Consider the following 71,101-nt stretch of genomic DNA (forward strand, 5'->3'; position numbering starts at 1 on the left):
CAGTCCAGACAGAGGGGCAGGTGGAGAAGCGGGTGGAAGATGGTGCATGTTGCATTTGGAAAATGCCTAAGCGGGTGTGGGGTGCATGGTGGGAGGAAGCATGTGGAGGTGGCTGGAGCTGGAAGGCAACTAGATTGGAAAGGCTGTCTTGGAAGTGCAGGCCGCAGTTCTGGGGGCCTCCAGCAGCAGTGGGAGGGTGGGCTGGCATGGTGTCCTGGTGGGAGGTCAACCAGGCCAGAGCTGATAAGGACTCAGCCCAGGCTGCTGCAGGGGGGCGGGGACAGCTCTAGGCCTCAGGGACTAACCGGGTGGGGGAGGGGAGGTCAATGACTGACCACTGACTTGGTGCCATCCTCTGAGAAAGGAATGCTCGCAGCCACGAGTCCAGCTGGGCAGCACAAAGCACACCAGTATTTCAAACAGAGGGAATGTAACACAGGGCATTGCTTGCGTAGTAAAAGCTGAAGAGGAGGTTGAGGCAGCGCCAGATCAGCAAAGGGAGAAGCCACTGGCACCATCAAGAGCAGGAGGGATGGAAGAGGGAGACGTGTAACTGGAGCCGGAAGCCTGAGCAGGAACCGGAGGGGTCCGTGCAGTGGGAGCTGGTGCCGCAGAGGAGACCCGGCCCTGCCCCTGCGGGGGATTCTTCCTAGAGCAGAGGGAGTGGAAGCCGTACCCCAGCTGCTGTCTGCCCTCCCTCTGGCCTTCCACCTGCTATGCTGGCCTAGCCCACGTGAGAGACCAAGGCACCCAGGAAAGGTGTCCCCTGAGATAGAGGGCAGTCTGGGAGGGAGGGGGACTCCATGCGGGAACAGCCGGGCAGCGCCTCCATGGGAAGGTAGAGGGAGAGGCCGAGGAGAGAGGGACCCTGACTGCAGATGCGAACATGGGAGCGCGGGGTGCCTTGCTGGGAGGATATGGAGCATGAAGACGTGGGGTTGGAAGGCCGGAGAGGCAGGTGTGAAAGGACCCGTGCGGCTCCCCGAGGTTTTCCCGGCGGAGGCCGATGCCTGAGTAACACTGTCCCGGAGCTGAGCCGCGTGGGTGGGGCAGGGTGGGGCCGGTGAGGGGGTGCAGGTGGCTCAGTGATGCGCCAGGTCCCACGTGCAGGAAAGTGGATGGTACAGTGGATACAGGGTCGGCCACTAGCTGTGTGACTTTGGGCAAGTGAACGATGCTCTCTGGGCTTCCGTATCCCATCTGTAAAGTAGAGAGCATGCCTCCCCATTGGGAAAATCGAAACCACTCGGAGCCCTTTGTGAACAGTGAAGCTCGGTCTACGCCAGGAAGACCCAGGCAGCCAAGCAGAAGCCAGGTCTAGCGGGGGGAGAGCGGGGTTGAGAGAAACGCGCTCCTGGGGCTGCCGGGGATTTCACACACTTTCAGAGACGCGGATGGATGGCAATACCCTGCGGCTGACCCCGGTACTTGCAGGCTAGTTTCTGGAGGGTTTTAACTCTCAGCCACATCCCTGGCCATTCCCCTTATGACCAGGCACCCATTTTCTAAGTGGTTGAGAAGGCAGAGCAAGAGGGAGACCCCCAAGTAGGACTGGACTCTTGTCCCTGGGGTCTGGGTGGGGCTGCCCTGAGCGGGGAGCACAGTGGGTGTGGAGCACAGTGGGTGTGGAGCACAGTGGGTGTGAAGCACAGTGAGCGTGGAGCACAGTGAGCGTGGAGCACAGTGGGTGTGGAGCACAGTGGGTGTGGAGCACAGTGAGCGTGGAGCACAGTGGGTGTGGAGCACAGTGAGCGTGGAGCACAGTGGGTGTGGAGCACAGTGAGCGTGGAGCACAGTGGGTGTGAAGCACAGTGAGCGTGGAGCACAGTGGGCTTGATGCTTTGAGCCTTCGGAGGCTTGGTTAGCAGAAAGATAGGGCTTCTGCCTGGTTCTCATTCATAGTCTCTCTTGCTCTTTCACTTTCCCCTCTCCACACCTGCCCTGGGCCCCAGCCACCACGTGTGAGGAAGCACGGCCACAGGGAGAGCCACGAGCCCTGCAGCCAGCATCCACGGGGAGTGCGGGCGCGGGGTCGCTCCGGGAAAGCCACGCATGATGGCGCAGAGGCCAGCTGTCCCCCCGGCCCGGCTGCGTGCTGACTCAGAAACCCTGAGGGGCAACAAGCCAATACGGCGGTTGAAGCCACTGCATTTCCGGGTAACCAGGTCGGCAGCTATTGGCACAAAGGCTTCTGTCAGGGCGTTTTCTCCCAGAGGCGGACCCGCTGACCCACAGCTCTGCCTCTCCTCTGGACTGGGAGTGCTCAGCGGGGACCATCTTGCCACATCCCCAGGCCACCAGGCACATTACTGGTCCTCAAGGGGCATTTGACAGTGTTTGCCCAGTGAAACCCAGGAAATATGAGAGAGATGAAGAGGTGAATTGAAAATGAACTCCTGCCCAGCCAGCAGGGCTCTGTGGTTGAGCGTCGACCTATGAACTAGGAGGTCATGGTTTGATTCCCCGTCAGGACTCGATCCCCAGTGTGGGGTGTGCAGGAGGCAGCCAATCAATGATTCTCTCTCACCATTGATGTTTCTATCTCTCCCTCTCCTTCACCCTTCGTCTCTGAAATCAGTAGAATTATATTTTTTAAAAAAAGAAAATGAACTCCAATGTAATAGAAATATTTGAGCTGCAGCTCTAAATAGGTTAGATGTACTTGGTAAATGGATGAAGGGTTGGTAAGAATGCATTCACTTAAAGCTTTCTGGTTTCCTGAGTTGGTCTCTTGTGGGGACATGTAGAGGATCAACTGTAGAGTAAACAGGTGTAAGGATGCAAAGGGCCGGATGCAGTGGTCCCCCTTCAGCCTTTGGCTTAGCTGGCCTGTAAAACCACCGTTATACTTACTTTTATTTCTCAGACTAAGGCTCCAGAGGTCCTCAGATATCAGGCAACTTTCTTCCAGGGGAGCAGAACTTTTCCCTCCACTTCCTTCCCAGATTCTGCCCCCATAGCCTACCCTCTCCCTGAGGCTACACCCCACAGGGAACTGCTCTCTCAGGGGCGGCAGACACTGCATGTTGCTCCGCTGTTCTGTCCGGACTCTGGCCTCCGCCCCTGGGCCTGCACTTCCTTCCTGGAAGGCCCTCCAGGCAGAGAATTCCACACTGCTGCAGCTCTCACCAGGTGCAGGTCTCACCAGGTGCAGCTCTCATCAGGTGCAGCTCTCACCAGGTACAGGTCTCACCAGGTGCAGGTCTCACCAGGTGCAGGTCTCACCAGGTGTGGATATCATCAGGCATGGGTCTCACCAGGTGCAGGTCTCATCAGGTGCAGCTCTCACCAGGTACAGGTCTCACCAGGTGCAGGTCTCACCAGGTGCGGGTCTCACCAGGTGCGGGTCTCACCAGGTACAGGTCTCACCAGGTGCAGGTCTCACCAGGTGCGGGTCTCACCAGGTGCGGGTCTCACCAGGTGTGGATATCATCTGGCATGGGTCTCACCAGATGCGGGTCCCATCAGGTGCAGGTCTCACCAGGTGTGGGTCTCACCAGGTGCAGCTCTCACCAAGTGCGGGTCTCACCAGGTGCGGGTCTCACCAGGTGCAGCTCTCACCAGGTGCAGCTCTCACCAAGTGCGGGTCTCACCAGGAGCTTTAGGGCTCCCCGAGTACCTGCTCCTGCGTAATTTCACTAGGTCCTTGTGGTCACTGAGGCAGACCTGGCAGGGATGGAAAAACCACAAAAGAGAGTGGTCGCACACCACTTTTGCCTGCACACCCCTGTCCCTCGCCCCACTCTGGCCACCGTCAACCAGGCTGCTACTGTTCACGGTGGTGAGTCCCGCTGTGTGGAGCTGGGGTGACTGAATCACCCACAGACACCCGACCATCTCAGCTTAGCCCTTAGCATCCGGAACATTCCTGGACCTCCTGCACCCGCAGTGTCAGTCAGCAGGGAAAACAAAAACTCAGGTAAATGAGATAGGGTTACACTGGTACTTCTGTTGCCAAAAGAAATACGCACACACACGCACACACATGCACACACGCACACGCACACACACATGCACACACACGCACACGCACACACACCAAAAAACAAGCAAACAACACCTTTGCTGTACATTCCCAAGCCAGTAACAAAGAGCCGTGTTGGGATTACTACTTACGTTTGGGATTGTTTGTGGACCCTTCCCCTGCACCAAATATAAGAATCACGTTAGCTGTGCCAAGTCTATTTCACAAATGTCTGCTTCTATAAACATTAGGGGGTCCGAGCGTGTGCCCCGCGCACACACACAGGCCTCTCGGATAAAGAGCTCTCAGGGCTGGGATGTGCTCTGGAATCCTTCCTTCCACACCTACTGCATCTGGTCCCTGTCTTTGAGGCTGACATTCCTCAAGTTGAGGGATAGGCAGGCAGAAGGCTGCGGCGGGTGCCAGCCAGGTCAGCTTACAGCGAGCTGTCAACCCGGTTTCTGACGCCCCAGCGAGGCCATAAATAACCACAATGAAACTGCATCAGGCCCAGGCCTGCCCCGAGAGGCACTCCTCCCCCATCCATCTCCCCTAATGACTGCTTGGCATCCAGGCTTCCGCTGTGACCTGACCCCGCCCCGGGCGTTCTCTGGGGCGCAGCGTCCTTTCCCAGGCGCAGAGTGGGTCAGCCGGGAGCACACTGCCTTGAGCCGTTCCCATGTCCTGCCGATATACTTTTATGGATGCGGAGACAGGCAGGAAAAGTCTCATCACTCAAAACGCCGATGGGCTCGGCTCGGGGAGCAGAGCCGCAGCCGCCATCCACGCGGTCCATCAGGCCCAGGTGGCTCCCAGACCACAAAGGCTCCCACACAGCCACTGCTTCCCTCCGCCTGGAACCGTCACTCACTCTATGGGAAACGCTGGCCAGCCTGTGCTTTGCCACGTGGGTGGGCAAAAGCCAAATGATGCCATCGCTCCCCTGGTTACACTTCTGTGGCCCTGGTCTGGAGTGGCAAGTACCTGTTGTTCGTACCTTTTATTCTTAAGCCTGACTCCCTCAACTATCTCACCACCCACCCGAACACCACCCACCTGAAATCACAGACCCACCCCACATCGTCTCTTCCTGGGCTCTCAGTCTTTCTCCTGAGCTCTTGTGGTTGAATTCACATAAGTAGAATGTTCATGATTCCACCCTCCCACCGAAGAAGAAGACAGTTTGGTTGTCTCACCAGCAGCCTTATAATAGCATTTGAATCATGTCTCTCTGGATTCAAAAAATAAGAAATGACAAAGGGATCGCTTAAAAGTATATTTGTTGTCAGTACATATACACCACAATGTTAAGGTTCAGTGACCCCAAAGCTGTAAGGGTAGAGGAGGAGGGGCACCTTACAGAGTGGGATCCCCTCGTTTACATATGGGAAACGGAGGCCCTTAAAGTCCCAGCGGCAGATGGGGGACCCGGTCTCGTCTCCTGGGGATACTGCATTTGGGGGCAGGAGTTACCAAAACCAAGTGGGTAGAGAGTAAATACAGTAAAGTGTGGGCGTCAAATAGAACTTTCCTCCCACTTTCTAAGTTCTTCTAGGTGGGCTAGTAATCAAATTAACACGGACAGATCAGCAGGGGGAAATGTGCAGGGTTTATTAACAACATGAGACCCGGAGTCACATTGGGCAATTGTGGTTTGCAGGCCATTTTGGCCAAAGGAGGAGGGAGGCAGGAATCTGGCATTTCAAAGGGAAAGCAGGCAATTTACAAGTGGAGGAGAAGGAGCCAACAAGCCTTAAATGAATTCTTGCTGGGCCACCCAGAGACAATGGACGCAGAGGGAAGTTCACCAGCAGCAGGCGCTGCAGGCCCCTCCCGGTCTGTCACTGAGTTTATGTTGTGTTGTGGAGGTGATGTTCCCTTCTCCTTAAGCAGGTTTTCTATCTGAATTCCTTCAGGCAGATAAAGGGGGGGGGGGGGCGCGCAGCGGTCAACGGTTCTTTCTGAGTCTTTCAATTCTTAATAACCTGCTTAAAATCAATATTCCGAAAAGCATGTTTGGGGTGGCAAAACTTTGATCCCCTGCCAAAGCTACACCCTCAGTTCAGCGCTGGGCACAGAGTTGGGCCCAGCTGTGGGGGACACTGTCAGTGCCCACCAGATCCCCAGGGTCCCTTTTACTGGTCTCTGTGCCCTTCCCAGCCGCTGGATACTTCTGCTCCTGACGTAGGCACCTGTGACTCCTTGGAGAGCTGTCCCGGGCCGTAAAGGGCAGCTCCTCGGCTCTGGTTGGGGCAAACTCCGGGAAATGGTGAACACTCCAGAGCTTTCCCCGCAGAGTCCCCCCCACACCCCCTCCGCCCCTCTTCCTACCGCTGTCCCTGCCCCGTTTCTCCTGGGATCACTTCCTTGTAAGAAATCACCTGTATCTGGACCCTCATCTCAAGGTTTGCTTCTGGGGATCCTGACCTGAGACCCCAGGAAAGGGCTGTGGAATGAGCGAAGGCATCGTACCTCACACCACGTGAGAGAGGTGCTAGTGAAACAGTGCAGCTCCAGCGCAAAGCCTCCAGGGAAGGTGCAGGGGGCTGCGTTTGAGTGTCCTGAGGGCTGGATCCAGGATTAATTAAAACGATCCCGGTGCTTCCTCTTGCAATGGCCCTGTGTGTTGCTGCGTCCATGGCACGCACATGAGTACATCCACAGGCACACAGGCTGGTCCCACAGCCCCGGTCACCCTGGGAACCCAGAGCCCCCTTGCATTGCCATTCTGATTGGCTCATCCTCTGGAGAACTGAGGGCTTTTCCTGTTAACTGATAGAACATTTAACCCTAACACCCCTATTATTTATAGCTGCTGCTATAAACAGGGGGTACTTGCCGCAGAGGCTTTCATCTTGCCCATTTTTCAACAGCGGCTTCGGTTTTTTATTTTTTATCTTTTTATCTGATTGATTGCATAGAGCAGTGATCGGCAAACTCATTAGTCAACAGAGCCAAATATCAACAGTACAACGATTGAAATTTGAGAGCCAAATTTTTAAAACTTAAACTATATAGGTAGGTACATTGTTATTAACTTAATTAGGGTACTCCTAAGGCTTAGGAAGAGCCACACTCAAGGGGCCAATGAGCCGCATGTGGCTCGCGAGCTGAAGTTTGCCGACCACTGGCATAGAGGAAGGGAGAGGTAGAGAGAGATAGACACGTCAGTGATGAGAAAGAATCATTGATCAGCTGCCTCCTATCCACCCCCTGACTGAGGATCAAGCCCACAACCCAGGCATGTGCCCTGATCAGGAGTCGAACCGTGACCTCCTGGTTCATAGGTTGATGCTCAACCACTGAACCCCGCCAGTGGGACCAGCTTCAGTTCTGCATCGTGGACAAGAGCTGCCCATTTCAAACCTGGCTTTCCACTGCCGCTGTGCCCTCTGGAGTCCCCCATGCCCATGTCCCAGAGGTGTGGGGTAATGGACGCTGGAGGTGGACAAAGGCTCCGCCTCTTGTCCTCTTGGAGGGCAGCTCTGGTGACCTGGATGTTTCTCAGGCCGTCCCGGAGGAAGGAGCCCGGCGCCCACAGCAGCAGCTTCCATGGCACCTCCTGGGGTTGGTGTTCCTCCTCTTCCCTCCTGGTCCTGCTTCCTGGGACCCCCTCCTGATTAAAGTGCATCGTGCCCTTGCCCCAGGCTCGGCTTGCACAGGCACACAGTGAAGACAGTATCTACGTGATGTTCACTGTTCCAGGAGCTCGCGGTCCCCATTACCCACCTCAGCTCATCACTGACTTCAGGCTCCAGCTGGATCGCGTTGCCCTCGGGGCCACCCGCTGCCCGCCACTAAGCGGCCCAGGCAGCTGTGCTCTTGCAGTTCCTGTCCTGATGGACTTGTGTCTGGCATAAAGGTGAGCAGGCTGAGTGGAGGGATGTTCCTGGGAGCAAATGCACCAGCTCATGGAAGGCACTGGAAACTGATCTGGGCTGCACCATGCCGCCCTCCCCCGTTCCGGGCTTATAGCTCTAATTTGGAGCCATAGAGGTTAGATAGTGACATTTTGTATGAATGAGTTCTTATATTTTGACTAGGGGCCCAGTGCACGAATTCGTGCACCTTGAAAGGAACTGTGGGCCACGAGGATGTGGTGGGCACAGGGGTGGGTCTCAGCCCATCCTCCATGCCCCTACCTGGCCCCTCCCACCACAGCCCCAGGTCCCTGTCTGCCGGCCCCAACCCCGCCACTGATCCCACATGAGGAAGGCGCCAGTCCTGCTCACATCTGCTGATGGCTTGCGATTGGGGCAGGTGCCAACAATGGGTGTGAGGAGGGCCGGTGCCATCAGCGGGTGTGAGCAGCGGCTCCGGTGCTGGTAGCAAGTGCAAGTGGGGTCAGTGCTGGCAGCAGGTGCGAGCACCAGGCAGGACCATGGCACGCGGGAGCAAAGAATTTTCAGTAACCACCAAAGGCTCGCCCCAAAGACAGCAACCGGCAACCTGGCTTGGTCCGGTGCCCCCGTTCACCTGCTCCACCATCCTGCCGTGGCTGACACCCTCCATGTTCTGCACCCAGCTGCCTGCTGCCGATGCCCGCCATGTTCTGAGCACACCCTGGTGGTCAGCGCACGTCATAGCAACTGGTTGTTCGGTTATTCAGTTGTTCGGTTGTTCCACCATTTGATCTATTTGCACATAAGGGTTTTAGATATATAGATTTAAATATGCGATGTGTGTGGGCAAAAGCAGTGGGTCTAGCAATACGTATTGCCAAGGCCTTTGATTGTCATTTGCTAGGACATGCCAATTCCATAGATCCGATTTTTAAGACTCCAGAGGACATCAGGAGTTTGCCAGCTTCACAGGTGTCAGAACAATGGTCACATACCAAGGAGCAGGGGTGACCCAGGTTTCAGAACAAACAGAGAATTGGTCCAGGGACTGACTACACAGCCCCTTTCAGCCTCCAAGTCTAAGCCAGAGGCCCCTGTCCTCTCCTGAGAGCCATGTTTCCTCTCGTGCAGGAGGACGTGTGACCTCACTGGCTTCAGGGTGGCGCAACAGGATTTCTCAGGGAGGAGTTCAGTCGGGGCCTGCCCCCCTCCCTGACAGCTTTCTCAGCCTTGAGGGCACAGGGACAGGCCTTTGGGTGCCAGGGCTGATGATGCAGCTGGTGAAGGTGACAAAAGACCCAAGCTTCAGGTACAGGTGCAAGACGAACTGCAGCAAGTGTGCTGGTTGTAACACACCCGCAAAAGCCCTGGGTGGCGGGGGAGAGCCAGTGGAGCCCTCACAGCTGAGTGTGTGTTGTGCTGCTGAGAACAGGGGCAGAAGCACACGGGGACCTGTAGCGGGAAAGGAGCACACGGGGACCTGTAGCGGGAAAGAAGCACACGGGGACCTGTAGCGGGAAAGAAGCACACCGGGACCTGTAGCGGGAAAGAAGCACACGGGGACCTGTAGCGGGAAAGAAGCACACGGGGATCTGTAGCGGGGCAGGAGCACACGGGGACCTGTAGCGGGAAAGGAGCACACGGGGACCTGTAGCTGGGCAGAAGCACACGGGGACCTGTAGCGGGAAAGAAGCACACGGGGACCTGTAGCGGGAAAGGAGCACACGGGGACCTGTAGCGGGAAAGGAGCACACGGGGACCTGTAGCGGGAAAGGAGCACACGGGGACCTGTAGCGGGAAAGGAGCACACGGGGACCTGTAGCGGGAAAGGAGCACACGGGGACCTGTAGCGGGAAAGGAGCACACGGGGACCTGTAGCGGGAAAGGAGCACACGGGGACCTGTAGCGGGAAAGGAGCACACGGGGACCTGTAGCGGGAAAGAAGCACACGGGGACCTGTAGCGGGAAAGAAGCACACGGGGACCTGTAGCGGGAAAGAAGCACACCGGGACCTGTAGCGGGAAAGGAGCACACGGGGACCTGTAGCGGGAAAGGAGCACACGGGGACCTGTAGCGGGAAAGGAGCACACGGGGACCTGTAGCGGGAAAGAAGCACACGGGGACCTGTAGCGGGAAAGAAGCACACCGGGACCTGTAGCGGGAAAGGAGCACACGGGGACCTGTAGCGGGAAAGGAGCACACGGGGACCTGTAGCGGGAAAGGAGCACACGGGGACCTGTAGCGGGAAAGAAGCACACGGGGACCTGTATCGGGAAAGGAGCACACGGGGACCTGTAGCGGGAAAGAAGCACACGGGGACCTGTATCGGGAAAGGAGCACACGGGGACCTGTAGCTGGGCAGAAGCACGCGGGGACCTGTAGCTGGGCAGAAGCACACGGGGACCTGTAGCGGGAAAGGAGCACACGGGGACCTGTAGCGGGAAAGGAGCACACGGGGACCTGTAGCGGGAAAGGAGCACACGGGGACCTGTAGCGGGAAAGGAGCACACGGGGACCTGTAGCGGGAAAGGAGCACACGGGGACCTGTAGCGGGAAAGAAGCACACGGGGACCTGTAGCTGGGCAGAAGCACACGGGGACCTGTAGCGGGAAAGGAGCACACGGGGACCTGTAGCGGGAAAGGAGCACACGGGGACCTGTAGCGGGAAAGGAGCACACGGGGATCTGTAGCGGGAAAGGAGCACACCGGGACCTGTAGCGGGAAAGGAGCACACGGGGACCTGTAGCGGGAAAGGAGCACACGGGGACCTGTAGCGGGAAAGAAGCACACGGGGACCTGTAGCTGGGCAGAAGCACACGGGGACCTGTAGCGGGAAAGGAGCACACGGGGACCTGTAGCGGGAAAGGAGCACACGGGGACCTGTAGCGGGAAAGGAGCACACGGGGACCTGTAGCGGGAAAGGAGCACACGGGGACCTGTAGCGGGAAAGGAGCACACGGGGACCTGTAGCGGGAAAGGAGCACACGGGGATCTGTAGCGGGAAAGGAGCACACGGGGATCTGTAGCGGGAAAGGAGCACACGGGGACCTGTAGCGGGAAAGGAGCACACGGGGACCTGTAGCGGGAAAGGAGCACACGGGGATCTGTAGCGGGAAAGGAGCACACGGGGACCTGTAGCGGGAAAGGAGCACACGGGGACCTGTAGCGGGAAAGGAGCACACGGGGACCTGTAGCGGGAAAGGAGCACACGGGGACCTGTAGTGGGAAAGGAGCACAAGGGGACCTGTAGCGGGAAAGGAGCACACGGGGACCTGTAGCGGGAAAGGAGCACACGGGGACCTGTAGCGGGAAAGGTGAACTGGGACGGCCACAAGGCATGATGCACTCTGAACATCAGCTGTGGCCCAGAAGTCCAGCTGCCGCCAGAGGTCTGAGAGTCTAGACCAGGGGTGGGCAAACTTTTTGACTCGAGGGCCACAATGGGTTCTTAAACTGGACCGGAGGGCCAGAACAAAAGCATGGATGGAGTGTTTGTGTGAACTAATATAAATTCAAAGTAAACATCATTACATAAAAGGGTACGGTCTTTTTTTTTTTTTAGTTTTATTCATTTCAAACAGGCCAGATCCGGCCCGCGGGCCGTAGTTTGCCCACGGCTGGTCTAGACCCTGGCTGACCCCCCCCCCCCCAGATACCTCCCACCCCCCTGCACAGGCCAGACAAGCACGCCTTGGAGGGTATGTCTGTGAGGATGTTTCCTAAGAAGAAAAGTATTTGAATTTAGGCCGAGTGAAGATTTCACACTCACCAATGTGGGGAGGCATCATCCATCGCTGGGGGCCAGAATGGAACACAACGGCTGAGGAAGGACCAACGACTTTCCTCTCTGGCTGAGCCGAGACCTCCATCCTCTCCTGCCCTCTGGAGCTCCTGGTTCTCAGGCCTTTGGGCTGTGATGGAATTGCACCACCAACTCACAGGTTCTCCACTTGCGGATGGCAGATCTGGGGACTTCTCGCCTCTGTGATTCCCCTGTCTCTCTCTCTCTATAAATCCTACTTACTAGTTTCTATTTCTCTGGAGACCCTGACATCTAGCTTTTGCTCCTTCTGTTACTTTGGAACAATGGGTCTCCTGACAGATCCAACACTCTTTTTATAGCAAACTAGGGGCCCAGTGCACGAATTCATGCACCTTTAAAGGAACTGTAGGCCACAAGGCTGTGGTAGCACAGGGGTGGGTCTCGGCCCATCCTCCATGCCCTCACCTGGCCCCTCCCACCATGGCCCCTGGTCCCCTGTCTGCTGGAAGCCCTGCTCCTGCTGCCCCAGGTTGCCCCTCAGGAGCAGGGGAAGGTGGAGAAGCCCTCAGGGGCAATCGGGGCCAGCAGCCGCTGATGGTGCCAAGCGATTGGGACCTGCTCTGGGCACTAGCAGTGGGTGCGAGCACCGGGTGGGACCGTGGCACGTGGGAGCAAAGAATTTTCAGTAACCACCAGAGGCTCACCCTGATGACAGCAACCAATGCCCCGCCTTGGTCTGGTGCCTCCACTCACCTGCTCCACCACCCTGCCGCAGCCCACATCCACCATGTTCCGCACACACCCCCTGATGGTCAACACACATCATAGCGACCGGTTGTTCTGCCATTCGGTGTATTTGTATATTTGCCTTTTATTATAGTACTAGAGGCCCGGTGCACAAAAATTTGTGCACTCGGGGGTCCCTCAGCTTGAAGGTGTGGGGGGTCCTGCTGGGGTGCCTGGCCAGACTGGGTGAGGTCTGATGGCTGTTTGCAGGCTGGCCATGGCCCCCAGCCACCCAAGCTCCCAGTGGAGGCTGGCTGGAAGCTGGTATCTGGGATTTATTTATCTTCTATAATGGAAACTTTGTTGCCTTGAGCGGAGCCAACAGCTGGCCAGGGCAGGCGGGAAGCTTGGCTTCCTCCACCGCTGGGGCAACTAAGCCTCCTGCTTGCTCCAGCTCTGTGCCGCCATCTTGGTTGGGTTAATTTGCATATAGTCGCTCTGATTGGCTGGTGGGCGTGGCTTGTGAGTATAGCGAAGGTATGGTCAATTTGCATGTTTCTATTTTATTAGATAAGATAGGATAGGATAATCCTTAATACCCCCTTCTGTCTCCTAAATAAATTACACAGATGATATCATCAGATCTCCGTGAGTTTTAAAACTAAATGTTCTGCCAAACCGGTTTGGCTCAGTGGATAGAGCATCGGCCTGCAGACTCAAGGGTCCCAGGTTCGATTCCAGTCAAGGGCATGTACTTTGGTTCGGGCACATCCCCAGTGGGGGGTGTGCAGGAGGCAGCTGATCGATCTCTCTCATCGATGTTTCTGACTTTCTGTCCCTCTCCCTTCTTCTCTGTAAAAAATCAATAAAAAAATATATTAAAAAAAACTAAATGTTCTAACTATCATAAATTAGAAATAAAAGAGAGGTTATCATTAATATATATATATATATATATTCGTTTCTAGGTGTAAATGCTTGGCTAAGACCTCACCAGAGACTTGGTGAAGTATTTAAAGGCTCTCATCTACTTATACTGAGTAAAGGATGAATTTAAGAGTAAAGGAGAAGTGAAGTTGCTTTTTCTTTGTATTTGGCTTCTTAAAATGAAGATTAAGTATTCCCAAAAAGGAAAGGATTTTCTAAAACGCTGAACAATTCTTAATAAAATTGCAAAGAAAACGAAGCACAATCTTCCAAGCGACAGTGCGGCCCTGGAAGCTAAGACCACTTCTGTGTACTCGGGGTTGCTGCGAGGCAGAGAGCACACCCGCCCTGCATGACAGGGTTCCACCCATCACCCTCTGACCGCCGGGCTCTGCAGGGTCGTCCCGCCAGCCAGGACTTGCAGCGCCTCGAGGACAAACTAGACCGTCCACGCGTGTCCAAAGCCGGTGGTGAGGACCTCTGCCTCCGCCCAGGCCGCTCCTCCGTCGCGAGCCCCCAGCAAATCCGGCACGTTCCCAGGATTGCAGGGGACAGCGCCTGGGCAGCTCCGCCCGCCTGCCGGGAAGTGCCCATGTGCTTGGTTGTCCCGCCCGGGGGTCCGCGTTGTGACTTCCTGGTAGTAAATCCTTTTAAAGGATTATTACTCCCGGTGAGGAGAGCCGTTCTTCCAGGAAGCCACAAGGGGGCGCCTGAGACCCAGAATCGGAACATTCGCAGGTTTGTGAGAGGTTAAAATGAAATGTCTGCAGCTGCAAGCTTAAAAGGAGGGGGAAAAATCATCATTGGACCTGCATTGTGCTAAACGGTCTACTCTTTGGCGGCGCCGTTCAGTTTTCCAATATCCACTGTTAGCACTGAAAATTTTTGTAAATGGCATTTCCAATCCTCCCAAATAATATGATTTTGATATCATTCCAGCAAATTTAACGTTTTCCCAGAGACACCGATGGAAACAGGCAAAAAATTGCGATGACCAAGCAATTGGCCAGTTCTTGCCGCCCCCAACACCCACCACACTTCTCTAGAAATAATAATAACAGTAATAACTTTTTCTTGAGAACGTACCATGTGTGACTGTTTTGGGTTCTTTACAAACACACACATATTTTCTCTTCCATCAGTCATACTGCAAGGTGGAATCTTGCTCCTTCCTTTCCTCAAACCTACTCCTGCCTTTGTATTAATGGCCTCACTGTCCTCACTCTCCTCCCTGCCCCCAGGCGAGAAACTTGTGACTCACTTCAGGCTTCAACTGGTCCCCCATCTTCCAACCCCACCCATCTGATCCCTGACCCCTCCCCCCCCCCCCAGCAAACCCTCTATTTGACTCAGACCTGCACAGTGGTTCTCAACCTTCCTAATGCTGCGACCCTTTAATACAGTTCCTCATGTTGTGGTGACGCCCAACCATAAAATTATTTTCGTTGCTACTTCATAACTGTAATTTTGCTACTGTTATGAATCATAATGTAAATATCTGATATGCAGGATGTATTTAGGCGACCCCTGTGAAAGGGTCGTTCGACCCCCAAAGGGGTCGCGACCCACAGGTTGAGAACCGCTGTGCTAGAGTGTCCTCAGAGACACTGTGCCGCCAGCGATATGTGAAGGGCCCCTATGCCCACATCCTGGCCCACACTGGACCTGACCCAGCTTTATAATTTTTGTAGGATTAATGGTTGCAAAGTGATGCCTGCATAGTTTAAGTTCCCATCCAGTAATTTACATTTAGGTCTTTCAAGCCATCTGTGTATGCGCTGCTCAGATCCTGAAACCTCTATTTCCCTAGCGTCCCTGGCCCTCGTGTTCTGAACTCAAGTCAGGGAACGTCCACACTGTTTTCCCTGCCTCTGCTCTCCTCACACTGCACTCAGCCAGCGTTTAAAGCACAGGCAGGAGCATGGACCTGCACAGAGTCCTTCAGTAACTTCCCAGCATCTACACTAATAAAAGAGAAAAATGGTAATTGGCGTACGACGATACCCTTTTCATTGGCTAATCAGGGCTATGTGCAAATTAACTGCCAACTAAGATTGGCAGTTAACTGCCAACAAGATGGCGGTTAATTTGCATATGTAGGCACAATGCAGGGAGGCAAAAGGGAAAGCAGGAAGAAGCCCCCTGCCACTGACAGTGATCGGAAACCCAGGGGGGAGCCTTTGCCCTGCCCCCCAGCCATGATTGGAGAATCAGGCGCCTTTGCTGCCCTGGCCAGTGATAGCAGGAAGTAGGGGTGGAGCCAGCGATGGGAGCTGGACACGGTCGAAGCTGGCAGTCCCGGGAGCTAGGGGTCCCTTGCCTGGGCCTAAAGCGGAGCCCACGATCGCGGGGCCGCTGCAGCTGCGGGTCCCCGCTGCCCGAGCCGGATGCCTCAGCCAGAGGCGTTAGGCCTGGACAGGGGCGGAGCCTGCAACCGCGGGGAGCTGGGGGTCCCCTGCCCAGGCCTGACACCTCTGCCCGAGGCCTCAGGCCTGGTCAAGGGGCCGATCCGGTGATTGGTGATCGGAGGGTGATGAGGGTCAACTCCTCTGGCCGAGGCATCAGGCCTGGGAGGGGGGCTGAGCCAGGGATTGGGGAGAAATGATGGTCCCCTTGCCCAGGCCTGAAGCCTGGTCAGAGGCGTCAGGCTTGGGCGGGGGGTGGAGCAAGCGATCAGAGGGAGATGGGGGTCCCCTGCCCAGGCATGATTCCTGGGCCAGAGGCCTCAGGCCTGGGCGGGGGCCAGAGCCAGTGATCGGGGGGAGATGGGGGTCCCCTGTCCAAGCCTGACACCTCTGGCGGAGGCGTCAGGCCTGGGCAAGGGGCCGATCAGGTGATCAGAGGGTGATGGGGGTCTACGCCTCTGGCTGAGGCATCAGGCCTGGGCAAGGGGCAGAGCCAGCAATCGGAGGGGTCTGGGGGTCCCCTGCCCAGGCCTGATGCCTGGGCCAGAGGCATCAGGCCTGGGCTGGGGGCAGAACCAGTGATGGGGGGAAATGAGGGTCCCCTGCCCAGGCCTGACGCCTCTGTCAGAGGCGTCAGGCCTGGGCAAGGGGCCGATCCTGCAATTGGAGGGTGATGGGGGTCAACGCCTGAGGGCTCCCAGTATGTGAGAGGGGGCAGGCTGGGCTGAGGGACACTCCCCCCCCCCCCCCACACACACACACACACACACACACAGTGCACGAATTTCATGCACCGGGCCCCTAGTCCTTAATAAATACACCAACTTCTCACTTGGACCTTGGAGGTCTTGCAGAACCTGGCTCCAGCTGGCTTTCCAGCCATATCTTCTCCTTTCCTCTCCCACCAATAGCAGCTCCAGACGCCACGCCCTGACCTCCCCGCTGGCCTGACTCTATTCCTCGGCTCACACTCCTCTTGCACACATCTCTAGTGCCCTCCTTGCACTACTTGTTGCCCCTCAAGGCCTGGGATCAAAGGCAGCCTTCCCTAAGGTATGGGCTAGCCCAGGCCTCCACCTCCCTGAACGCCCCAGGGCTTGCCAAGCACTGAACCCTTTATGCTTGTGTTTTTGTCCCATGTGGCCTTGTCCAGTATCTCCCACCAGAGCTGGGGCTCCTGGAGGGCCGGCTATACATCTGATTCATTTCTCCCTCCCTGACCCCAGCATTCACCCAAGCCAGTCTATAGTGCAGGCAGGGAAACCAGGTGGCAGGCTGCAGGATGACTCAGTGCGCGGAGACAGCGCCTCCCCAGGCTGGGAAATGGAAAGGAGAAAGGGAGAAGGGGATACCGGAAGCACTCTTTGATTAGTTGGCCTTGAGGGTTAATAGGAGGAGAGGTTGGAGAACGCTCCCAGCTTCTGGGCTTGGCGATTTGCTGGTGGGCATCAGGAGGAGTAGGGGCAGAGTTTGGCTTAGCTGTGCTTGTGACTGTGATGAAAGGACCCAGGGCTGCTGAGCAGGCAGGTAGCTCAGCAGGGGGCCGAAGAGACCCGAGCCTGAGGTGGAGATTGGGGTCATCAGTGTAGAGGTGGCATCGGACTCCAGGGCATGCATGAGACTGCCCAGGGAGGCCAGGGACAGTGAGCCCTGAGGAGGCAAACATGGAAGAAGTGGCTGGGGAAGACCGAAAGAATGGCCGGGCTTGAGTAAGAGTGTGGTGTCCTGGAAACCAGGGAGAAGAATTTCAGTGAATGACTGGCACAGACTCAGGTGCTGTGAGAAAACTAAGACTGAAGTGCTTCCGTCCCAGCCCTCTCAACTCACCGTCCTCCCTCCTCTCTCCTCAGCACCTTCCTTCCTTCCTTCCTTCCCTCTTTCCTTCCTTCCTTTCTCCCTTCCTTCCTTCCTTCCTTCCTTCCTTCCTTCCTTCCTTCCTACCTTCCTTCCTTCTTTCCTTCCATCCTTTCTCCCTTTCTTCCTACCTTCCTTCCTTCCTCCCCCCCCCTTTTTTATTGAACACATTGGGATGACACTGGTTAATAAAATTATATAGGTTTCAGGGGTACAGTTCCATAACACATCACCTTTATACTGTACCGTATGTTCATCACCCCAAGTCAAGTCTCCTTTCACTCTTCTACCTCCCCCACCCCCTTTCCCTCTGGCAATCACCACACTGTGGTCTGTGAGGTTTTGGTGTTTTCTCTTAATTATCTTGTCTGCTGAGCAGGCGCAGCCCCGCTCCTCCTCTGGGGTTTCGTGCAGCGAACGCCAAACAGCTGGTGTTTCCCTTCCCAAGGCACCTTTCACCCGGAAGCAGCCTGCGGGCGGAGGCTCACGCCAGGAGTTCCCAACACACCAGAGCCCACCCTTGCCCTTCATCTTTCTGGTCACCTGTGCTTCTATCGCCTCCTTTATCAATTAAAAACAAATTGAGGGGAAGGGGGGATAGAAACAGACATCTGGCTTTTGAACTGGATGTCGAAGAGGGTGGCAGGTACCTAAGGGGTGGAACTCCAGGGTGGGGGTGAGAGCGGGGTGGGTATTAAATAATAGACATAATAGAAAAACACCAGGGGAGTGGCCGTGTTTTATTCTCCAGGCCATGATGCAGCTTTAATGGCTGCTTTGCAAAGCTTAAGGAAGTTCAGGTCTCAGACTCAGAGCGGGAGATGAAGGATGAGGAGGAGGAGACTCTGAGGGTGGGCGTGGCCTCCTCCACCTTGGCCATGGACCTCCCTCCTTTGCATCTGAAAACCCAGCTCCAGCTCCCCCTGTGCCCCACCTCTTGCTTGGTCAGGCCCCAGAGGCCATGAGGCTCCGGGCTCTGTCTACCCTGCACCTAGGGGTCCCCTGTCCGAGCCTCAATAGACACAGTGACCCTCACAGAGCCACAGCTCGACTTCAGTTCCCACCCCTGAGCGGCGTTGAACGTCATTCCCGGGGAGCCTGAGCCCTGCCTGGGCGACAGCTGGACGTTCAGCCAGCGACACTGGGCATCGTCGCACGCCAGCACCACGGTGCCTTCGGGGTTGCTGTAGGTGCACCGTTTCCGGGCTGCCCGGTCCTCCGCAACCAGATCCCAGCTGTCCCCGGGCTCCCTGTCCTCCAGCCCCGGGGCCTGGTAGCCCACGCGGTCTCGGGTGACCGGGCACACCAGCTGCTCCTCCTTCAAGGCGGGCACCACCTGGCCCTTCAGGTAGGCGGGGCCCGCACAGTAGGTCTGGATGTTGAAGAGCCTGTCGCTGTACTGGCGCAGCCAGCTGGAGAGGTAGGCCAGGTGGCAGTCGCACTGCCAGGGGTTGCCGTGCAGGGCCAGGTTGAACAGGTTGTAGTTGGTGTCGAAGATGCCTGGGGGCAGCGTGGCCAGCAGGTTCCTGGAGAGGCTGAGCAGCTCGAGCTTGGTCAGGTTCTGGAAGAGGTCTGCGTGCAGCGCCGTCAGGTTGTTGCTGCCCAGGTTGAGCTTGACCAGCTCGGGCAGGTCCCTGAAGACGCCGGCGGGCAGGCTGGCGATGGCGTTGTGAGACAGCGTCAGCGAGCTGAGGTTGGACAGCCCGGCGAAGGCTCCCTCGGGGACGGTCTCCAGCCGGTTGTGGGACAGGGACAGGCCGGCCAGGCCCGGGCTGTGGGCGAAGAGGCCCGCGGGCAGCACCCGCAGCGCGTTCCCCTGCAGGTTCAGGAAGGTCAGGCTGCCCAGCGAGGAGAAGACGGAGGGCGGCAGGTGGCCCAGGGCGTTGCGCTGCAGCCACAGCTTCTCCAGGCGGGAGAGCTGCGAGAACACGGCCGGGGGCAGCTCCGAGACGCCGTTGCCGTCCAGGAAGAGCTCCCGCAGGCGGCCCAGGCCCGCGAACAGGCGCGGGGGCAGGCGGGAGAGCGCGTTGTTGCTCAGCTGCAGCGTCTGCAGGCTGCCCAGGGGCGCAAACAGCTCGTCGGGCAGCTGGGCCAGCTGGTTCTGGGCCAGGTTGAGGGTCTCCAGGCGCGCCAGCGGCTGGAAGAGCCTGGTGGGCAGCGTCTGCAGCAGGTTGCCCTGCAGCTGGAGGGACTGCAGGGCGTCCACGTGGCGGAAGAGGTCCTCGGGCAGCGCCTCCAGCCTGTTGAAGTTGAGGGTGAGCTTGCCCAGCGAGGCCAGGTGGGAGAAGATGTCAGCGCTGAGGCTATAAAAGGCGCTGCCGGTGACCTCCAGGTCCCGGAGCCCGGGCAGCCCCCCAAAGGCATCGGACTCCAGGCGGGAGAGCTGGGTGTTGAGGAAGACCACCTTGGTGAGGTTGGGGCTGCCGCCGAAGGCCCTGGCGCCCACCGCGGTGAACGCCGTCTCCACGAAGACGATGTCGGTGGCGCCGGGCGGGATGTCCCGCGGGACCCCGGCCAGCTCCTCGTCCGAGCAGAACACCTCCCGGGCGAAGCAGTCGCAGCCCGCAGGGCAGGGCCGGGCGAGCCGGGCCAGGAGCAGGAGGCAGGCCCCGGGCAGCCAGGCGCCAGGAAGCATCTCCTAGACCCGGGCGGGAAGAGAAGGGGGAAGGCGTGTCTGTGCGGCCCGGTGGCCAGTGCGCGGCCGGGGAGCCAGGAAAGGGCACTGGCTGTCAGGGAGGCCAGCCGTTTGGACAGCAGTGTACGTTGTTGTTTTTTAAAGAACTCGTGTATTTATTTATTTTTATTTTTTGTTAATCCTCACTGGAGGATACTTTTCCATTGCTTTTTAGAGAGAGTGGGAGGGAGGGGGAGAGGCAGAGAGAGAAACATCCGCCTGCGAGACACATCGATCTGTTGCCTCCCACAGGAGCCCCGACCAGGGCCAAAAGGGAGCCTGCCCTTGACCCAGAATCAAAGGTCCAGGCTTTATCCGCTGAGCAAACCGGCCAGGGCCAGTTTATGTTTTTAATGGTTTTCCTACCACCTCGTGGCAGCCTTGCAAGGTCGGTAGGACCAGGGTTCTCGCCTCCCCACAGCGAGGAGGTCTCATGGCCTGTCCACAGCCAGCTGCAGGTTGGCAGCAGGCCCAACGCCTGGGTCTCCTGGGCTCCCCATGTTGTTCCAGATTGGAGGAAGGAGCAGAGAGGCATGGAAGAAAGGAAGAAAAGACTACGAGGATCGGGGAATTTTTAAGATAATATGTGAACTATGGGCAGATTATTCCTAAATTGGAAATTTTTAAACCACACTCTCCCTGAGTTTCCATATCTCAGCACATTCCAGAGCCTCGTTATGAAGAGACCGTACCATCTGTTCTCTGCACATCTGCTGAGAGTGAAGGCAGCCTCAGCACAAGAGGGCTCTTATCTTGAAACCAGCCCGGGGCCTGAAATGCTGTCCTCCTGCCCCTGACATCCCACCCCTACCAGCAGGGGGCCATGGAGCTCCCCACAGCGTCCAGACAGGAGGTCCCAGCTGCAGGGATTTCATAGACCAGTAGGTTTTGTTTTAAATAAGGGAAGGGGACCAGGTTTTTAGTTTACTAAATATTATTTTTTAAGAAAAAATATGCTAGCATCCACCCACGGTCACAAGTCGGTGATTCAGCTTAAAACTGTGTTTTGTCTATGTTTCAGTCCTTTCTATGCATGAGCCATTAGGCCAACATGTAAAAACAGAGAAGTATCACATTAAAACTCCAGATTTCAGGTGCTGGCTGGTATGGCTCAGTTGGTTGAGCATCATCCCATGCACTGAGAGGTCATGGTTGGATTCCTGGTCAGTGCATATGCCCAGGTTGCAGGCTCGATCCCCAGTAGGGGTCGTTCCCGAGGCAGCCAATTGATGTTTCTCTCTCCCTTTCCCTTCCTCTCTCTTTAAAACATCAATGAAACATATTTAAATTTTTTAAAAAATAGTCCAGATTTCCAGATGATTTAGGGGCAGTGGACTCACATTCCTACGTGACAAGACCATCTGATCTGGGCTTAGTTGTCCCCCTAGGGGGAGTACACCTCCCAGGTTACTGCTGTTCCTGCCCACACTATGATCTATACGTCTTGTAGTGGTTCAGATTCCATAAGGTAGAATTCCAGCTTTACCTAGCGCCAGCTATGAGACCTTGGGCTTGTTACTTAACCCGTCTGCGCTTCAATTTTTTATCTGTAAAATGGAGATAATTATAGTGTCTATTGTTAGGCTAATTTGGGACTAAATGAATAAATACAAGTAAAGTTTTTAGATCAGTGTCTGAGATACTAGTAGAGAGAGCAATTAATAAACTATGTAAATTATTGTTAAATGTTGCAAGCCACCATCATTTCAGAAAAAAAAATTATCTGAACACCAAAAAAGTAGGAAAAACAAAATGCCTTTCAAATAAAATACATTTGGAAGGAAGGGAGGATGAGGGAGGGAGGGAGGGAGGGAGGGAGGGAGGGAGGAGGGAGGGAGAGAGGGAAGGAGGGAGGAGGGGAGGGAGGAGGGAAGGAAGGAAAAAAGGAAAATCCTCACGAAACATAATCCTAATTCTTCGCAATTGTCCTGTTTCAGTAAAAACTCACAACTGGCCCCTAGCTGCCTCTCTGCTGCCCTCTTCTGGCTGCCTCCTCCATCGCAAAATTCAGCTTCAGGTTAAAGGGCTTCGTGTGTGACAGTCTCCCGCAAACTCGGTGCTTATGAAAGCCCCTCTATAGACACTAAACAGTTTTTCCAGGAATTTTTCAGCCTGTAGAGAAGGGACAACTTCTCCCCGAGAAAGGGCACACGTCCCTGAGGCTCCTCGGTGCACACAGACGCTGAGTTAGCCACAGGAGGTGGATTTCACACCGTGGGGGTATGACAGCAACTGCCTGCCGGCTGGCTACTCAGGGCATGAGAGAGCAAGGAACAAGCCTCAGGCTTCCACACCACGGCAGTGGACAGGGCAGGGTACACAGGCCTGCTCCTCACATTGGCAGGGCCCATAGTGAGAGCATACAAGGGACCTCGCCTACAGTCTGTCCCCTTCTCTCCCCCCGACTCTCTCCAGTGCTGTGAGTAGAAACCTCATATTCACTTCTGTGAAATGGTTGGCCTGGGGAGGCAATCCACACGAGCCCTGGATCCCGGATACTGAAAACAGGCTTTAGAATGGGGCACAGCCTCTGATGGGTGTGTCCCTTTGATCTTGCAAACTTCTCACCCCTTGGGATGTCATGGTGGGAGGAGGGCCAGACAGGGCCTCTAAAGTGTAGGCCAGACACCCCCTTGCCCCAGTCTACTGGGGCAGAAGGAAGCAGGGATGGTACTCACGGTGAGGAACACTGATAATTTCCAAAGGAGCCACGTTTATAGAGTGATATGCTGTTCTCATATCACTCTAGAATGGCTAATGGTTTGTGCTCTAGAGCAGTGGTTCTCAACCTTCCTAATGCCGCGACCCTTTAATACAGTTCCTCATGTTGTGGTGACCCCCAACCATAAAATTATTTTCGTTGCTACTTCATAACTGTAATTTTGCTACTGTTGTGAATCATAATGTAAATATTTGATATGCAGGGTGTATTTTCATTGTTACAAGTTGGACATAATTAAAGCATAGTGATTAATCACAAAAACAATATGTAATTATATATGTTTTTTCCGATGGTCTTAGGCGACCCCTGTGAAAGGGCCGTTCGACCCCCAAGGGGTCGCGACCCACAGGTTGAGAACCGCTGCTCTAGAGTCAGTCCAGATTCAAATCTTGTCTCCATCCCTTATTAGCTCTGGGCCTTAACTGAATTGCCTCGCCTCTCTGTGCTTCAGTGTTCTCATCTTTAAAACAATGAGCTTCAATACTACCTCCCTCGTGGGGTTGTTCTGAGGACTGAATGAGAAAATGCTCTGAAAACCCAGACCCAGAGCCAGCATAGTGGTCACCCTCTGGTTCCCCACTTGCTGCCATCGAAAGGGCTGTTTACTGTAAAGGTCTAAGAGCGCTCATTTGAAAATGGTCTGTTCTTTTTACTTAATGAAGTGTGTGGGTTCCTGGACTTTTCATTCTACTGAATCGCAGCCTTGCACAGTATGGGAGCCGAGGATCTGTTTTACACAAGCTTCTGGAGTAACTGCTCTGCGCACTCCATGTTGCCAGCTACCGTTGTTGTTTTCATGCCCAGAGCATTTCGGTATCCATCCAGAGCAGCAGTACTCACCCTGATTCCTCTGAGTCCCGGCCAGCCCCAGCTGTTCTGAAGTAGTCACAGAGGTTGGCCATGGAATAACGGATGAGATCATTCAACCACCTCCTTTATGGACCAGCGAGGTTGGTGACTACAGCACTTTTTCTGCCTCTTTCCTCCCAGCCCAGGGAAAGGGGTAATTGTTTTGTCCTTGGTTTAGTCAAGCACAGATTGTAATGGCTCTGGCCAGGATGCCCGGACTTGGGCCCCTTCCCCACCCCGCCCTCAAGGGCAGGTCTCTGGGGGCTCTAGAGATAGGACGTGCCCCTGCCTGGGCACTGTGGAGGCTGGCGCCCAAGCGGACAGTGGGGCAGCAGCCAGAAGATCCCTGCTTTCCATCTGGAAAACCACCTCTGCACTTATGTACAGACTAGAAATGGCCACAAAAATGTTCCATGCTCTCAGCAAGCCTGGTTTTTCTGGGGGGAGGGGGAGGGGGGAGATTACGGGTTGCAAATGAACTCTTTCCTCTTCTCAAATTGCTGTTGGTCTGGTACATTTCTGTGTGTGCCACAAGCCAGTCTGTCATCTACCACAGAGCTGCCGCTCACTGCTCCCAGAGGGTGACGGGAGCCCAGAGCCCCTGGCTGCCTCACCCTGGGCCCCGGGGCAGGCCTGCTGCTCCCTGGACCTCAGTCTCCTTCCCTCAACCCAGGAAAATAAGCCACGTGGCTGAGGCAGTCAGACCTGCGTGGGATCCTGCCTCTGTCCCTCCCAGCTGGCCGGCCCTCCCCAACCTGCTGCCCAGTGTGTCCCAGGCAGTGAAACAGGCCCTCAGTCCCAGTGCCTGCCTTTGTAAATTGAGAGCAGTCATCACCATAATGCTACTCCCTAAATTACAGTGCTGTTAGGCTTACTGTGGTAATTAAGCGAGATAACAAGCAAATTTCTCACCCCTTGGGGTGTCATAGCATTGGGTGTGTGATGTTGTGATATAATCAGATATATATATTTGGCCTTCTTCCTGGTTCCTGGCACAGAGCTCCAAGAACGCTTGGAATTTCCCGGGTGATGAGGGAGCATCTTTTGTTATTCATAGTGAGCCCCTGTTAGCCACACCTGAGTTTATGCCAATGACGTGACTCTGAGGGACCCTCCACAGCTTCAGATTATACACAAAGCCTTTGCCCTGTTTAGCTCTGCACAATAGGATTGTGGGCGATTTACTTATTTTTTTAAATTTTTGTTTAATCATATACTTTCTACATTTTTTAAGTAATAAGGTGGGAAGTTATTATAAACATTGAGATAATTGTGTAAAACACACAGCACAGTTCCAGGCCCATTTTAGGGGCTTCCTTGATTTTTTTCCCTTCCTCAAAGTTACAATGCAAAGGCTCGATGGAGCTTGTCTATCCGCTGTCATAAGGTTCCTGAAGGGAGGATAGCTAACATCTATAATGCTAAAAGGGTAATATGCTAATTAGGCTGGACATCCTTCCTGACCAAGCAGGGGCCAGAGGGAAGCCAGTTCCGGCAGCCGAGGGAAGGAAGGCCTACCCTTGCACGAATTTTCAAGCACAGGGCCTCTAGTTCTGAAATAAAAGGTTGTGAGCTGGGCACTGTCTTCTCTTCCAATGCTCCGCACAGGGCCCAGCTCTAGCCCTCGCTTCCCCAGCCTTCCACTTCAGAATGTATGCCTCCCTCTCTCTCCCTGCTGCTACCTGCCCCCATTCCACCTACCTCTCAGGCCAGTGCAAGTCACACTTCCCCTGGGAAGCCTTCCTTGACTGCCTTCTCTGGATCCCCCAAGCCACTCATGTCCCCCGTTGACCACTTGGTCCTTCTGCCCTGCATTCTAGTCATCTGCACCACCTGCCAGTGAGCCCGCAGCATCTCCACCTGCCTGTGCACCCAGCATCTGGCTCGGGGGAGAGCACTGAGAAGCTGCCCGGGCCTGTGTGCTGACCTGGATGGAATGTGTTCGTGACTGGCGTGACCCGGAAGCTCAGCTCTGACTCTTCATCCTATTAGTGGGGTTCAAATTCTGGCAGTGCTACCTGCTCGCTGTGTGGGCTTGGGCAGGTCACTCCATCTTTCTAAGCCTCAGTTTCCCCCTCTGTAATTACAACCCCATCCCTTAGGGTTGAAATTCATACCCAATTGCATGATAAATATGTTAAATTTGATAGTAAATATAAAGCACTTAACACAGTGCCTGGCAAACAGTAAATGTTCAATAAAAGGTAGCAGCATACACATTTCATTCCTAGAGTGACTATGTATTTCATCATCTAAAGCAGAAATAAAAGGAGAGCTATTGACAATTTTGCCAGGATGACAGGCACACACTAGCGTGGAACCAGGCAAACCTGGATGATGGTCGCCCTGCTTATCCCCACTGCGGGGAAGCACGGGACTTGGTCGGAAAGTCTGTAAGGAGGATTCTCCGAAAGGTCGGGGCCTCTGGGGGACCATGCCGAAGGCGGCAGCCCCTACCTTGACTTTTCCAAACAAGTCCGATCCCCCGGGTGTTTTGCTGGAATCTCTATGTTTAGTCTTTAAAGACCTGACCTTGTAGTGGCATGAGCTTTCTCAAGGATACTTACCCTGCTGATTGTACCCAAAGTCTAATTTGAGCTCAAGCTGTTGTGACAATAAAAGTCTAAGGAGGCAGGCGATCACGGCTATTTGCTCCTAAAGTAAACTAGCCCCTTAGCCTCTCTTTCACAGAAACGTATGTCGGAGTAACCTGTTCATCCGCCGCTCAGGGTCTGCTGCTCAGCCCCGGCACCCCACCAGGCACCAGGAGCTCCCGAGGGCAGGGACCAGGGCACCGTTCTCCCGGAATCTGCCCCCCTCAACCTGCCTCCTGCCTCCCTCAGCCCGGCACCGCCCTGGACATCAGGGGCATCAGAAGTCCCTCAGGGGCTTCTCCTCCCAGGGCAGGGGTGGGGATACTTCAGCCTGCCTGGAGTTGGGGACATGCTGTGAAGCCTGGAAGGAGTGGCCAGCTCCCCGCCTGCCCCCCAGCCAGGACTCCAGGTTCCTCCCATGTTCCCACAGACCCAGGAGCCCTAGAGTGACTCCAGGAGACCTACCGTGAGGGGCTGGGCAGGGGGACCTGCTGCCCTAGCTCTTCCTTGGGAGCAGAAGGGTGTCCGGTGTGGTCTGTGGTCTGTGGTCAGTGTGGATCCAGCAGCCCAGAGCTGATCAAAGTTCCAGGAAGTGGTTCCTCCCCTCACGTGGCTTGAGTGTTCCCGGAATGTCACCCAGGTCACAGGAAGCAGAGAATCTGGGGCAATGCCTCAGAATATTACAAAATGATCCACAGACAGATCCCCCGTGGGGCCGAAGCCATCTAAGGTCACAGGCTTGGCACCTTTGGGACCCCAGGGCACTCAGGAGGCGGCTCCAGGAGTGAGAAGTGGGACCGGGGTCCATGCTCTCACATCGCTCCTTGCAAAAGGCCACGCTGGTTCCAGGAGCCAGGCCTCAGCCAGAGGGCCAGCCACAGGCACCTGGTTGGCTCTCAACACCAGGTTCAATTCTAAGAAGGTTGTGGGTTTATTGTTTTGTTGGTTTGTTCAAAAAAACAACTTTCTAAACCCTTTCTGAGCTACAAGGGGGAAAGACTTGAGGAGGTAAATTTTGGCCCAGTATGGAGAGACACGTTTTCACCCCATGCAGGGGGGCCAGTTGCTTTGGGAGATTGTGATTGTCCTGTCTCTGGAGCTGCTCATCCAGGGGCTGCAGAATGAGAGAAGAACATGTGTATGCTTGTGCGCGTGCGCATGTGTGTGTGCGTGTGTGTGTGTGTGTTCAGGAGTTCAGGGTGAAGGTCTGACTGAGATAAGCAATCTAGGATCATTTCCAATGCCCAGATTCTAGCATTCAAAGTACTCTGCTGGCTTTTGTTATTTTTTTCTTCCCTATACCCTCTTCCATCTCCACCCCCTACTCTGATGGCTTTTAAAGTTATCACACGATATCAATATTTATTCTTTTTCAAGTCCAAACTAATGGTGTTTTTTGCGTGTGAGAAGATTTCATCAGCCAAATTGCAAAGGCCTGACAGCGTGTAGCATTTTTCAATGGGGACATATGACAGTCTGCACTTTGGCAGGAAACATGGGGGCATGTAAGAGGGGAGAAAGGCTGTGAACGGAGTGCTCCCAGCCCCACCCTCAGCAGCAGCCAGGCTAGGTGGGCAGGCTGGCAGGGTGGGGAGGTGGGCATACCTCTGGAGGAAACTCACACCCAGGCTAAGGGGACAGGTTCTTAAGGCAGCGACACTGGCCTCCACAAACAGAATGTGTCTGTTTGTCAATGTCATGGTGAGCAACAGAACTTTGGCATTCCACAGATCTGGGTTTGAACCTGCTTCTTCAATAAACTAGCCAGTCTTTCCACCAGTTATTTAGTCTCTTCATTTTCATCTGTGGCAAAGGGCCTGGGGAGGCGTGTGTGTGTGTGTGTGTGTGTGTGTGTGTGTGTGTACACACACATGTCAAATTACACTGCAGATATGTGCAGCTGGAAGGACATGAGTGCGTGTATAGAGGGAAGATTTGCATTAAGAACTCTAGGAATCTTCTGGGAGGTGGGATAAAGGCTCTAACTCCTTTTCCCATTATTCCAGACACCTGTCTGAGTGGACAGGTGCAGTGGTTAGGGAAGGACAACAAGGCCCTGCCCCCAGTCATCAAAACAGTCCAGCCCTAGCTGGTTTGGCTCAGTGGATAGAGCATTGGCCTATGGACTGAAGGGTTGCAGGCTCCATCCCCAGTGGGGGGAGTGCAGGAGGCAGCCGATCAATGATTCTCTTATCATTGATGTTTCTATCTCTCCCTCTCCCTTCCTCACTGAAATCAATTCAACAACAACAACAAAAACGGTCCAGCCCCGTGATATAGTGAACACACTATTGACCCCTGTCCAGGTCCAGCCTCCTGGGAAGGCTCACATCTGCAGAAGGGACCTAAGAACTAAGAGATTGCAGGAAAATAGGCTTTGAAGCCCCTTTCCTAGGCATGGAGATGGGACACAGGAACAGCAGAGGGGACTGGCTCCCTCTTAAGAAGTGGACCTGTGCCAACAGCTGTGGCAGCCCCTGGAACCCGGAGACCTGAAGTAGTCCTGGGGTCACCTGGACATGTGGTAGGAGTCGCCTTCACTCAGATGGTGTCTTTTGAGAGCCTGTGACTCACTGAGCCTGGTGTAAAGCACCAATAGGAGTCCAGAGACTCAGGGTAGTCCCACCCACCTAAGTCCATGTGTATGTGCATACATGTGTGTGCACGGGCACATTAAATGAGTACTGAGTGAACTTCAGTGCCCTTCTGGTGACATAGAAGCAACTCCAGCCTGGGAGTCTGGAGATCTGCTTGTGTGCAAGCTCAGCCACTAGTTCACTTCCTGCCTTGATCATACTCTCTTCATCTGTAACATGGGCTGATCCTATTGTTAAGGCCCCTTCCCAACACAGTGGCTGTGGGAAACTGTTTATTGCCTTCACTATCTGATAAGCATAGACAGAGAACCCCCCCGAAGGCTGGGTGCCTTTGAAGCCCTCCCAAAGGTCAGAGCTAGGCGCCACCTCTGTTTGTCCAGACAGTGGTAGCTGAAACTACTCCCCCATTTATTATTATGTAAATCCTTGCTGATGGGCTAGTCTGCCTGTTGCAGGGGGTCACCTGCCTAGGGCTATGCTATGGGTGCCTCCCAGATCAATAAAAGCTTGGTGAGGCCTGAGCACTGAGAGGAAGTCCTTCGGGACTTGCCACCTGGGGACTTGCCGCCTGGTCCCCCAATATTGCAAAATTATCTCGTGTCTTTTTCTCTCATTTGTTGTGTGGCTCCTCTTTCAGATACCGAACCCTACTCCACGCGAGTCGTGGAAGGAAACACTCAACAAGTGGCCTATAGATATGATTTGTTATTACATTTTTGACCCCCACTCACTTTCTGAGGACCTTTCCCAGCCCAGAATCTACTCTTTGTGAGGGGCTGTCTGGGTCAGCCTTGCACACATATGACAAGAGTGGGATCACCAGGCTCGGGGGAGGGGGGGCAGGCAGAGTAAGTGGATGCTGTATGGACATGCTCCCAGGAACAAACTGGAATTACAACTAAAATACAGAAAAACTTCCTGAATCATCAATGGAAAACTCACAGGAGAGAACCCTTACACCTAAAAGTGGAGACCGCTTAGAGACTGATCTATTTTGTATATTGTAAAAAAAAAATAAAATTAAATTAAATTAAAAAAAGAAGAAAAAATTTTGTAAAAGAGTGGGACTCCATAGCCAAGACACCATAAAGAGCACACGTACAATGGGAGATAAAGACACATTTGTAATACTTTAATCAATAAAAATTTTTAAAAAGAGCACATGTGTCCTGTGTAAGCCATTTATTGTTGATTCTGTACACCAAATTTGTTACAAGCAGTATTCAGCAAAGACAGAGCCCAGCAAAGATGGACCCCCAACCCTGCCCACCAGGGCTCACACTGTATAAAACCCCAGGGGCCTAGAAATCTCTAAATGCATCACCAAACTCCTGGGACTATTTGCAATTATTCTCTAAGCAAGGCAAACACGGTCTACTTTTGAAGGCAGCATGAAGGCAATGGGTTGGTGAGAACGATGCATCCTTAGGTGAAGGAGAAAGCACAGACTGGGAGGAGCTTGGCCTGGAGGACACCCGCCCACCCGCTCTGAGATGGCTTCCTCCCCAAGACCACCACCGCCTTCCCAACAACCCGGACTCAGTTCTGACTGTGGGATCCGTGGGCTGAATTCTTTGAGAGGTTTGCAGCTAAAGGCTGGGATGCATCTACTGTCTGCCTACCTACTCTAGTTATCTAGGTATCTCTAGCTGTCCGCTCCCCATCAGCTTCCTGAGTTTAGAACTAGATTCCTGTAACTGCTCTACACTGACATCTAGAAGGTTGTGGAAACTGTCGCCCATTAAGAGTTCTGAGAACTGTGCTGTGCCTTTGAATTCTAAAGAAGGGAACAAGATCCACACAGCCCAACAATTTCCATGAGAGGGGCCAATTTTTCTTTGACGGATGGATGAGTTTAATTTTCCCCTGCATTTACGAAGTTTTTGATCCGCACAGTGCCAAGTGAGGTTTCCGTGGCTAAGACTCTGGGGAACAACAGGAGACTGACTCCCATTTTCTTTGGTTCAATGATGAAAGCCCAGTACAGGCCACAAGGTCTTGTACAAAGTTTGAAGAGAGAAGGAAAATGTTGCAGAAAAAGGGCAGTTTAAGACCCCATCACAGGGGATAAGGTAGCACTCATGCACGGGGGTATTGTGAGGATTAAAAAGAAAATGACTGTTAAGTGCTTTCAAGGGTAGCTATGCACAGTAAGCACTTTTGGGAAACAGTGGTTCTCACCGGCTTTTATTATTTTTCCTCCAACATTGACCCTCTGCTCCAAATGCAGTCTACTGGTACCAGCAAGTGTCCGAGAAGCCCATGAGCAGAGGGGGGAAGTGAAGTGAACTCTGTGCCCTGCCTCTATTCTAGGGGGGCCAAGTGGCTCACTCCAGCCCTGAGAAGTGAGCAAATGCATCGTCCTGTTGGAAAGGAAACTACTCAGCTTTTCTGGCAGCTCCCGGACCAGACAACATGGCTCAGAGGCCAAAAGACCTGCCAAAGAAGAGGAGGCTGGATGGCTCCATCCAAACCACTCTGATGGGAGAAAGGAACAGGCAAGCTCGGAAGGCCAGGTAAAGGGTCTACCACCCCCCACCTGGAGTGCTCCTGGGTGGGGTCATCTGAGCACAGCAGCCCTCAGGCCAGCCTTTGGCCTGGGAACACATGTTGATATCGTGGGCCAGAGAGGGAGGTACTCCAATGTCACAGCCAATGCTGGAAGCACCCAGGGTTCTGGGATCAGAGTGGCAGGACACACTGGATGAAGAGGACTCCTTCCTCACCGCTCTGCCACCTCTGGCCCAGTAGTGCTTTTGCTCAAGGAGACAGTAGAGGTGGCTCATAAGGAGGAACTTGAGGAATGCAGTGCCAAACCATGCTTCCTGCTTGAAGCAGAGCAGGCTGAGCTTCCCTCTTTGGCCCCCGGATACAGACTACCATTGGTGGAATGATGGTCATGCCCCAAGCTCTGAGCTCACTTACTGTCAGGCCCCAGCAAGCCTTGGTACACATCAGCCAGTTGCTACAAATATTTTGAAAACTTTTTGGAAACTTAGATTTACCTTGGGGAGATGATGTCTTTTGCCTCTGACAGGCCCTATCTCTCACAGATTCCCTGGAACAGAGAGTAAGAAGCTACCAAGAGCACTAGTTCTTAGGCACATCCCTTCCTCGACCCTTTTTTGGGGGGAACCTGTCAGCATCATTCTGCTGAAGCCCCAAGAGATTTCTTTACTTGTCTTATGGAGCAGAGGGAACCTGTAAGAGGCAATCGGGATTGATGGAAGATTTCCAAATCTTTATAGTGTTGGCTATAGCTCTTTCCTGAGCAAACATGGACACTTGAAATTCTCCATTTAGAACTTTTACTTCTAAACTGGTAGACCAGTTGTCCAGAGAAAGATGTCCATTGTTATAAGCATAATTTATTTACCAGAGTGAATATGTATGCAGCAGGAAGGGTGGCAAGGGCAGGTATTCAAATGATTATAACTCAAGGGGGAGAATAACCTTGGACCAAATAACACTTATAACCAGACCACGGGTCAGAGTGGTTCCAGAGAGGCCCCAGTCCCAGTGTGACTTATCGGTGTATCCTGGTGTTTCCTGCTCAGTATAAGAATTCTGAAATTCTGTTTCTAGCTGACTGTAATGCTGATGGAGAATTTCACCACCACATTCCAGGGATTGCTGGGTTCCATTACGCTTGGATGTTCAATTAAAGGTTCTCATCTCTGAGGTATTTCACTTCCCCCAAATGGAGAGTGAAAATTAAAAACAGACATAGGTATATAGGTGTATCATGCCCATGAAAAGGTCCAGGCAGAAGGGCCTCCAATGAACAGCAAGCAGACATCTTGTTGGTGGAGAAGGGTGTGTGGTTGTGTGGGCCTCTATAGCTGAGTTGCTTCTGGCCTGGCCAATCTGGGAGCCTCAGGATCTGAGAATTTAATAAAATCTTCTGTCCAGGCCAGCATGTACCCACATCTTCTCCACTCTGGCAGCTGGGCCTTCACAAGGGCTGACTGAGGGGGAGGGAGAAGCAGAGGGACCGTCCTGGCGCAGGGGGAGCCAGTTCCCAGGCAAGTCCATGCTGTCTCCATAAACCCCAGTCTTCTTCAGTAAACGACTGCGATAGAGGATACTGGTGATATCCTGTTTGCTGATCAGGACACTGATTACAGGGCATGTACAGTTTGTGAAAATCCATCAAGCCATACACTTTTGTGCTCGGCATGTATGTTTCCCTTCAATAAACAGTTAAAAAAGAAAAACCCTAGGGGTAGACACAAGAACCCCCAGGTACCAGGCTGCTTTCTCCATCCAGTACCAATAAGCTGATTTTAGCATTGTTACAGGTCAGAAATTCTACATGATTTTATTTCTTAAAGACTGAAAAATGTAAAGCTAAGTTTGCAGCTTGGAAATACCATCCTCTAAAAGGCTGAACTGGTTTCACTTCCTTTTCCAGATAAAAATCATGGGGGATCCTGATGATGGCTCTGTCTCTAGGGACTGAGCACATCTTTTTCTCCTCTCTCTTTCACCGCATCCTGAGAACCAGGGTGCGTGGCAGTTCTGAAGAAACCAGTTAAATGGGTTGAAGCCTTCTTTGAGGACAGAGCTCACCTTGCCTTCAGGTGCAGAAAATCAAAGGAGAACTTCATCTGAAGTGACAGGGGAGGAGCCATGCCACAAACAATAAAAGGAGCAAAAGAAGAAAATCAACTTACAGAATACTCGGGAGAGAGGCTGTCCCGGTGGAGAACTATTTCCATAAAGTGAACAGGCATGGAATAAGTGTGTCTACAGAGGCCAGCAGGGGCGTGGGCACAGGGAAGGTTGTTCCCAGAGGAGAGCTGGTGAGGTTTTGGAGGAGGGGCTTTCTTGAAAGAAGCCCAGGAATGTGAATTGGAAACCCTGCAGGGTCAGATCTCTCTGGGGGTAAGAAGGTCCTGCAAGAGCAGGTCAGGAAAAGGTGGGGGTGCCTTCCTCTCGGGACCAGAGAGAGGGAGCAGGGGATGGCTCTGTGGACCCAGGGGTGAAGGTCGAAGGATGAAATCCCCAGATGCTCCAGTGGTCCCACCATTCCCCAGCCCTGCCCCCGGCCTGCCTCTTTAACACTCATTGGGTGACTTCATCTGCATCAGGACTGCGTGGCTCCTCTTCTTACAGCAGCAACAGCAGATGCAGGCAGCGATGGATGAGGCCAGGGCAATGATGCCAATGACAATGGCAGCAATGGCCAGCCCGCTCTGGGCCCGGGTCATGCCCCAGGTGCTGCGGTCATCAGTGACCTGGATGGTGGTCAGATCGGTGTAGTCCTCCACGGAGCTGGTGGACTCAGTGACGGAGGAGATGGAAGTGGTTTCAGGATAGCTGGAAGTTTCTGGGTACTTTGGCGTTTCTGGGTAGCTGGTCACCTCAGGGGTCACTGGGGCTTGGGCACTGGGAACAGCAATGTTGACGTTGATGATGATGAGGGACTGGCCCCGGACACTGGCTGGGCTGAAACACACCGGGAGGGTGTCTGTCCCCAACCTGGGCTTGTTGAGCAGGAGCCAATTGTGGAGTGGAAGGATGCCTGAGTCACACCTCCAGGGGTTGTCATAGAGTCGAAGTTCACATAGGTTCCCCAGGTGATCGAAGATACCCACTGGCAGGTTCTCTAGCTGGTTGTTTTGCAGCTGGATGTTCATAAGGCCGTTGACATTGGCGAAGATATTCCCTGGGAGCTGTCTGAGGCGGTTGTTCTGCAGGGAAATGTTCTGCAGGTTGGTCAACATGCGGAAGACGCTCCCGTCCAGCTCCTGCAGCGCATTGGTGTGGAGGGACAGCTCCCGCAGCTCTCCCAGCCCGTTGAAGGCGCCGGGAGAGATGTAGCCGATCTGGTTGCGGCTGAGGACCAGGACCTGCAACTGGCGGAGGTTGTTGAAGATGTTGTCAGGTAGAGAAGTGAGGTGGTTGTCGTAGAGCCAAAGCTCTCGAAGGTTGTGCATGGGCCCAAAGATCCCTGGAGAGAGCTCCTTCAGGGAATTCCCAAAGAGCGTGAGTCGGTTGAGCTGGGGCAGCTGCATGAAGATGCCGGGGGGCAGCTCGGAGATGTGGTTGTTGGACAGATAGATCTTCTGGAGGTTACGATTGTTGTTGAAGAGGCCGGGGGAGAGCACTCCGATCTGGTTTTGCTGCAGGGATAGCTCTTGGAGGTTGCTCAGCCCATCAAAAGTGCCCATGGGGATGTCTGAGAGCCTGTTCTCACACAGCCGGAGGACTTGGAGGTTGCCCAGGCGCTGGAAGATCCTGGGCGAGAGGTAGGTGAGGCTGTTCTTGCACAGATTGAGCTTGTTGAGGGCCACCAAGTGGTCAAAAACGCCATCAGGGATGTATTCCAAGTAGTTGCCATGCAACTGCAGCTCCTTGAGGTTGCTGAACTGGGAGAAGTGTGCTGGCTGAATCTGCACCAGCTGGTTGCTGGACAGAAGGAGCGATTCAAGGCTGTCCAGGCCCTGGAAGAGGTCGATAGGCAGAACCTGAAGCTTGTTGTTGGCGAGGCTGAGGTAACGCAGCGAGCCCAGGTTGCGGAAGGCACCGGGCATGATTTGGGATAGCTCATTCTTCTCAATCCTCAGGGCGATGAGGGCCGAGATATTGAGGAATGGGGACTCGTTGAGTTCGGTGATGTGCGTGTTGAGGATCTGCAGGCTCATGGCGTTCCAGGGCAGAGGAGTGGGCACTGCCACAATGCGCGCCCCGCTGCACTCCACCTGGGAGGCCCTGGAGCAGGTACACTCGCTAGGGCAGCCATAGTAGGCCAACCCGATACCCCAGACTTGGCAGCCCACCAACAAAAGGAGATAGTGTTTCAGTGGCATGGCCTGTGCAAGGGGAGAGAACACACGAGTCAGGATCATCTCGCCAACACTCCCATTGTTTTTAAGCCAAGGCCAATCTTTGGTACCAAAAACTAGCTTGCCTTTGAACCCCGTCACCACATACTCAACTTATGCCCTATGGCCTGGTCAGCAAACCTCTTTGCCTTCCCCCATGCCTTCCTACTTCCATGGCTTTGCCCAAGCAATTCCCCCCACCAAGAGTGCTCTGCATCCTCATCCAAGTATTTACCATACTTCCAAGTCTGGCTCAATAGCAGTCCCCTCTAGGAAGCTTTCCCACAATCCATGAGTCAGCATTAGCTACTCTCCCATGCAGGTGGTCTTCCTGATCTCCATTATGGCCCATGCCACAGCCAGCTCTACATGACATTTGTCCCTTTCTGCCTCCTTCACCAGTCAATAAGCGTTTCATGTTTCATCTCTATGGGTCCCTTAAAGCAGGAAGAGCATTTTATACATCTCTGCATCCCTCACAGTACATGAGCTTACTATTTGAACATAGCTTGAAGTCCAGTGCAAAGACATGGGTCCCAATTAAGCTATGGGACGTCTATAAAGATGAACTTCCATAGTCAAATGTCAGGTCCAGACTTGAGAACAGAAATAAACAACCTAAACAGGGGGCAGGAGAAAAGTAACTCAACACTTTTAATAAGAACAAATAAATAGGGCCTGAACCCGGGAAAGATGTTAAGGCCACAAACATGGTGGCCTGCCGGGAGGAGCCATAGCAGCCAGCAGAGGCAGGACCGTGCGGTTGATCTGGTGGAAAAGACCATTGGAAGCTTGTTTTTTCCTCTGCCTGGGCCTCACTCCAGCCCCTCCCCACCCCGCCCATCACCACTACCAACAGCCTGTCTCTTCGTTAATCTTTGTTAACATGTCTCACAGGTGCTTTATCTAGGTTTATTTCAATCAGCTTCCTAATAAAGGAAACTATCTGCGCCACTTCCTGTCTCACTGGAGGGGGCTGCTGCCACTCAGCTGATGCCTGGGCTCTCCCTTCTGGGGACTAGTCCACAAAGAAACACTGAGAAGCCTAGAGCAGTGATGGCGAACCTGTTGAGCTCGGCGTGTCAGCATTTTGAAAAACCCTAACTTAACTCTGTGCCGTGTCACATATAGAAATCTTTTGATATTTGCAACCATAGTAAAACAAAGACTTACATTTTTGATATCTATTTTATATATTTAAATGCCATTTAACAAAGAAAAATCAACCAAAAAAATGAGTTCGCGCGTCACCTCTGACACGCGTGTCATAGGTTCGCCATCACTGGCCTAGAGTAAGTCCCAGAAAACTTAGGATGCACTTTGAGCTCAAAGGTGGTAGGTCCAGATGCTCCCATAGGCATGGTGTGATCTTGGAATGGAGCTAAATTCACAAAGGTTTGGCGTTTGAGGTCAAGGGTGATGATAATTTTATATATATACATTACGTATAGAACATGGAGACAGGGGACATGAAGACTGGCCCTGGCCTTGAATATCTATGTATCACTAGCCAGCTGTTGGACCTTGAATGAAGTGTGAGGCCTCCTAGCTCAGCTTTGTCATCTGTTAAATGGTGGTGGTAATCTCTGACCCTTCTTAAGGCTGTTGTGAGGAACAAATGGGAGAATGGATGTGAGGGTGTCCTGTGCAAATGTGTGTGGTTGTTCCAAGCTCATCCACAGATGAACTTTATAGACAGGAAGGCCTCCAAGTGCTTCTAACCTTGGCATTCTTAGTCAAGGGACTAAGGATTTCTGTGAGCATCTGTACCTTCTATCTGTACCTTCTATCTGAGGTCCAAAGGGATCTCTAACTCGCAAAGGGTTAAGAACTGCTGATCATACATTCTCATTATTTTGTGGGGAATGTAGGAAGCAGGGAAACTGAGGCCCAGAGCTAAAAGCCCAGTGAGTGTTAAGGCAGTGCCTCTCCTTTTAATGAGCAAAAACCCTGAGTCAGAGGAAGGAATTTCAGATGAAAGTATATAAGGCATAAACTGGCTGGGTGGAGAAAGCATTTCTATGGTCTGTGTTCCGCTGAACTCATGGAGTCTTGAGTCTGGCCCATTACTCAGAGTAATCCAGGCTTCCCAATCTGGCCTCACCTCAATGAACCCCTCCCCTGCCCGCACCAAGCTTACTCTGAGGATAAAACCCAACTTCATCTCTCACCCACCCAAACCTTGATTTTTCATTTATTCACAGCCCATCCAAGCCCAGGCCTGCTGTACTGTTGCATTAAGGGCTTGACCTAGTATGTAGACCAGTGAAGAAAAGAAAGAATGATAATTTGGCCAATGAATTCCAGTGCAAAGAAATGGGGCCAGATTAAGCTATGGATACATCTATAAAAATGAACTTCCATAGTTAAATGTCAGGTGCAGACTTGAAAACAGAAAATAAACAGCCTGAACAGGCTGCCTCCCATGGGCAGGGAAAAACTGGCTCAACACCCACCCCAGGAGAAAGACTTATTGATGGTAACAAAGAATGAAGACTGCCCACAAAAGATAACATCACTGTATTAAAAGAAGTATTAAGTGTAGAAAAAAGGAGGTTATGGTCTTACTCTACACTTCCCTGATCAGGCCACATCTGTAGTGCTGTGCTCAGTTCCACCCTGAAGTTTAAGACGGGCAATGACAAACTAGTCTCTTGAAGGCCTTCGATGGTAAAGGGACACGGAAACCAAACATCCTCTTGGAGTCGCTTACACAAGGTGAAGCTCTAATGGCTGCTGGTGACATGCTAGGCAGCGCTTATTTATACTGTGCACTCCTATACCCTATGTGCTTCAAAATGGTGTCACAGCTCAAGTGTCAGAGGCTTGGGCACTAAATTAAATGCCCACAATTTGGCAAGCCCAGGACAGTCTGTGGAGTTTCCCATCTGTCAATGAGGGTGTGGGTGAGACACCTCTGAGGACCCATCTGAGTCTGCATTGCCCACCTGGGGAGGGGGCATCAGCCAGCCCCAGGAAGGGCCAGGGCCAAGGCAGGGTGCCTCCTGGCTTGGGAGAAGGAGGGAAAGATAACTCCTTTGTGGGAACAGAGCCACTGTTGTTGGAAATGGACCACACTCAGCTTGACAAATATTACAAGAATTTGCACATTTTCCTTTTTATAAATCCTCATGTATGCAGAGCCCACCCCGGCACCACATGCAGCGGTTTCCTGTTTTCCAGCACTTTTCCTGCCACAGCTGGAACTGACTGCTCCAAAGGACCTCCGAAGAGCCCACCTCAGACCCAGCTGCAGAGCCCTTGGGGGAGGGAGAGTCTGCAGACACGGGGCTGGAGAGCCAGCCTGGCCCTGGGATTTTCAGCAAGTGTTGCAGGCAGCCAGAGGCTTCTGGGAGCCTAGCACACAGCAGCCTAATAGCCCACGCCGTCTGGTGCTGCTTGGCAGCCGTGACAAATGCCAGTTAAAGACCCACAAAGCTCCCTAATTACACCCTCCCCTCCCAGGAGGCAGGCTGCATCCACAGTCACGCAGCCACTCGGCCCAGGCCCTGTTCTGGGAGGGGGCACAGCCTGGCGTCTGGCACTGGTGCAGGAATTCCATGAGCTGAGCAGACAGCTCACCTGGACACTGAGACGCGGTCCCTGCCCAGGAGGAGACGCGCTTGGAGCAGGCGCACTGCCTGTGGGTCTCTTCAGCAAGAACAGCCTGTGATTCATGAACAAACACATAATTAGCCTCCAAGCCCTGGGCTCGGTTGGCTGGTGGGTTGGGACTTTGGGGGTTTAATACCATCATTCACATTCTCTAAATACGAGGTTCCCTGGGAGGAATGGCTTCTTCTATCAATGCCATGGAGCAAAGCTTTCGGAGAGAGCCTGGGAGACAAATGTGCCATTCTGGTCTTGAGACTGAGCTTGAGTGGGAGTTTAAGCAAATTCTCCAGGCCTCAGTTTCCCCTCCTGTAAAGATTTCCAAGGGCCCTGGCAGCTCTGGTATCTTCTCACTGGAGACAGAAGAGACATTTGACCCAAAGCCCCACCATTCTCTTCATCCTCTCTTCCTCAGAGGTCACACCGAACTGCCGGCAGTGCCACCTACCCAGCCCCATCTCCATGCCGAGGCTTTCAGAACTTGGACCCATCTTCCGGGCCCACTTATGTCAGGCGGGGTAATCCCACTTGTTAATCGGTGCATCTTCACACAGCCAATAGCCATTTCACGGCATCCGGGAGCTAAGAGAGGCCTTAGGGAGCCTCTGGTCCTGAGGGAACTGAGGCCCAGAGAGGAGATCTCCCTTCCTGGCCTGTGCCCTCTCCCCAGCAAGGTCTCCCCGCAAAGCCTCTTCGGCTGTGAGAGGTGGCCCCATCCAGCGCACTGAGAAGAGAGCTTGGAATGGCTGAGGGTGTCTCCTGCCCTCACCCCGCCAGCTAGTGTCAGCCTCGATCAAGCTGCTCATAGGTGCTCTGTCCTAAGGGTAGAAGGCACTGTCTGACTGGGAGGCTCAGTGCATCCAGACCTCCCCACCTCACTAAACAGGAGTATTGCCCCCTCCCCCAGGTCAGCGCATAAACATCGCCTGGAAGAGCCTGGGGAGCCTGCTTACAGAACTGACCTCACAGTGTTGCAGCTGTGAGGACAAAGTGGGTTAACACCTGTAAAGCCCTGAGATTTGTTCTTGGCACAAAGTGAGTACCCAGTAAATGTTGCTTACAATTATTGTTCATTCTGCTGTGGAGTAAAATGCAGGTCTCTGGAGGCTCCACCCACAGAGATCCTGATCCCTAGGTCTGAAGGGCTCAAGCCCCTGCACATTTAACCAATTCCCCAAGTGACTGTAGTGCAGGTGTCCACAGTCCACACTCGGAAGCACCACTCAAGGCCTAGACCAGCTGGGACCCCATGCCCATGATCTGCATCATTTGCAGCCAAGAACAGAGAGATTGACATGGGATAGGAAAGGCTGACGGCCAAGCCAGGGGCCTGGTCAGCTCCCTGTATCATTCCTTCCTCCAGTGGCCCTTTCTGCATCCCCATCAGAAATCCAGGGTTGTGCTAAGTTAAACCCAGCAGTAGAAGCTGCTTCCCGAAGCAGAGCTTAGAGCCCAGGCATTAGAGGTATACGGGCCTTTTTGAGACCATCTGGTCAAATCATATGGTCATTTGGTGCATGGGAAACTAAGGGACCAGAGGGAGGAGGGGACTTGCTGAAGGTCACACAGTCACTTGAAGACTCCTGACACCCAGGTCAGGGCTCTACCCAACCACAGAGATTGAAGAACCTCTGGACCTTGTCACGAGCCTTTCGGACCTTGTCAAACATGTGTCTGGCAGTGCTTGGAAGGGGACAAGAGGTGGCCTTGCTCCCTCCATCCTAAAATGACCTCAGGCTTATATGCAATCGACCCTCTAGCTGCCCCGCATTATGAACAGAGGTCAAGTTGCTCTCCCAACTCCCAGGCTATATGGTTTAAGGATGCTCTTCCTTAGAGCTGCTCTGATGCCTGTGTTGGCTCAATTTCACCTGAGTGGCCTGGGACAGGAGGGAAGGAACAGAGGGGTCACCAGAAGAGTTGATCTCAACACAGAGCCCCATTGGAGTGGTATCCAAGATAGGCATCTCTACCCAAACACATAGCACCCCAGAACCCAAGGGAAGACTGGCCACACCCTCATCCTCCACCTGGACCAATTGCTGACCTCCATCTCTCACAACCCTTCAAAATCAAAATAGTGTTCACTGCCCTAACCGGTTTGGCTCAGTGGATAGAGCGTCGGTCTGCGGACTGAGAAGTCCCAGGTTCCATTCCGGTCAAGGGCATGTACCTTGGTTGTGGGCACATCCCCAGTAGGAGGTGTGCAGGAGGCAGCTGATTGGTGTTTCTCTCTCATTGATGTTTCTAACTCACTATCCTTCTCCCTTCCTCTCTGTAAAAAAAATCAATAAAATATACAAAATAGTGTTCATTTGTTTAAAAAAGAAAATGAGTAAGAAAAAGCAAGTCCTTTCCAACCCCAAGGTTAGAGGCGTAGGGCTTCCTGCAGAGGCCCGAGTAGGGCTGTAATTAGCTTGGCAAAAGCAGCTGGAGATACTGGCAAACTCGCCGGCGGAGCAGGGAGAAGCTCCCACTCGGGGCTTTTATTAAAGAAGTCATAGGTTGCAGCCCCGTCTCGGGGTAACAGCTGGGGGCTCAAGTTAGAGAGAAATGGACCAGGCCCTCAGAGCATCTTGGAAACGATCTCTAAATCTTGTGTCCCAGAAGCCAAGGGAGGCGATGAAACCTGAAGCTGCAGCCCATCCTTCGTGGCCAGGGTTTAGCGAAGCAAATTGCCATGTGTAATCACAGCCTCGGAGTGCTGGCTGGCAGGATCGCGTTGGGACAACTTCTCTCCCATCACTTCTCATTTCTCGACATCTGGATCTACTCCCACCCGCTCCCCACTCCCACCCCCTCCATTTACTGAGCAAGCCCAGGTAGTATCCCCCGGACCTGGGGAGAACCTTCCATGGGGGCCCTGACTTTCTGCAAAGTCTGCTCAGAACCCTTCCCCCTGGCCAGACCTCGCTCACATGCTAATCTCATCAGTGCGGAGCCCGCCCAGCTGACTCAGGACCACAGGCAAATGGGACTGTCTGGCCCTGAATGCATCCCAGATGTTCAGTTGATGCAAAGCAACAGAAATGACAGCCGTTGGAGAATTCTAAATTAGGAGCCAGTGGCACCGAAGCATCATCTGAAAGCTGCCTGAGACAGGCTGCTATACCTCAGAAATCCGAAAGGAGAAGCCTCAGTGTGACAGACAGGCACCCAGCACTTTGGTCTGGGTACTGTGTCATCCCGGAGAGAGGCACAGCCTGCCCTTCGCTGACATACCTGCCCCTGGAGGTAGACTGGCTCTCTCACACTTTGCCACAGGTGGGCTCTGGAAAGTTCCGGTTTTCACCTGTTGGTTCCTTGGCCCCGCCCCTGCCTCTGGAGTTGAGCAGAGATGCTGGTAGAGGCACAGCGTGTCTACCACCCTCATCCCAAATCCCTCCCCAGCTCTGATTCTCCCTGTTCAAAGCCAACAGCCTCTGCCAGGGGCTCACTGGCTGGCAAGAGGGGAGAGCTGCCAGGACGGGGTCGCCTAAGCCGCACACAGACTTAGACCCCCGAATGATTCGGAGCCCACAGCTGAAGGTCAAGCTGGAAAACCTGCACCAGCACATCTGCTGAAGTCGCTTTTGTAGCAGCTGAGAGTATGAGGAGAGGAGGACTGATGCCGGCCGGGAACCCCCTGAAGCAAGGTCTCAGGGGTCCCCTACAGACCCAAATGCGGGGCAGGCCACTCCCGGTAAGTGAGGACCTGGGTTCAATAACCTGAGTCTTAAGAAGAGAAACCCGCCCTAGCTGGTTTGGCTCAGCGGATAGAGCATCGGTCTGCGGACTCAAGGGTCCTGGGTTTGATTCCAGCCAAGGGCACACGCCCCGGGTGTAGGCTCGATCCCCAGTAGGGGGCGTGCAGGAGGCAGCTGATGATTCTCATCATTGATGTTTCTATCTCTCTCTCTCCCTCTCCCTTCCTCTCTGAAATTAATAAAAATATATTATAAAAAAACAAAGAAGAAGAAGAAGAAGAGAAACCCTTCGCCAGTGGAGCTAGTATCCAAAGGAGGTAACTCTCTGGGTAACTGGTGTGATCATTTGGTCAACTTTTAATGTGTCTACCGCCCTGAAACGTCTTCTCACACCCCGGGTTGACACCATGGGACAGCAAGGGCCAGGGAAGGCTGGTGGCGGATCCGCAGAGAGGGCTGGGGGCCCAGGCGCGCTGGACAAGGGGCGGACGGGCTCCCTCCGGCGCAGGCTCCATTGGGCGGCCCCTTCTGGAGCCTTTCCCCAGGGGAGCGGGGTCCGCAGGAAAAGGGAGGGGGTATAATCCCGCCTACTTACCAGCAGCTTGGCGCCCGCCCGCCCGCCTTCGACCAGAGCGAGCCCGAGAGGAGACGTGGGAGGCTCAAGGCTGCAGCATGAGTGAGGCTCGCCCGGCGCTCCCGGTATTTAAACGGTCCCGGTCCCGGCGTGAGTCACCGCAGGGGGCAGTGTCTGCGCGGCGGCGGGAGGGGCGGCCGACGTGCAGGGACAGCAGCATTCCCAGGGAGCCGCAGCCTGCATGCTCACGGGGACGGGGTTTCCGCTTCTTTTCTTTTCTTTTTTAGCTACACATGTCTGTCCTTTCTCTTTTCCTGCAATGTTTCTTTTGGACTCGCTCGCTCATTGGCATTGTGGTTCCAGAAAAGGCATCCATTCTTTCCTTTTCCTTTCCAACCACACACTGAGAGTCATTCCAAACGTACAGAAAACGTGCACGAACAATACAAGGAACACTCTTATCCAATTCATCTATGTCAACATTTTGGAAAAATCATTTAATTCCAAAGAAACGGTCAGACCTGTGGGGTCCCTCCTCAAAACAGTGTTTCAATCCCTTCTGTCATCATCCAACGTCCCCTCACTGTCCCCTCCCACACACCGCAGTCAGGGCATATTGGAGATGAGGGGCTCCCTCTGCCCTCACCTCCGTGTGGGAGCCCGCGCCCAGCCACCCCTGTAAGGGACAAGAAACCATGTCTACTGTGGTATCACCAGGAGGGCGGGGGAGAGGAGGAGGAAGCCACAGTTGGAGGCGCAGGAGGCTGCCATACCCTGGCTGCTACTCCAAGGAGGAGCCTCCAGTAGGTCTGAGCTGCATTTGGCAAGCCACCTGCCCTCCGGTGGCTCAGTTGACCCTCTCCGCCAAGGGGGGAGAGTGATATTTACACACACTGCCCCATGGAATGCCAAGAGCCTTAATTAATGTTTGCACGGTGCGTTGAGACCTTTGATGAAAGGAAAACATAAAAGTGCATAGTGTTATTACTGAAATAGTCATTTGGGTGGCTTGCCATGGTCAAGCCCTACCGCCTAAATCATGACACATGCCGCCTCACTGTGGCACCGTGATTCAGAGCCAGAAACAAAAAGTGCCCTGTCCGTGAGCCCAAGTGGCACGTGCCCAAGGGGGGCAAGCACTGCTGAGAGGAGGTTTCCACTCAGCTCCCAGTCCACGCGCTCCCACCCAGTCTCCCTTCCAAATAATATTCCACTTGGAGAACTCCTTCCCTCTTCCTACCCTGGTCCCTCCACATCCCCAAATGGGGTTCTTCGCCTGCATTTCTATAGAACCTGCAAGAATAAGAATGTGCCCTCTTTTTTTTTTCTTAGAATGTGCCCTCTTTACCTTCTTCCCTGTCTTTCGAATCCTAACATTCAGCCACTCTATGCCACACCCTGTGCTGGGAGCTGTGGACAACACAGGGATGAATCATATACGTTTCTTGCCCATAAAGAGCTGACTCTCAGTGAGGAGGGAGGAAGAATTTACATTGATGAACACCTACTGTGAACCGAGAGCTCACTGGTCCCTTATTCCATTTATGCATTACTTCATCAAGTAACAGAAACTACACCAAGTTTCTCAGCCTCAGCACTATTAACATTTGAGGTCAGAGAAGTTTTTATTGTGAGGAGCTGGCCTGTGTATTTTAAGATGCTTAGAGCACCCCTGGTCTCTACCCACCAGATACCAGTAGCATCCTTCCCAAGTTGTAACAACCAAAAATATCTACCCATTGCCAAATGTCCCCTAGGGGATCAACACACACACACACACACACACACACACACACACACACACACACACACGGTTGGGACCACTGGTCTACCAGATAATCCTGTGTCCTGTGAGTGGGAGTAATTGCCCCTAATTTACACATAGGAAAACTGAGGCCTCGGGCAGTTAACTGCTATAGAGAGAAGTGAGGCTGTGCTGATTAAGGATTGTGAGATAACTCAGGGAATGAGGTTACTGGTAGAACCTTCCTCAGGGTCAGGTTGATAAATGTCGAGGCATTTGAAAGGATGGGGCTTGAGTTTCATGGACAAGGTGGCCTCTAAAGATGAGTGGGACCTGGAGATGTGGGGGTGTGAGTTAAGGAAAATCATCAAATCAGAGCAAGAAGGAGAAAGAGCTCTGGACCAAAGACTGAGTTTGGCTGGAGCCCAGGTGAGTGGCAGGCTTCACTGGGGAGGTCTGAGACGTCTCCCTGTGCAGGCAATAGGGAGCCAGCGAAGGTTTTAGAGGAGGGGACAGGCACAATGAGAGCCACACTGCAGGAAGTGTAGTATGGCAGGGTTTCCAGGTTTCGTGGGATGGGTGACCCTTGGGCATACAGTTTTCAAAGCACTCCTAACATCCTCTTTTTTCCTCATGATAGGATGTGGGGTTCAATACCACAACAGGCCATTCAAGAAGGACCATTTTCCAAGACTGAGAGTGGCTGTAGGGTTCCAGCTATAGGACCTCTGGGTTTTAGTCCACTGAGACCCCCTCTTTCATAAAGAAAGATTTTCTCTCCTACAGAGCAAATAAAATGGCCCCAGGCAGCCCCCAGAAGTGTGGGTCTATTATTGGTGAAAGTAAAAGTCTGATTCACCACCCGCAGGCCCTGAAAACCTCAGGGCTCACTTCCCAGTCCCCCTGGGAGAACCAGAAGGGCCAAGGTTGCCTCAGACTTCAGAGAACTCCAATCCTTCCCACCCACACATGCTTCTCTCGTCTAGTTAATAAGCATCAAATCCGGGGAATCGGAGGTCATGTGATCTAGCCTCCCCATGAAGGAGGAAATCCCTCCATGGCACCCTGGAGAGATGAGTTACGACCCTGCTAGGCCCACTTTAGGGATGAGGTGGACAGTACCACACAATGAGGTCCCCTGGTATATTGGCAGAATAAAAAAGATGGAGAACGCCCAGGGTTGACAAGGATGCCAGTGATCTTAGTGATGGAAACATAAATTGCTAGAGCCGTAGTTATCAAAATTCAAAATGTGTAAACCCATTCACCTGGGTCAGTGCCAATAGCCAGACATGATCACGTGTGTGTTTACAAAGCTGTATGTTCAAGAAAACTCAGTACAACATTGTTTGCAATAATAGATCATTGCAAATAATGCAAATGTTCGTCCATAAGACAATGAGTCCATACATTGGGAAAATCCATACCTAGTAGCCAATTTGAAAAGAAAGCATACATCTTTATTTACTGAGGAAGAAAAATATATCCATTGTATTAAGCAAGTTAATATACAGAGTGGGGCAAAAGTAGGTTTACAGTTGTGAGTGAGTGAAACAGTTTATTCTTGTATTTAGAATTTATTAATTGCTGTATTATTTTTCATATGAACAACTGTAAATCTACTTTTGCCCCACCCTGTATATATAACACAACTGCATTTATTGGTTGGTTTTGGGGGGGACCATAAATTTGTAACTTCTCAGTTATATTTCAACATATGGGAAACATAATGAAGAAAAAAATCTCACTCTTTATTGATCATAATCACATAAAAAGCCATAAGATGGTATAAAACATCAGTTTTCCCATCAAATGACCCTTCGGTGCCCAAGGAGTTGGCTGTAGGTGGGCATCTAGGGCTCTTCTGTCTGCCTGTGCCCCCTCTTCTCTCCTTCCCCGGGTGACCGGCTCTGCTCTCACCTGTTGCTTGCCTCACAGTGGCCGGCCATCCTGAATGGAGAGAAGGCCATGGGGCCCCCAAGCTCCCCGTGGTCCCAGCTCACTCCCACTGTCTGGCTGTTCTCTGAAGGAGGAATTGTAGGTTGTTCCGCAGAGCAGTGAGTCTCAAAGACCAACAGGCATCCCTTGTGCTCAAGTGGACAGCCTCTCATAGCAGGACTGAAGGAGTACACCACCCAGGTCTCTGTCAAAACCTTTCCCAACACAGGTGAGGAGGAGCAAAACAGAGCTGTGCAGGTGGGGGAAATTTTATCCAGCTACATATCTATATGGATATGCAAGGAATGTGTTCATACACATACATGACACATGTATCTTGGTATTCATACACACATGTATGTATATATATAAGCATATGTGCATGTGTAGACACATACATATGTATATACACAAAGTTATGTATATATGCATACACATATATACACACATACATATCTTTGTCTATATCTGTATAGCAATATTTAGAAAAGAGTGTGAAAGGATACACTCCAAACTGCTATAGCAGTGGGGAGAGGGAACAGTGATGAATGAGTATTTTTTATAACTATGTGTTGTGTTCCATTTAAATAAAAATTAGATGCATTCCTGCATCTAATTGACAATTAGAACAACCATTTCAAAGGACAAAAAACAAAGTTCTACTTTTTTAAATGTTTCTTTTTGTGACACTGAAACTGCCTCCCTGGAGCCTCCAAGTAGCTCCCTTCCCCACTGCAGGCCCCATGGCACCTCACCCCAGCCCCTCAGACATTTGGGACCCACAATCAGGCTCACCCCATTCCAAAGGCTCCTCCTCTCCCACCCCATCGGACACACCACACCGTCCCTTCCCCCGACCATCCTGGTTGCTCACTGTGGAGCCCAGCATCCACTCAGCAAACTGATTGCTCATTAAGTGGCAGGCCCTTAATTCACAGAAGCAAATTCATTCTGAGGGGGGTTCAAACCATGAACAGTCATATTCAACTGTAAGGCACATATGGGATGGAGCCACACAAGAGAGCCACCGAGCCTGCCTGGGCTGTGGGAAGAAGGGCTTCTCCAAGGAGGTAACCCTCAGACTAAGCCTGGCAAGATGAGCAGGTGTTGGGCAACCTGGAAAGAACAAATGACATTTGCAAAGGTTCAAAGGCATGAAAGACCATGGCACTTTCAGCATGTGGCAAAGAGGTCGAGGTAACCAGAGAGCAAGGTGCACGTGAGAGCTCGGTAGAAACATTATCCTGGGGAGAAAGGAAGAGGCGATGTAGGAAAGGTGGCACCAATTGGGACCCATTCTGTAGGCCATGGGGGGCGGGGGGGGGCACCAAAGGATTTAGCCGGGGACAGCTGTGGTCAGATTGGTGCAGGGCATCCTATAGAGGATGGGTTCAGGGCAGGGGGAGGGGGAAGAATGGGAAGGGGAGTGATGGGGACAGGAAGACCTAATAAAAAATTCTAGTGACATCTCAGATGGAGATGCTGAAAACCTGAGCTAAGACAGGGCCATGAGAATGGAGAGAGGGGACTAATAAAGAGGTAACATAAAAAGTGAAATTCATAAAACATGGGATTTTTTTCTTCATTATGTTTCCCATATGTTACCACTTATGGTGGTAAGTGGGATAATACAGTAGGGCTGTTATGATATGAATTAGGCCACCATAACAAAGTGAGCCCAAAATAGCAAGAGCTTAAACAAGGCAGATGTTTGTTCTCATCTAGGCGGGGATGGTGCCCTGACTGTATCAGGGACCGACACCCCATCGCCCTACTCTGACATCCTAAATCCATGGTTGTCATCTCATGGCCAAATGACTTCTTCAGCTTCTGCCTTCATATTCCTATTCCAGCCCAAGGAAAAGAAGGAAGCAGGAAGTGAAGGGCTCAGTTCTTCCATGTGAAGGCATGACCTAGACGTTATCACATCACTTCTGTGCACATTCCATCGGCCAGGACTTAGTCATGTGGTTGCTCCTACCTGCAAAGGAAATGTAGTCTTGAGCTGAGCTCCGCGTACAATATTAAAAGTCTTATAACTATGGGAGTAGGGCAAGTAGCCATCGGGAGGGCTATTAAGAGTCCAGTGATGAAAGAGGGAAATTCATGAAGGGAAATGGCCAGTTTTTTGGCATGATGACCAAGTGGATGGATGGTGGATACGATTAAGAGGGCTAAAGAACAAGGTGGCAGACTCATTTTGAACCGGCTGCATTTAAGCCCTGTGAGACTACAATGCAGACTTCAGACTGAGTCTGAAATTAGATCTGAGCTCAGGGGATGGTTCTGAGTGGAGATAGGGGTCTAAGCAGCCATAGATAAGAGGAGATCATCCAGAAATGGGGCTTAATCTGGGGTCGACAAACCGCAGCTGTTAAAGCAGGCTCTCTACACCTAAAGGACTGAGAGAGAGATCAGCCTATGAATGCCCCGAAGTTGCATGTCAAAATGTGCTGAGTGGAAATGTGCTGTGCATGTGCCTTTGTCTGGGGAGACAGCTCAGGACTGTTACCAGATTCTCTGGGTGTGGAGTGAAGTAAGAAGAGGGCCCCCCAAAGTTACTGAGACAGGCAGAGCAAGAGGAGTCAACTGAAGGAACCAAGAAGAGCAATGAGGAGGGTATAGGAGCAGCAGCATGGGGAGTCTGTAGAGGTGGGAGGGCAGAGATTTAAGAAGCATGTGGTGGCCTGTGGATGAGGCCCATAGGGCATTGGAAAACCCATGGCAAGGGCAAGGTCAGTGGTGTGGAGGGTGACGGTGGGGGGAGTAGAAGGAGCAGGTGCAGAAGGTAGCCTGGAACGGCATGGGGCTTTTAGGGTGGTAGGATTAAATATGTCTATAAGTGGAGTGGAATGTTCAGTGGAGATGGAGGGATTGAGATGAGCAGAGATAGATCAAAAGGGCTCAGGCTTCTGGAGTGGTTTCCAAATCCCAGCTCTGCCGTCGCTGGCTGAGACTTTGGAAAATTAATCCACCTGTCTGAGTCTCCTTATCCCTGTATGAACTCAGATAATAACCTGCCTTGTGTGGGTGATGAAAGGCATAGAAGAAAATCATGTATGACATGCCCATCTCAGGTCCTGACCACCGCAGATGCTCAGTAAGTGGGAGTGCCCTTCTCCCTCCCCCCTCCCTTCTCACAGGATGGTTTCTTGCAGGAAAAGAACAGTCTTAGAGGAAATGACTTTATAATCCTTCTACTCATTGAGCAGAATTTGGTCTATTTAAAGTAGTGCATACCATCCTCACATGAGAAGAATGAAGCCAGAAACACTAAAAATATATGAAAATAATAATCATGGGACAAACAAGTAGATAGTCACCTTCTTAAAATCCCCAGGGACAGCTCCCAGACTCATGTCCATTCACACCTGGTTATTAGTGGTGTTTCTCCTAAGACAGGTGTCATGGGATTGCTCTTCGTCCCCAGCGTTCTGTGCCTGATGATGATGTGTTTAGAGTCAGGAGTGTTCCAAGGAAGCTGTTTGGTCGGAGGTTGTCAAGCCTGGGAGCGGTGGGTGGAGGAGAGAGGATTTCACACGTGGAAAAGCAATCCTCAAACAAACAACTCTATTAAAACATAGGCAAAAGACTTGAGTAGACATTTCTCTAAGGAAGAATATACAAATGGCCAATAAGCATATAAAAAGATGCCTAACATCACTAGTCATCAGATAAATGCAAATAAAAAAACACTATAAGATACCCCTTCATACCCATTAAGATAGCTCCTATTCAAAAAGTAGAAAATAATAAGTGTTGAAACGGATGGGGGGGAATTGGAGTCCTTGTGCTGGTGTGAGTGTAACATGGCACAGCTGCTGTAAAAGCCAGCATGGTGTTTCCTCAAAAAAAAAAATAAATGCTGAGATCAACCAAAGGACTTGTATGCATGCATATAAGCCTAACCAATGGACACAGACACCAGGGGGGTGAGAGCAGGAGTGGGGGTGAGGGGTGGGGGGGGCAATGAGGGGATAAGGACACATATGCAATACCTTAATTAATAAAGAAAAAAATAAAATAAAGAAAGAAAGAATTAACATATGATCCAGCAATTCTACTTCTGGATATATACCCCAAAGAATTGGAAACAAGTTCTCAAAGAGATATTTGTATACCCATGTTCATAGCAGCATTATTCACAATAGCCAAAGCAACCCAAGTTTCTATTGACAGATGGATAAACAAAATGAGGTAGGTACATAGGAATGTTATTCAGCCTTAAAAAGTAAGGAAGTTCTGACACATGCTACAATGTGGATGAACCTTGAGGACAATATGATAAATAAGCCAGTCACAAAAGGACTAATACTTCAGGACTCCACTGATATGAGATACCGAAACTATTCCAATTCACAGAGACAGAAAGTAGAATTTGCTGGAGGCTGTGGAGAGGACGAATGGGAAGTTAATGCTTAATGTTTGGGACAATGAAAAAGTTCTGGAGATGGGTCCGGATGATGGTTGCACAACAATATAAATATACTTAATGCCAGTGAACTTTACATTTTAAAACAGTTAAAATGGTCAATTTTATGTTATGTATATTTTCCCACAAAAAAAGCAATCCTCGCATTATGTTATAATGGAGAATTGAGGACCATTACTTAACTGGTGAAATGTTGTTCTATGAAATTAGAAATTAGGCCTTTCTGAAAACATTATCAAAAATAAAGAACACAGGAACCCATTCTGAGCGAGCTGGTCCCGGTCCACCTGGGTGTGGACAGGCTGTTGAGCCCATCTGCCCCTCCCCCCACCCCATTCTGGGCTGAACTCAGCTCACCCTCAGTCCGCAGGCGTGCCTGAGCTTTGAAGGAGGGCTGGCCTGTCTGGTTGACAGGAATATGAGCCATTTTCCCCTCCTCTATAATTTTGTCTTTTATAAAGTTTCCACCTTTTCTGTAATTGACTTGACTTGATGAGTTTATAATGAAGAAAACATTCCTTAAATTCTCTATAATTTAAAGATCTCATCCTCCACTCTGGGCCCTGTGAGCCAAAGCTCAATTTCTTAAGAGAGACTTCCACTGCCCAGGATTGGCCCCCATTGAAATCTCTTTCTCAGGTGAGTCATGCTGGTGGATCAGATGGATGGGCTGGGTTCACAGTCTACATGAACAAACCTTCCAGCACACCTGGACATGTGCTGAGCACCAGGCAGACACTCTGCTGGGAGTCTGCAGAGACAGCTTGGGATGACCTTCAGCCCCCACCCTCAGGGTTCAGTTTTAGGGGACTGAGATGAATAAACAACTAACTTAAAGCACCCCAAACTAACACCAGTCTTGACCTCATGCAAGCAATGTGTCCTAAAGGGACAGAAGAGGGAAAGGCTTGTCTGGCCGGGAGAGACCACAGAAAACAAGGTGGGATGCTGCAGGGCTTTGGGGTATGAGAGGGATTGTGAAAGGTTTTAAAGGGGTGGGTGAGTGCTCCAGGCAAAGGCCGTGGGTGAGCAAAGACTCATAGGCAAGAATGGGTGCTGTGTTAGGGGAAGTGAACTATGAAGCTCTTGTCTGCCAGGTTTAGAAATCTGGACTTTTTTTCCATAAGTGACTGGGAACCAAGAATGGTGGTCTGTAGGGAGCAGCTATAGGGTTAAGCCTCGGACTGACCTGTGGCAGGGCCACACAAACAAGTCCCAGCTTGGAGGGCAGAGCCCTCTTAGCATAATTAAGCTTAACCTTATAGCCCTCCCTAGTTCCTTTCTAGGTAGCTAATGGGCTGTGGGAGATGCAGCAAGTGCTGCCAAAACAAGTGAAACTCACAAGAACATTGTAACTATATTGACCACTTCCTTGTTTTTCTCTGACTATAAAATAAAGCCTCAGCTTGCCTCTGGATCTTTTTCTGTGTCCTCATCCAGGCACGGGAGATCCACCGAGCCCAGCTATATTCTCTTGTCTGTCTTTTCTTTAATCTTTCACCACCCCTCCTCAGGCTCATGTCTGTCTTTTCTTTAATCTTTCACCACCCCTCCTCAGGCTCATCGAACCCTTGGCTGTGCTGGCGCAGCACAGTGGTCATTATTTATTTTTTCATTTGTTTTATCAAGAGACCAGTCCGCCTGGATCTAATGGCTTCAGGTCTACCTTCTCCTTCCACCAGCCTCAAGGACAGCCTGAGACTAATTCAGGTAAGCTTGACCGATGTCTATTTAAAAAATCTTTCTTCAAAGAGCCCATCCATCTCTTTTCCTCAAAGGGATTTAGTTTTTGCAAACAGACAGTTAACAACTGGGGGTGGGTAAGGAGACAGGGCTGGTTTCAGGAAGAGGAAGGGAAAAGTCCTCTTTGGCCTAAAGCAATTTGTTCGAGTTACATTTAATTGTACATTTTAATATGAGACTTCCAAATTTTATGCCACAATAAAACAGAGCAACCTTTGAAATGATTAAACTAGCAACGTCGTAGTCCTCACGGCCAGAGCAGCTTCCAGCGCGTCTCCGCACCTAATTAAAGGTCAGAGATGGGTGCTGCAAGAGCTGCTGTGTTTTTCTTAATTATGACGTGAATGAACAGGTCTGTTTTGAATGCCCCACGTGACTGAAGGTTGCAAAGAACTCTACACGGGGGCACGTGGACTCCATCCAGGGAGCACCATGTTCCCCCTGCTCCCCACGTTGAGAAACCTGTCTTGCACATCACTCCCCCTATAAACTCCTCAGTCTGCAACCCCAGAAGGAACGAACAGGGAAGCGCTGTTATCTAGGTAAACAGGTTCAAGAACACATGGAAGGCTCGGAGCCCAGAAAATGGACCTGCGCCAGTCAGTTCCTCTGGGTATCAGTGTTTTCATCCATAAAGTGGGAACATTACATGAGATAACTTTTCACCTTACGTAATCTAATACAAGGAAAGAAAGGAAGGCAGGAGTAGAGGGAGGGAGGCAGACAGGCAAAACGTGTTCCCGCTTCATATTTGCATCCACCTTGACTAGTTTCTACCTTGACTAGTTTCAGACCCTCTTCACTTCTTGCTCTGCCCAACATACGCGTCAGTGCCCAGACCCAATGGCTGTCTAATAAACGCTAAATCAGACCTTCTTTCTAGTCTTCTCCCACTGCGCAGGTGCATAAAGTGAATCAAATAGGGCCTCCCTCCTCCCCCCCAGGGGTGGGGAGTTGGAGAAGGTACAAGGGTCTTGAGCATGCAGAAGCTTCTCTCGGGAAGCGGGGACTGTGGACAGAAATTTCAGATGGGGCTGTGGTCCTGTGGAAGAAAAGAGACTCCAGGGGTCTGAGGAATGTCTCCGCCGGCTGGGCTGGGTCCAGGTAAGTGTGCAGCGGTTGCTGGCCTGTCCCCTCCCTCCGACCTCCAGGGCCGGTCTTGTTGTGCTGAGAGCCTTCAGGTCAGTCCCACAGTACGACCTGAGGAGTGTGTTCCCCATTGGAGCCCCTTCAGACCGCTTGCCTGAACTGAGGCATCTGGAGTTCTGCTTCCTCATTTGCTTTGGAAAACTCCAAGTCCAACCTGTGCTTTTAGCCCGTTTATTGGAGCTCATGCCTTGAAAAGTCACAGTCTGTACAGTTCAGAAAGTCAGACATTCTCATAGCAATGTTCATTTCTGGTCTTTGGCCCCCACATCCTTTTAGAAGGACTTGTCAAAAAATAAGAAAAAAAGTGCAGTAAAAGTTTTTCAAGTAAAATCGGTATCAGAAGAAATTGGGTTTTACCCTTTGTTCAAATAATTGCTTATAAATGTGTTACTACTCAGAAATATTTTTGCCACCTAAGAGTGGTTAGCATTCTCACACCACTACCAACCCCAAACCATATGCCTGTGAGGAGTGGGTGGGAGAAGGACAGGGATGGGAAAGGACCCGAGACCTCATCTAGTTTAAATCTATCCTTTTCTTGAAAAGGAAACTGAATTCCAGAAAAGTCTCAGTCAGAGGTTGGGACCAATCTCAGTATTCTCTTAGTTTATGCTCTTCAGAAGAGCAAAACATTACTTCTTATTCTCGTCAACCTTTACATAAGAAACAGGCAGATGAAACAGTTGTTGCTCCTAATAAACGAAGCTGTTTGTTATTGCTCTGAGGAGGCGGGGGGGGGGGGGGGGGCTAAATGATAGTAATACGCTCAGGTTCCACTGTCAGACCATCTCCTGAATCCCTGGAGGACAGACCGTCCTCTCTGGCCTTGTCCATTGCCCTACCGGCAACTTCAGGGAAAGGACTGAGCCGTGCTGCTGACCACAGGACTTTGAAGGCAGGATGCCATGAAAGTACTTGCTACAACTGGGAACTGGAGTGAAGATGGGAATGAACAAGTGGTTAACAGTGCGGATGGGGACCCAGATGACAACTGATGAGGAGGAGAAAGCTGGTGTCAAAGCCCAATCAGGATGACCTGGGCTTCCCCCAGGCGCCCCCCCCCCCTTGCTCTGGCCCACCCACCCCACCCCTTCTGCACCACATTTCCTCACTGGGACAGTTGTGGCCTCAGAACTGGTGACTCTGGGTGGATCAGCTTTCTGGCATGTCGGAGTGAGACAGGCTGAGCCTCTCTTTGATGGATGGGAAGGTCCTTCAGTTACTTTTTTTTTTTTTAATATATATTTTATTGATTTTTTACAGAGAGGAATGGAGAGAGATAGAGAGTTAGAAACATCGATGAGAGAGAATCATCAATCAGCTGCCTCCTGCACATCTCCTACTGGGGATATGCCCGCAACCCAGGTACATGCCCTTGACCGGAATCGAACCTGGGACCTCTCAGTCCGCAGGCCGACGCTCTATCCACTGAGCCAAACTGGTTTCGGCCTTCAGTTACTTTTTGAACCTCTCCTAGGTAAGATTAAGGCTTCCCTTCAGGCACTCCCCAGACCTATGCGTCTGCGCCTGCACCAGTCAATGCCAGCCCGGAGCGGGAACCTGGAGAATGAAGAAATCCACTCTGCGCCTGAACCAATCAAATCTGGAGAATAAAGAAATCACCGGGTCAGCATGGCTCAGTGGTTGAGCATCAACATATGAACCAAGAGGTAGGTCATGGTTTGATTCCCGGTCAGGGCACATGCCTGGGTTGCGGGCTCGATCCCCATTGTGGAGCATGTGGGAGGCAGCCAATCGGTGGTTCTCTCTCATCATTGGTGTTTCTATCTCTCTCTCCCTCTGCCTTCTTCTCTGAAATCAATTTAAAAAAGAAAGAAATTCACTCCATGCCTGCGTGAAGAAACCCAGCACTAGATATGCCAGACCCTGGCTGCAGTTCAGGGAACCATGCTCTACTAATGTGCTCCCTGGGCACCAAGCGCTCTCTCTCTCTCTCTCTCTCTCTCTCTCTCTCTCTCTCTCTCTCTCTCATTTCACTCCTTCTTGTTTTCAGTAAATTCCTTTGAATCTGTTTCTCCTCCTCTCTTGGTTTCTATCATGAGTAGGAGCAAGAACCCCCTTGCCAGTGACAAAACTGTGTTTCCATCCATCCACCTCCATCTATCTGTGTATTTATTTTTTAATATATTTTTATTTATTTCAGAGAGGAAGAGAGCTATAGAAACATCAATGATGAGAGAGAATCATTGATGGGCTGCCTCCTGCATGCCCCCTACTGGTGATTGAGCTCACAACCTGGGCATGTGCCCTTGACCAGAATCGAACCTGGGATCCTTCAGTCCCCAGTCCGACGCTCTATTCAAACCAAACCAGCTAGGTCTGTATATTTATTTTTAACTCTCCTTGTTCCAGAAAGGGTTTGAGGTAGCACAAATAAAATGTAACAAAATAACATAAGTTAAAAGTAAGAAGGAAAGAAGGAAGAAAAACAAAAGTGAAAGACTAAGAAATCCAGGAGTGAAACTAAAAGTGAACACCCTAAAGTTCGTTTTGTGATAACTCATTCAGCTGCACACATAGGATTCGTGTACTTTTCTGTATGGGTCTATGGATGGCAATTTAAACATCCTTTTGTTGTTGTTGTTGTTGTTGTTTAAAAAAAGGGGTAGACTAGACTGGCATGCAGTTTTACCCTACTCTTCTCCCTTCTCTCCACCTGCGGCCATGGGGCCCACAGCCACAGGCCACAGGCTACAGATGATGGACTGGAAGAGGGGACAGACCAGAGACATTGCTGATGCTATGGAGTCACTGGACGGCCCCTGGACGGTCCGCCCCTGGGCTCCCTGGCATGTGAGCTGAGCCATCCATGCCCTATTGGCTAGACCAGTGTTGTCAGTGATTCTGTTACATGTGTCAACTGCAGTCCTGATGCAGAAGGCAACTGAAGCCAAGGCCTTCATGAAATCCTAGGCAGCAAGCAGTGACTGACTGAGAAGGGAGGAGGCCATGGTCTTGGGGAGGGGGGTGTCTTGGCTGAGGAGGGGAGGCCAAGCCTGCAGGGGAAACCAAGGTGAGACAACCAGAGAGGCAGGAAGGGGGATGGAGGGGCGTTCCCAGAGTGGGCCTTACATTTGCCTCGAAACTTTCCTGCAGGCCATGAGAAAAAGGAAACCAAGTCTGCTTATACCACCAGATATGAAGACCAGTGACTGAGGAGTTTAATAACCCGGGACATGGACCAGATGAGCATTTCTTCCGAGGGTCTTTGTACAGTGGACACTTTGTCCCTTGGTCCAAACAAGTATCAAGCATCCTACCAGCCGTGGGAGCCAGGAGCTCTGAGTGCTTGTTTCTCACCACATCCCTCCATGTGAGGCTACAGGGAGCAGCGCATGCGCCACCGGTCTCTCTGCAGCACCTCTCCCTGAGTGTTGTTCCACTCGCCTGAGCTTTTCAACAACATCAGTGGCCATGAGGCCAACCCTGCTCCCTCCACCCATTCTCTCCAGAAAACACAGACCCAGCCACACTGGAGGTGGCCTCTTATGCAATCTTGATGCCCAACGAAAGAACCCCCTGGTTATCTAAGCAAAAACAGGAATTCCTCCGGGAGAAAGGAAGATGCAGAAATTGGTTTTCAGCTGGGCATTTCAGTGACATCCTATAACTCAGTCTATAAGCCAAGCCCAAAAGGCTGGGCTCTGAGTAAGAAGCTAGCACTGTCGGGAAGGTGACATGCTTGGGAAGCTGTGTCACCCATGATGGGATGGGTCCCTGTGAATCAGCCCCACTTCCACTGCAGGCATCTTCTCAACAAGGGAGGCCCTGGGAGAGGCAGGCCAAGCAAGGATCTCCATTGCCCCACTGGCCCCCTCATCCAAGCACTGAGCTGCCCAGAACTCTGGTCTTCCTGCTGCCTCAGCCTTGGTGACAACTTAAGGGCTGTGTGGTCCAGGAGCCCCAGCAAGGTGGAAAAGATCCTTGAGTTCACAGGATGTCTGTGGCATTGAAATGAATCTTCAGTTTCCTTCAGACTTGACAGTTGAGGGAACTGCATCCAGAGAAGAGAAGAACTCGCCCAAGGTCTGGGAGTGAGGGGCACAGCCAAGTCAGGAGTCTGCATTCTCCCCCTCCCCCATCCCTTCCTCTTTCTCTGTCTCTTCTCTCCCCCTCTCTCTCCTTCTCTCATCATAAAGCACCTGAACTCAACACATCTGTCCCCAGGTACAATAGCACCTGCTGACTTGACATGCCTCCCAGATGCTCTGAGGGAGAGATGATGGGTGGACCTTCTGGATATAGTAATTCCTTCCATAAAGCTCTGCAAGTCACAGAGCACTTTCTCGCCCATGTCTCACCATGGTTGTCACAATAACACTTTTTTGCAGCCATCTGGGGGCCAAATAACCCAGGGACTTCTTGCTGTTGCACTAGGAAAAGTGAGATTCCATGCTTGGTGCCAGAAGGTGGGCTTTCTCTCTGTGGGCAGGGACTGGGCAGCAGGGAGCTGCTGAGGAGCAAGAGGCAGTATTCCCAGTTAGCCAGGAGCCTTGGGCCCAGCCAGAGCATGGACCTCACCAGGGTTCCCTCCAACCAGGAGTCATGAGAACAACCAGCCAAAATGCGTTTCTGCAAGGCATGGTGCAGGCAGTAAGCACACACACTGAAAGCAGCGAGCTGCAGAAGAGCTGTTGTTGGAAAGGCTGTTTTTACTGGTGTCTGTGTTTGGGATGTAGACCCAGGGCAGGGTCAATTAATCACAAACCCTGTGAGGGAGGATGGATCTTAAAGAATATGTAAAAAGCTTCACACCTGTTGCTATCAGACACTGGAATTCCTTCCCTCTTGGGGTTGCTGGCCGCAGCCAAAACTCCTGCAGAGACACAGCTCATGGCCCCACATGGCTGACCACTCCAACCCTGGATGGCACCAACCAAGTTCTTCCCTGGGTTCAGCCAAAATCCCCTCTCCTGCTCACCCTGTGTTTCCTACCTGTTGGTCTTCATTCTGTCTCTCAAAAACCACAGGCAACACATCTCTTCCTCTTCCCCATATCAACCCTGCTTCAACACAGTGACCAGCACCCCCAAATCCCATCTGTTCCTGGCTGAGCACCCCTGCCTCTCAGCCAGGTGCATGTGACTTCACCCAGCTCCCCTCCCCCCCACCTCCCTCTTAGTTACCTTCTACTACACTCTCTCCACTTGATTAATTGTGGCTCCCCTGGATCGGACATCACATCCGAGTTAAAGGCCCACATCTCAAACCCCTTCCTAGAGACCTGAGACCTGAGGACGCGTTTTACCCACACGCCCTTCTCTCCCGTTAGCCAGTGATTGGACTCGTGGATCCAAGCTTCGGATGGGAGGGTCAGTCACATTCATTCAGAGAGCAAAGTTATGGGTCTCTGTGCCCATAATTAAATATGTGTGGCAAATGCTGACATTCCAAAACCTTAATAAGGAAGAACAGCCCAGCCTGCATAGCTCAGTGGTTAAGCATCGACCCCTATGAACCAGGAGGTCAGGATTCGATTCCCAGTCAGGCACATGCCTGGGTTGCAGGCTTGATCCCCAGTTGGGGGGGGGGGGGAGGCATGCAAGAGGCAGCCAATCAATGATTCTCTCTCATCATTGATATTTCTATCTCTCCCTTCCTCTTTGAAATCAATAAAAAAAAATTTTTTAAAAAAATAAGAGCACTTAAGGGCAATGGGGTCACAGGTGAAATTCCCCAATAGTGCAGCATGTGTTGAAGTTAACATCTGTCAGGTCTCACTCTGAAGGCCTGCTTATATGTTATATATTCATTCAAGTGAGCACTAACTCTGTCTACTGTGCCCTGCAAGGCTATGGTAGAAAAACTACTTAATACATAGCTTTGACCCCAAGGAGCCCAGTACATATAAAATTACAGTACAATGTGCTAGATGCTATAACTGAGGCATGGAAATGGGACAGAGAAAACGACAATAAAAACAAACAACAACAAAATGAACAACAACAAAAGAAATGGGACCAGTTAGTTTCCTATTGCTGCTGTCACAAGTTACCACAAACCACAATGGGTCTCTGGCTAAAACCCGTGTCAGCAGGGGTGGGTTCCTTCTGGGGGCTCCAGGAGAGGATGCCTTGCCTTGCCTTTTCCAGCTTCTAGAGCAGCCGTGGGCAAACTATGGATCCGGCCCGTTTGAAATGAATAAAACTATTGAAAGAAAAGACCGTACCCTTTTATGTAATGATGTTTACTTTGAATTTATATTAGTTCACACAAACACTCCATCCATGCTTTTGTTCCGGCCCTCCGGTCCAGTTTAAGAACCTTTGTGGCCCTCGAGTCAAAAAGTTTGCCCACCCCTGTTCTAGAGTCAGCCCAATCCCTTGGCCACCATCAACACTGGTGTATCTTCAGATCTCTCCCGTCCCCTGCCTCTTTCTCTCACTTTGGAAGACTCCGGTGATTACATTGGGTTTGCCAGGATTATCCAGGATAATCTTCCCATCTCAAGGTTCTTAACCTAATCGCTTCTGCAAGATTCTTCTTGCCCTGAAAGATAACATCTACACTAATAAAAGAGAAAGATGCAAATTGACCATACCTTTGCAATGCCCATCAGCCAATCAGGAGTGAGTATGCAAATTAACTTAACAAAGATGGCGGCCGGGGGCGGGGCAGGACGCTTGTGTCATCACCATGGCAATGATGCAGGCATTCCACACTACCCCAGCCACTCTGGGCCTCTGGCCAGCGTGAGAAAGTAGAAAGGTGGCTCCTGGCTGGAGTGAAGGTGGAAAGGCGGCTCTGGCCAAAGCGAAGGTGGTGCCAAGGGAAGGAAGGCCCATTCTTGCATGAATCTTCATGCATCAGGCCTCTAGTATTTACATATTCATAGTTCTGGGGATTAGGACAGGAATGGTTTTTGGTGGCCATTATTCTGCCTACCGCAGGGAACAACTGCCTGCCTGAGGGAAGAGGCATTACATTTGAATCCTTTAAGGCTTTGCAGGAGTTTGATGCAGAAACACCCTGGCAAGAGAGAGAAGAGATAATTTACCAGAATTTATAAGGCATGGAGACAAAAAAGCATGGCTAGTTTTTGTTCTTTATTAATTATTTGCTTTCTTTTCTTTTCCAGAAAGAGCCATTCTCTGCTTGATTTCCCCTAGGGTTCTGAAGCTCACTAGCTATGAAGGCTACTTTCTTTCTGTTGACAGATATGAACAGAGAAGAACCTTCCTTAAATCGAACCCTGATGTTCTCATCATCACTGGAAATGTGATAGATCTCACAGTGCCCAGGAGTTTCTTTCATTGAACCAGAAAGGAGTGCTGGGCTGTGGCAGGATTGTGGCCCATAGGGGTCTGATCCATTCAAGAGGTTCTCTGACGCTGGCCCTCAGATAGACTGTGAATGCTCCTGGGCAGATGTCCAGGCCAATAACTTATTAGAGCAATATATTCAGAAGACTGGACAGTCTGAAGAACGTCACTGGTGCCACCTCCTCTACTTCTGTCCTACAAATCAACTGAAAAGGACTTGAATGAGGCTGAATTTGAACTTGAGCTTTGAGGGGCAAAAACTCAGCAATACTCATATTTTCCATTTCTCTTTGATTTTACTGTGAACATAAGTTCTGGGGATTTGGAGCCAGGGCACCTGCCCAACTCTCTTCCCTTGCCCAAGGCAAGCTGGGGTGTGGCAGGCCTCAGCCGGGGTCCCCGCCGGCATCGGGGAGAGCATGGGGCTCTGGGCTGTGGGTTGGTGCAGGGACGACAGTGCCCGGGAGAGGCTTGCAGAGAAGACACGCCCTGCATCCCTGTATCCCCCTGCATCCTCTGTTGACGCCCTTTGTTCCTGGGTCTCCTCTGTGCCAGGTGGCACTGCTCTAGGTTACACTCTGGGGTGTGGAGGCAATGAGGTGAATACCATCCTGCCCTTGTGGTGTGCCAACAAGTGTATCCTCACTGCTGACCAGGGCTTCAGTTCACAGCACACTTTTACAGGCCTTATCACCTTGGATTCTTATAATCCAAGTGGTGAGGGTTAGGAAAATGGAATGCATGGTGCCAGCCACAGCCAGATGTGTACTGAGGGTTGGTTGAATGGAGTAGCAGCTGGAACACAGAACCCTGCCAAGGGTTGGACTTGGAAGAGCAGTATCGGTGCTGGGGTAATAAAAGCACCTGGAAGCATGGGCGGGGAGGTGGACGGGGTGGGGAAGGTGTCACTGGGCAGAGGCTCCCGCCCCCCCCCCCCCCCCCCACGCCAGGCATCTCAGGCTCCAGGACTCTGGATCCAGCCCCTGGAATGAATTAATGCTTGTCTCTTCATGATGTTGATGAAATCACCTTTATAACATTCCAGATGCCTAATGAGGGCGTGTACAGCAACTAGGCACCGAGTCCTGGAATCTCCCTGCCTTTGGCACGCCCTGGTCGTAATAGTGATCTTTAAAGCTGGGAAGCCCAGAGTGACTTCTCCCCAAAACTTCCTTAGTCATTTCCAGTCTCAACTGAAATTCAGAGCCCAACCTGCAGTGGTTTCAGAAAAATAAGCCGATTCCAACCTGAAGTGGGGTGGGGCGTGGGGAGGGTGGAGAAACCCAGAGTGCAGGAGGAACCCAGGACCCAGGACAAGGTAGACCCAATTTTGCCCAGAGGAACTCAAAGAAGCTTCCAGACTGGAAACTTGGAGAATAGAGAGGAATGGACCTTCAGTTGTACGTGCAAGTCATTTGTGCCCAGGTGTTGCCTCTCCCTCCCTGAATCCCACTTAGGTGGTAGTAAAGGAATTGAAATGGTATAAACCCACAACCTCACAGGGAGCGGGAAGGAATTAGCAATGGACTGGAGATTTCAGCGAGTCTACGGAACAGACAATGGCAGGTAGGCGGAGAGGAGGAAGCCACAGGAGCGGACATCTCATTTTTTTAAATAAAGCCCCAAAGAGGCTTGAAAATTCATGACACTGGGTACAGTGTAGGACAGGTCTGAGATCCCAGAGTGAAAAACCAGGTATATGGAACAGTTGTCTCTGCTTTGTTTCCCTAGGAAAACAAATAAACAAAAAAACAAACAAGTTATTTAAAGAAATTTCAAGGCCCTGGAAAAAACAACCTTCCACAAACATTCTGGCATGTAGAGGTTCCCAGTAAACACTCAGCTTGCTACCCTGGCATCTTAACATGAAACCTGCCAGTCAACAACGATTGCCCATGAGCACAAAGCTCCCAAAGTTGGTTATTTTTATTGCCCCACTTTAAAAATATGAACCAACAACAAAGGATTTAAGAGAAGCAAGCAAGCAACAATAACAAAATCCCAGAGAAAAACAGACACATAGCTCAGAAAGTAAGAGGGAAGAAAAAATTTTAAACTCTACTATCCTAAGAAAAATCAAAAAAACTACAACTATAAAACAAGAATAAGAGTATATAAAAAAAGAACAATCAAAGAACAGGGATTACTAAATTTTAAAATACAATAGCAGAAATTAAACATTTAATTAAATTGTTGGAAGATAGAGTTGAGAAGTCTCCAGAAAGGAAAAAAAAAAAGACTAAAAAGACAACAGAAAAGAGAAGATAAAAAGTATTGATTACAGGAGAGGACAAAAAATTATCAAGGGAATAATGTAAGAGAATTTCACACAACTTAAGCACTCAAATCTCCAGAGGACTGTGGTGTCTCCAGCAGTGGGAATAAAATAGAGCAATACATGGCCCATTGCATTGAAACCAGGACACCAAGGACACGGGAGAGATCTGAAAGGCTTTTCCCCAACCCCCAAAAAGAGTCAACTATAAGTAATAACAAATTCTCAACAGCAGTCTTGGTGTGAGAAGATAATCTGAATGTAGAATTTATTCCCAGCCAAACTAGCAATCAAGTGTAGGAGGAGAAAAAAGAACAAAGAAAATTTCAGGCAAAGCCTCAGAAACAAGGATGCCCTCTGTATTCCTTCTCCTAAGAAGATATAAAATGAGGAAGTAAATTAGGAATTTAGGAAACAATGGAAGCAACTAAGAAAAGCCATGACGAGAAGCTCTAGGAAAAAACAGGCCCAGAGTGTTTTCTAGAAACTCTAGAAAAATGGAAGAAGGAAGTGCTTGAAAGGAGTTGTAATCACAGTGCACTACTTGACACTATAGTAAATAATATTTACAAAGGCACCAACTCCTTTTTATTATTTTCAAGATTTTTCAACAATCACCAAAATTTTAATTATGATAAGAGAACATAAAAGTCATCAATCTTGACAGAAATTGGGAGTTGGAAGGGAAAAGGAGAGATTGGGACAAATAGGAGTACTGATGTCTACTTACAGAGCAAGGTGTTAATAGAGATCATCAATAGTTAATGGAACAAGGCTTAAAGGTGAAATTTAAAGTTACAAACGTAATCATTAGAAGAACTACATATGGTGCTAGAACAGGGGTGGGCAAACTTTTTGACTCGAGGGCCACATGGGTTCTTAAACTGGACCGGAGGGCTGGAACAAAAGCATGGATGGAGTGTTTGTGTGAACTAATATAAATTCAAAGTAAACATCATTACATAAAAGGGTACGGTCTTTTTTTTTTTAGTTTTATTCATTTCAAACGGGCCGGATCCGGCCCGCGGGCCGTAGTTTTCCCACAGCTGTGCAGCTAGAACTTTAAGGTTGAATCACATAAAACTGCTGGGTTTTTTATGTAAAACAATAGTTGAATATTAGACATTTCATATGATTCAACCATCTATACTAATAAAAGCATAATATACTAATTAGATCGAACGATCTTCTGGACATCATTCCAGATGTCATTCTGGACAAAGTTGCGGTGGCAGAGGCTGTTAGGGGTGATCAGGCCGGCAGGGGAGCAGTTAGGGGCGATTAAGCAGGCAGGCAGAGGGGTTAGGTCACAGGGGTGGGCAAACTTTTTGACTCGAGGGCCACAATGGGTTCTTAAACTGGACCAGAAGGCCAGAACAAAAGCATGGATGGAGTGTTTGTGTGAACTAATATAAATTCAAAGTAAACATCATTACATAAAAGGGTACGGTCTTTTATTTCAATAGTTTTATTCATTTCAAATGGGCCGGATCCAGCCTGCGGGCTGTAGTTTGCCCACGGCTGGGTTAGGAGCATCAGGCTGGCAGGCAGAGGCAGTTAGGAGCCAGCAGTTCCGGATTGGGAGAGGGATGTCCAACTGCCAGTTGAACATCCCCCAAGGGGTCCCAGATTGGAGAGGGTGCAGGCCGGGCTGAGGGACACCCCCCAGTGCACGAATTCGTGCACCAGGCCTCTAGTGTGTGTGTGTGTGTGTATATATATACATACATACATATACATACATATATATATATATATATATAGAGAGAGAGAGAGAGAGAGAGAGAGAGAGGTCCAGTGCGTGAAATTCGTGCACTGGAGGTGTCCCTCTGGGTGGCCTGGAGGGATTGGGTCGGAACCCGCAGTCCAATGCTGCCTGCTGCTCCTACCTGCCGCTCCTGCTCATCCCAGCCCCACTGAGCCTGCTGCGGGCTAGTGCCCAATCAGTCCCGATTGGGAGAGGCTTGCACTGCAGCAGCAGCAGTCACCAGCCATGAGCCCTGCGTCTGGCGCCCTCCCAAGGGGATTGGCCTGCGGGATCAGGCTGAAACCGGCTCTCCGACATCCTCCAAGTGGTCCCGGATTGCAAGAGGGTGTAGGCCAGGCTGAGGGACCCCACCAGTGCACGATTGGGCCAGGGAGGAACCATTGGAGGGCTTCAGGATGTGTCCAGCCCATCTCGCTCAGTCCTGATTGGCTGGATCCCAGCAGCAAGCTAACCTACTGGTCAGAGCATCTTCCCCCTGGTGGTCAGTGCATGTCATAGCAAGCGGTTGAGCAGCCTTAGCATATCTTTAGCATATTACGCTTTGATTGGTTGTTCGGTTGTTCTGCTGTTTGGTCTATTTGCATATTACTCTTTTATTATATATATATATATATATATATATATATATATATATATATATATATATATATATATATACAGAAAGGCATAATACATCAATAAATTAAACTTACATACAAAATTTTGAAAAAAACAAGTTTTAAAAGGTCGAACCAAAAGTTAAATAACATCTTAGCTGTTGTGGCTCAGTAGGTTGGGCATCATCCCATGCACCAAAGGGTTGTCAGTTTGATTCCTGGTCAGAGTGCATGCCCAGGTTGTGGGCTCCATCCTCAGTGAAGCAGGGGGGTGGGGGGGGGGCTTACAGGAGTCAGCCAATTGATCTTGCACTCTCGCATTAATGTTTCTCTCTCTCTCTCTCTCCCTCTCCAAGATACAAAGATGGTTGTTTATGCTCTCTAGGCAGTTACAATAGTAAAATCCATCCCATGTTTAGAAATAGAAAAGAAAGTTTGGATACTTTAAAATTGGTTAGAAAAAATTATAATTAAGTATGCATGTTTTAAAAAGATAACCACTGAAAGAATATCAACAACAAAAATAAAATCCAGCACATATGAGAGAGTAATTCAAACTTACCAATCCACCAGAGGACATGAAAGAATGGGGAGGTGGGGGGCATGGAAACAAAGAAAGAAAATGAGAAATAGAAAACAAAAAATGCCCTAGCTGGTTTGGCTCAGTGGATAGACTGTCAGCCTACAGACTGAAGGGTTCCAAGTTCAATTCTGGTCAAGGGCACATGCCCAGGTTGCAGGCTCACTCCCCAGTGTGGGATGTGCAGGAGGCAGTCAATCAATGATTCTCTCTCATTATTGATGTTTCTATCTCTCTCTCCCTCTACCTTCCTTTCTGAAATCAATAAAAAATATCCAAAAAAATAACTTTGTAGTAACAATACATCAGTAATCACTAAAATAAATATAAGCAGATCAATTTCAGTTATTAATAGAAAGATGCTATCTAAATAAAATTTAGAAAAATCCAACTTCATGCTGCCTACAAAAGACACACCTAAAATAAAAATAAAGAAAAAAGGTGACAATAAAGAATGAAAAAAATATCCTATAAAAGAAAGAAAGAAAGTTGGTGTGGTTTCAAAATAAATACATAAAATAGACTTGAAAAAAATATTATACGATTAAAGATTTATACCTTAAAATAAAAAAATTATATAACTACATAAAAAAACTTTTTAAAAAACTACATAAATAACTTTATAAAAGATTAGATTAACCAGAAATTTAAAATTTCTATGTGGCTCATTAGAGATATATAGATGATATAGATATAGATATAGTAGATATAAATTGATAGAAATATAATAGAAACTTACAAATTCACAATCAAAAAATTTTTTCCTGTAATTAATCAACAAACCAAAAACTTAGTAAGTTTACAGAAGTCTTGAACAACACAATTAACAAGCTTTATCTGGTGGAGATATAATATCTTGAACAATTTAAAAGAAAAATTTTTTTCTCAGGTACATGGAGAACATTTCCCTAAATTGACTATGTACTAGCTAGGTTATAAAAGAAGTTTCAAAAATGTTCACAAAGAATTGGGATCATACAGACCACAATTCAGTCAGAAATCAATAATAAAAAGATTAAAAACTTGGAATAAAAAGCACACTTCTAAGTACTCAGCTCAAAGAAGAAATCGTAATGGAAATGAGAAAATACAGAATTAGACAATAACAGAGAATTAACATTAACAATAATACCACAGTTTAAAGCTGGAACTGCTGTTCAAGCAGAACTTAAGAGAGATTTAATTCTGAAAATGAAGAAAGAATGAAAATTAATGGGCTAAGTATCTGACCTAAGGAGTCATGAGGAAATAACAGCTAAACAGACTCAAAGAAAATAGAGGAAGGAAATAAAGATAAAAGCTGACAATAAATGAGATCGAGCACCATAGAGAGGTGAAACAAAGCCCAAAGTTTGTTCTTAGTAAACGCTAATAAAACTAAAAATATATATAGCAAGATTGATCGAGGAAAAAAGAAAATGGATATGAATAAAACTAGAGATGAAAAAAGGGGGACAATTATAGATACAGCAGAGATTTTAAAGCAAAATAGAAATAAAAATATTATGAGAAATGCTAGGCTAAGAAATTTGAAAACTTAGAGATAAAAGTGAACAACTTCCTAAAATATACATCATGGAATAAAAGTGAGGAAATAGAAAATTAAATAGATCTACAACCACCGAAACAAATGAAATCAGTAGTTACAAATAAACCACATGGCTTACACACACCGTGGTAGCCAAGCTCCCATGTGGCTCCCCGAGATCGCCTCCTAGTACCCCCTTCTCCCACAGCGAGTAGGGCTGACCTCAATAAACCAGTAGGAAACTGGAAATGATGAAGTATGACTCTGAGGCTAAATTGTAAAAGGCACTGTGACTGCTGCCCCATAGCTCTCTCTAAATCCTGGGCGGTGTCATGTCATGAAGACACTCAAGCACCCCATGAAGAGGTTCATTTGGCAAGGACCTGAGGCCTCCTGCCATTAGCCTGCTAAGAACAGACAGCAACGATGTGAGATATTTTGGAAGCATGTCCTCCAGCCTCTGTGAAGATAACTATGGTCTCAGCCAACATTTTGATGATAACCCATGAAAGACCCTAAGCCAGAACCACCCAATTAAGCTGCTCCCAAATTCCTGACCCACAGAAACTGTGAGATAATATATGTCATTGTTTTAAGCCACTGAGATTTGTGGCATTTGCTATGCAGCAATAAGTAATACAATAAACCAGGCCAAGACGGTTTTAGGAAAGAGTTCTATAATACATTCAAGGAACAGATAATCCCATGTTTTACAAACTGTCCAGGGTAATTGTTCCCATCCACTTTATGAGGCTGCATAATTCGGATGATACAGTCAAAATCAGTCAAATGTATTATTTATGAAAGACTCACAAAAGAATCTCACCAATGAATGGATAATAAAAGTTCTAAACACGACATTAGTAAACTGAATCCAACAATATATTTTTTTAAAATGCATAACCAGGCTCAGTTTGCTTCAGGAATGCAATAATGAATTTATTTTTCAAAATCTATAAGTTTTATTAACCACTTTAACACATTGAAGGAGAAAAACCTACATAAGCATCTTAATAGATGAAAAAATATTGATAAAATTGAACATCTACCCATGACAAAAAATACTTAACAAACTAGAGTTAGAAATGTCACATTTGCCTGGCCAGTGTGGCTCAGCGGTTGAGCATCAACCCAGGAACCAAGAGGTTGCCAGTTGATCCTTAGTCAGGGCACATGCCTGGGATTGTGAGCTCGATCCCCAGTAGGGGGAGTGCAGGAGGCAGCCAATCTATGATGTTCCTCTCTCATCAATGTTTCTATCTCTCTATTTCTCTCCTTTCCTCTCTCTCTCTAAAAATCAATTTTTAAAAATCTATGTGCCTCCAATTAAAAAATTACCTTTATATAAAAAAAGAAATGTCCCATTTATTGATGAAACCTTAGAGGCATTTTATTTGCAATCAGATGCTTTTAAGGACGCTCGTTATCACCATTTCTATTCAACATTATATTGGAAGTTTTAGCCAGTGCAGATAAGATTTTTTAAGATAGAAAGATAAATAAATAAAAGATATATGCTTTCAATAGGAAGAAATGAACTATTAGAATTGTTGCCAGATATAAGATAATTATGTACTAGTAAAAATAATTCCATTTCTATATACCTGTAGTAAGCAATCAGAAAATGTAATTTAAAAAAGTGATAACATCTACAATAGCAACAAGAATTCAAAATAGGGGAGCAGACCTAGGAATAAACCTAACAATATTTATGCCAGATTTTATGAAAGAATTCTGAAACCTCATTGAAAGATTAGAAAAGACCTAAAAAAATTGGAAAGATGACCCATGTTTACAGTTTGTAGGTCTACAGGCCTCGTTGATGTCTTGGGAAAGCTGTCTATCTCTGACGTCAGCGGCTTCTCCTCCTCAAGAAGTCTTTGATCTCAGCTGTGGGAGGAGGCAAAGGTCACCGACAGGGGCAGGCATTTTCGTGGTTATGCGCCTGATGAGATCCCTTCCACTGATGTTGGGGAAAGTCTTAAATTTTCCAGTGGACAAAATCTCCTGGTTGTAAGTCACAGTCCTCGAAGTCTTGTCTGCTGAGAAAGAGCACTGTGAAATGAATGTCACTAATGTAGCCGTTTATTAACCAGTCCCTGGAAGCTGGTTAATAAGTTCCTGATAATAATACAGAATGTCTCCTTTTAGTAAGGTTGCTTCATATGTCCTTTCATCCAGATGCATAGGACCCATGACTATTTAATGAGGAGATAAGCGATGTGTTTACCAAAAGAAGTAGATTTCAGGTTGAGGGGCACCGTAAGGAGAGCTTTTGGCTAAGGGAAACTAAACGTTTCTGAAAATTTGACTAGTTGAGCTTTAACTGTACCATTTGCATGTTCTACCCACCCAGAGAACTGGGGTGATAGGCATAATGAAAATACTGCAGAATAAGCCAAATACTGCAAATGGATTGCATTATTTGCCCAGTGGATGAATCCCT

At 50.4% G+C, this 71,101-nt stretch overlaps 2 protein-coding genes across 2 annotated transcripts; both read right to left on the minus strand.

Annotated features, from left to right (window-relative positions):
- Positions 1–18,203: 18,203 nt before the first annotated feature.
- On the minus strand, positions 18,204–26,917 carry CPN2 (carboxypeptidase N subunit 2). The gene is made up of 2 exons (XM_059687425.1): positions 26,786–26,917; positions 18,204–20,119 (listed from the first exon to the last, which is right to left on the minus strand). Exon 2 carries the CDS (start codon positions 20,114–20,116, stop codon positions 18,473–18,475), a length of 1,644 nt encoding a protein of 547 aa, XP_059543408.1. The 5' UTR covers positions 20,117–20,119; positions 26,786–26,917; the 3' UTR covers positions 18,204–18,472.
- A 3,111-nt stretch (positions 26,918–30,028) lies between these two features.
- LRRC15 (leucine rich repeat containing 15) lies at positions 30,029–43,720 on the minus strand. The gene is made up of 2 exons (XM_059687426.1): positions 43,641–43,720; positions 30,029–35,735 (listed from the first exon to the last, which is right to left on the minus strand). The coding sequence occupies exon 2, from the start codon at positions 35,730–35,732 to the stop codon at positions 33,978–33,980; it is 1,755 nt and encodes a 584-aa protein (XP_059543409.1). The 5' UTR covers positions 35,733–35,735; positions 43,641–43,720; the 3' UTR covers positions 30,029–33,977.
- Positions 43,721–71,101: the final 27,381 nt, after the last annotated feature.

This window comes from Myotis daubentonii, chromosome 3, assembly GCF_963259705.1.
Source record: "Myotis daubentonii chromosome 3, mMyoDau2.1, whole genome shotgun sequence".
In the NCBI taxonomy this organism is placed as follows: Eukaryota; Metazoa; Chordata; class Mammalia; order Chiroptera; family Vespertilionidae; genus Myotis; species Myotis daubentonii.

Bases quoted from the DNA above. Each gene is read 5' to 3' on its own strand.
- CPN2 (XM_059687425.1), bottom strand. From the start codon at position 20,116: ATGCTTCCTGGCGCCTGGCTGCCCGGGGCCTGCCTCCTGCTCCTGGCC.
- LRRC15 (XM_059687426.1), bottom strand. From the start codon at position 35,732: ATGCCACTGAAACACTATCTCCTTTTGTTGGTGGGCTGCCAAGTCTGG.